This window comes from Lepidochelys kempii, chromosome 3, assembly GCF_965140285.1.
Source record: "Lepidochelys kempii isolate rLepKem1 chromosome 3, rLepKem1.hap1, whole genome shotgun sequence".
NCBI classification, from domain to species: Eukaryota; Metazoa; Chordata; order Testudines; family Cheloniidae; genus Lepidochelys; species Lepidochelys kempii.
Genome location: NC_136382.1, coordinates 14,461,515 through 14,533,603, shown reverse-complemented (window position 1 = coordinate 14,533,603; position 72,089 = coordinate 14,461,515). Strand labels below are relative to the sequence as shown.

General features: G+C 42.9%; 2 protein-coding genes across 3 annotated transcripts; both read right to left on the bottom strand.

The window, feature by feature from the left end:
- Window positions 1-3,305: 3,305 nt before the first annotated feature.
- On the bottom strand, window positions 3,306-14,575 carry LOC140908506 (cysteine-rich venom protein). The gene is made up of 7 exons (XM_073335750.1): window positions 14,516-14,575; window positions 11,114-11,230; window positions 10,540-10,627; window positions 9,205-9,350; window positions 7,053-7,147; window positions 5,039-5,127; window positions 3,306-3,433 (listed from the first exon to the last, which is right to left on the bottom strand). The coding sequence occupies exons 1-7, from the start codon at window positions 14,573-14,575 to the stop codon at window positions 3,306-3,308; spliced, it is 723 nt and encodes a 240-aa protein (XP_073191851.1).
- Window positions 14,576-50,349: 35,774 nt separating this feature from the next.
- On the bottom strand, window positions 50,350-68,421 carry LOC140908505 (cysteine-rich venom protein). 2 transcript variants are annotated; one of them, XM_073335749.2, is made up of 9 exons: window positions 68,341-68,388; window positions 65,946-66,152; window positions 65,370-65,431; window positions 63,979-64,095; window positions 63,295-63,382; window positions 59,995-60,140; window positions 57,162-57,256; window positions 55,088-55,173; window positions 50,350-52,731 (listed from the first exon to the last, which is right to left on the bottom strand). In XM_073335749.2, the coding sequence occupies exons 3-9, from the start codon at window positions 65,427-65,429 to the stop codon at window positions 52,604-52,606; spliced, it is 720 nt and encodes a 239-aa protein (XP_073191850.1). In that variant the 5' UTR covers window positions 65,430-65,431; window positions 65,946-66,152; window positions 68,341-68,388; the 3' UTR covers window positions 50,350-52,603. The 2 variants fall into 2 exon arrangements, with proteins under 2 accessions (XP_073191850.1, XP_073191849.1); XM_073335748.2 differs by lacking the exon at window positions 65,946-66,152 and having other exon boundaries at window positions 68,341-68,421.
- Window positions 68,422-72,089: the final 3,668 nt, after the last annotated feature.

The window sequence follows — 72,089 nt, the reverse complement described above, 5'->3', positions numbered from 1 at the left end:
ATCCGATGAAGTGAGCTGTAGCTCATGAAAGCTCATGCTCAAATAAATTGGTTAGTCTCTAAGGTGCCATAAGTACTCCTTTTCTTTTTGCAAATACAGACTAACACGGCTGTTACTCTGAAACCTGTCATTATACATATTCCTGTTTCTTAGCTCCTTATTTTGGTTTATTTTCCCCCATAAACCCCTAGTTTTCTCTCAGGGGGCCCTTTATGGATGATAAATGTAGATTTCTAACACCTGACCCTCAGCAAAACTGCTCAGACCAGATTCATACATGAATCTTGACAGACTCCTCAAATTTAGTGGAGCTCTGTCCAGGTGTAGCAGTCAATTTGTACAGATCATAATACAGTATCAGGCCTGAGGAAGTATCCAGCAGATATCTGAGGGGAGCAGATGGGTTTTGTATCTTAATTACTCTCTTCTACTGAAGATGTAGTTTTTAATATGGGAAAAATCATTCAAATAACACTTTTGCCTCTGCAGTATTTTGGAAGAAATTCTGAGATTCCAGACGGAACTGAGACAAAATCCTCCAGTAACTGAATGACAAAAGCAATACATCCAAGAGGATCTTAACACCAATTTCCCAGAGCTCAGGAAAACCACATCCCTCAAAACTGTGTCAGCAACATATACTAAACATAGTTATCAAAATGTAAACCAGATGAGTCCTATCGACAGTAGGAAAAATGGTGTGTTTTTAAAATGTGATAGCTAGTACAGGATATCGAACATGTTTTAAAATCCTATAGACAGGTCTAGGCTCACTTGAAGCCGCTAACACATGTTAAAACTACATCTGGCCCTGTCTAACTAGTATTGTAAGTCACAGCTATCACATTTTAATAACACACCATTTTCCCTACCGTAGACATGCCCATGGAGTCTGGGGGGGGGGGAAGTCTTGATTCTTCACTGCTGTCCATCTAGTGCAGTCATTTACACCAGTGCAAAATAGGTGTGAACACACTACCAAATGAGAAGCATGGTGTTTTATCCCCACTTTTCACTAGTGTAAATGACTGCACAAGGTGTATGTCAACAGAGAATCATGCCCTGGGAACAGATCAGAACAAAACTGTATTTCAGCTATTTATGCTTCTACTTTTAGCACAGTCTGTTGACCTACATTTGTATATATTCTACATGGTATGTAATGTTATTAGTAAATTTAAATTGATTCACACTATCTGCATTGAAGTTTACTTTGACATTCATAGATTTATGGGTAGAATGAGTCACCTGTGTCATTCAAAGGAAAATTCAATATGTCTAACTAGAAAAGACTCACAAGTAGTGGACTCACGTATATATACATTGGCAAGTATCATGTATAAAACTAAAAATTAACTTCCCAATGAAATAGCTTTTGAGGCTCGTTACTGAAAATGTCAAAAAGTGGCTGTGGTCTGGAATCCAAACACTAGCTATCCACAGGCAATTTAAACCTGCCTGCACCTGAATCTGCACCAGCCCCCCCTCTAACAAACAATCCCCAACTGATGTGAATGAGCCATTGATACAGGAAAGAGAGCAAGGAGGGAGATGCAGACAGGTTTGTTAACCCTTTGCAGACCGCTTGCCCAGGCAAAGAATTCAAAATTATTTTGTAGTGAAGTGTGGGGAAAATATGGTTGAACACTTAGTTCCAGGAAGAGTTTTATATTATAAAATGCCTGAACGGATGTTGCCCCTCTCTTCCCCCAGACCCCCGCAAACTTGCAAAACAGAAATTCACTGGTAAGTTAATTCCATTGCCTTCAGAGGGCTTTGGATGACGCCCTGTGACCAAGCAGAGGAGGTAGTATTTTGAGAGTTGCCAACAAGCCAACATAAAGTTTTAGGGAGGAAGTCACATTCCATATATAGTGTCACTTGTGCAATGGGTTGATGTCTGTTATTCACAGGTAATCTAGGAAGTGCCAAACTGGATCAGACCAGGGGTCCATCTAATCCAGTATTCTGTCTCTGACAGTGTCCAGTACCAGCTATTTCAGAAGAAGGTGTAAGAACCCTGCAGTAGGCAGAGGTGGGATAATTCTTCACCCCCTTGTCCCACATTGGATCTTTTCCTCATCTCAAATAGTTGAAATTTAGCTTAGCCCTGAAGCACAAGGTTTAATATCCCTTCCAAAATGTATTAATTATAACTAGGGCCCTACCAATTTCATGGCTATGAAAAACGCATCACAGAGTATGAAATAAGGCCCTCCCCATGAAATCCAATTTCTCCCTGCTGCTAGGAGTGCCCAGCCAGGGGGTGCCTAGCTCCAGCTGGGCTGGGGAGGGACAGAACTTGTTCATCCCCTGCACAGCTGCTCTGGGGGGAGATCATCAGACCCACCTCCACCTCTGGGAACCTCCTGCAGCCAAATTCATTCTTAGTGAAATTCCACCTCCTTACATGAAAAGTCTTTACTCATTCCACTTGGCCCTTTATTTGCGAGCCTCAGAACTTTTTTGTTGTTATCTTAACTAAAATTACTTCTCTCATCTCTACATTCTTTGTCTATTTCTACTAGAAAAATGTCACCCCTTCAAAATATAGGTGAGTGTTATAGATCTTCTGCAGTGTTTCCGGGCATATTACTCAAACATTGCTTGCAGCATCAAAGCTATACGGACAAAGAACTGTGATAAAGACTTACATCCATGGAAGTTGGCTAAACAGTATTTTACATGAAACAAAAGTAATAAAAGCCAAAACAAGTTGTGCAGTATTGAATGAGTAATTTAATGAGTAACACAGAAATGACAAATGATTTGAAAGTAATTCAGGTGACAGCTCTCTATTTGTTATTAGGAGAACATTTCCCTCTCTCATAATCCTTCCTTGTGTGATAATGACTTATTTACTGATCCCATTGATTGTGCAGTAAGGTGACTCTCAACATGAATGATGACGGAGAAGTCTGGCCCATTGTATCAATGGGATTATTTTCAGAATAAGGACATCACAAGTATATCTTGACAGGAAGTAACCTTTAGATGATATTTTGTGAAGGATGAAGTTGATATTGATGGAGATGAAATTTCAGTCAATCAATGTTATACAAGTCTAGCATGTACAATGCTGAATTTCAGGCAAGGAAGAAAAATCTACTACATTTTAAAACAAAGAATTAAAGCCGGAAAAAACATGAGATGAAAGGTCAGATCCTACAGCCATTACGCAGGTGAGTAACCCCATTGAAGTCAGTAGGATTTCATATATAAGGGCTGCAAGATGGCACCCTGATTTTCTAAATGGTGCTGTCATTAAAAAGAAGAATTTCCATGAAGGGAGGAATCTGAGGCTGTTATTTTATTTCAGTGGTGCAACGGCAGGAGGCAGGACAGCTTGCCTTGATCATGGGGTTTGTACATCCAGGGAACACTTTTAAATCAGGACAGTTTGTGTAAATGTCCACATACTTACAAGGATTGGCTGAAAATGAAACAGAGCATGAGATTAGGTATTAACAAGAGGAGGGGAAAAAAAGCCCTGAACTGTTTCCTTTCAAGGATATTTTGACCCAATAAGCATTTTTCACTGTATTTTTTTTTCTGTTCCGTTTTATTTGTTCCCCGATAAAATTGTAGAAGTCTAACAGAAAAATTGTTCACTTAGTTTAAGGCAATTTATCAGGTGGAGCAATACTTTGTTTTAATACAGCTTTTTACAGTTCAATTACAAGACAGACAAGTCAGGTTTGGAGGTCAGTCAAATTTTAATAAGACTAGATCAGTTCTCTCTCCTATTTCCCATAAGAGTTTTGTCCCAAGAATGAGCTATCCAGATTTGCAAACCTAGTGTATTCTGCGAAATGTATCATTATATCTGCCTGGTAGTCCAGGAGGAACAAGTCATACAGAACTGCTCTACTTCTCCTGTAGCTTTGCTCAGGGGCTTGGCACAATCTCACTTGGAGAGCAGCCATACTGTTCCTTTACTCCCAGAAGCATTGTGTCTGCCCAGGGGCAGTACCTCCAGGAGTTCTACCATCTGTCCATATGTGGCTCTCGGAAGTTACAACAGCAAAATCCTTTGCAGGTTTTTCTATATACTCCGCAGTTCTTAGTGTACAAATACAAATGACTTTGGTCGTTAGTAAAAGGCCCTGACAGTCTACCATTGTTGGTGTTAAATATTTTTAACATTGTCATAAGTTTCTTTTTCTTTTTTGGGGGGCCAAGGTAGGGAACTTGATGATCTCCTGGCTCATATTAAGCAGCATATGAATAGCTATATTTCTCTATATGTAATCTCTACACATAAACTTACTCCACAAGCTCTCTCATTGATTTCAATAGAATTCATTATATACTTATGTGGTGCCTAGCACAACTGGGTCCTGGCCCATGATAGCGGCTTGTAAGCACTATCACAAAACAAATAATAAATACGAATAATTGCAAAGTCCTATTCAGTACAGAATCATAGAAATGTAGGGCTGGAAGGGACCTTGAGAGGTCATCTTTCCCCATGCTGAGGCAGCATTAAGTATTCCTAGACCATTCCTGACATACTTACCTAGCCTGTTCTTAAAAAAATAAACTTCTAATGACGGGGATTCCATATCTTCCCTAGTAACATGTTCCCGTGCTTAACTATCTTTATAGTTAGAAAGATTTTCCTAATATCTAACATAAATCTCCCTGACTATAAACTGAACCTATTACTTCTTGTCCTACCCAGGGGGGAAGTGCAGAACAACTGATCACCATCTCCTTTATAAGAAATTTGACAGTTCGGAAGAAGGTTATCATGTCCTCCTCAGTCTTCTCTTCTGATGGGGACATGATAACATTATGAAAGTCCCCTGACAGGATAACAATCCCCTCTCAGAAGCCCTTACATGAGCCCCTACGCATGCTCATTTTTAAATATAACATGGTTAGCAATGAGTGTGTGTAAGGGCCTCGCAGTCACGTTCTGTAGGCAAGATTTTTGAGTTGATAATTTCCCAAAGCCTTCCCGCCAAGGGAATTAAACATTGTTTTAGTAAGTGAAAACTTTGCCACTGAAATACTTCAAACTGCTAAAACTTACTGCATAGTCCATTGTCACAAGCATTAGGGCAATCTCCACACACTGGCCCTGATTTGTAAGGTGTGCTTATTACGTTTCTGTAATTTCCCCTGAAATGATAAAATTAAACAGAATAAAATGTAAAGCCAGTCTACAACACACATCTTCATTTACACTCAGGGGACATTTACACTGCAGTCGGTGTGTGTGTGTGTGTGATTTGCTGGTTGTGTAGTCATTTCTGCACTAGTTCTAATCTAACTGCAATCCTTAAAGAACAAAGATGCCATGGGGCAGGCTTCAGCACAGACTAGACTAGTGGTTCTCAAACTTTTGTACTGGTGACCCCTTTCACAGAGCAAGCCTCTGAGTGTGACCCCCCCATATAAATTAAAAACACCTTTTAATATATTCAACATCATTATAAATGCTGGAGGCAAAGTGGGGTTTGGGATGGAGGCTGACAGCTCGCAACCGCCCATGTAATAACCCCGCGATCCCCTGAGGGGTCCCGACCCCTAGTTTGAGAACCCCTGGACTAGACCGAGAATGTGCCCAGCGGGGTCAGGCAGGCTTATACAGCATGGGCTGATGTCTGCTCCACCACGCACTCACTGCTATATTTTGCAAGCTAGTGAGAACAAAACAAGCACAGACGCATCTACATGAGCTGCAATCACATCCCGGGCTGTAGTGTAGATACACCCTTAGTCTGGTATGTGTCAAACAATAATTTCAAATGTCAAAATGTAAATATTAAAATGAATCAAAAGCGTATGGCCAAATCCCTTGCACTGCATTGAAAATCTTACCCCATTGTCTTTATTAAGGCTACGTTGAGTCACAGGTATTTTTAGTAAAAGTCATGGACTGGTCATGGGCAGTCAACAAAAATTCACGGCCCGTGACCTGTCCACGACTTTTACTAAAAATACCAGTGACTAAAACTTGGGTGGGGGGCCATGGGTGCTCTTGGGTGGGGGGCGGGTGGTCTGGGGGCACTGTGGGTGCTGAGGGAGGCGGTCCAGGACCCTGCTGGTGGTGGGCACCATAGCCCAGGACCCCTGACGATGGTGGGCAGGGGAGGGTTGACGGAGTTGGCAAGGGGCAGAGCTCCCTACCCGCTCCATGTCCCTGCAGTGCCTAGACGGTGGAGGGGCCAGGGGGCTCAGCGTGCTGCTCTCACCACAAGTGCCAGCTGCCGCAGCGCCCATTGGCTGGGAACCACAGCCAATTGGAGCTGCCGGGGCAGGGCCTGCGGGGGCGGGCAGTGTGCAGCACGGAGCCTGCCCCTGGCCCCTTTGCCACCTAGGAGCTGCAGGGCCATGCCCATGCCAGTGGGAGCTGGGGAGCCCCTCACCCTGAGGTAAGCGCCCCCTCACACCTACCAACCCCCTGCCTCTGGCCCTGAGCCCCCTCCCACAAACCCAAACTGCTGCTGCTGGCCCAGGGGCTGCCCCGCTTGGGCAGCCCCTGAGCCAGCACCAGTTGCTGTAGAAGTCACGGAGGTCACGGAAAGTCATGGAATCCGTGACTTCTGTGACAGTCTCACACCCATATTAATGATAGATTGCTTACGATACTTGCAAGTGCTTATGTGGCATCCTGAGTAGAGGGCTCGCAATGACCAGCGCAGCTACTTCAAAGGAAGGTGCAATAAACCCTGCAGGAGGCAGTTAGTAGATAACATGTCCTAGGGAAAGTTTCTTGCAGACTCCTATTAGTTAGAAATACAAGCATCTTCTTTTTCACTTACCCGGCTGTTAAGAAAAAATGCTTAGATTTTTAAGCAGAGCAGACCTCACAGGGCAATTATTGGGGGTGGGGGGTGGGGGTTATGGGTTGTTTTATTTCAGAATGTAATTTGCATGTATGCTTCTGCATACCATTATAACTGAATTGCCCTTCCTACCATAAGCCCACTTTGAAAAATATGCTGCATTCTGCAATGTAGCCGACAGCTCCTTGGATCATTTTGATGAATTAAAGCACGAAGGAATTCCAATAATCAATGCAATCCATAGTTAATACATACGCAGGGCAGTAATGGCAAACGTAATAGTATTTGTAAAACCTCTGAGGACAAAAGGCAATTGCACATCCAATCTGGTAAGACTTGTACCAAACCACCTGGAGAGAGAAGAGTAAATAAATGAGTGAATATGAAGGGCTTTATATTTTTAATACAATAAAATATAAATTTAAAAACATTTTCCTATGAAGTTGAGATTTGGGCATATTATCTTATTACACAGAGTGGCAGAATGTTACATCTTGTAGGAAAGGAAACAGAAACACTATGTAGTTTTCATATTGTCTTATTCACACTTCATAGAAAACCATCTAGGATGTAATGGGGATGAAACCCAAGCAACATGGTAGATTCTCAGTCACCTGGAGTTTTTAAATCAGGACATATACATACAAACATATACACTGGTTCAACCACAAATTGTTGGGCAAGAGGCAGGAATCAGAAGATACAATTATCTGTTCTGTGTTACACGCAACTGGTGAGACTAGATAGTTATAATGGCGGCTTCTGGTAATTAAATCTAAGACAATACAATTGTATAGAGCATTTGTAAATCAACCTACAGATGTTTATCTCTCTAAATATCTCGCCCCCATTCCAGTAATAACCAAATGCCTCCAAAATATTAAAAAATACAAATTAAGTCTCTTTTAGACTTTCTTCTTTCCTAGCCTGTAGGGGAATTAGCTTGATTAGTTTATAACTAGTGCATGTGAATGAGTGTGTGTGTATGTGTCTGAAGAACATAGTGAAGGAAGGCTAAGGGAAGATGATGATAGTTTAGGGCCTGAACAACAAGAGCAAGAACAACATTACTCCCACAAGAAAAAAAATCTAGTAGGTTATCTAGTCTCTCTGTCTGTCAATGTGGTATGGCTCCCTACAACTTAGGGAGCTTGGTCTAGCCTAGTTTTAAATTATGCAAAGCCATATGGTTTCCACCACATCCCGTGGTCTAACAGACCTCACTGTAAAAAGAATGAGGAGTACTTGTGGCACCTTAGAGACTAACAAATTTATTTGAGCATAAGCTTTCATGGACTAAAACCCACTTCATTGGATGCATGCAGTGGAAAATACAGTAGGAAGATATATATATATACACAGAGAACATTAAAAAATGGATGTTGCCATACACACTATAATGAGAGTGATCAATTAAGGTGAGCTATTATCAGCAGGAGAAAAAAAACCTTTTGTAGTAATAATCAAGATGCCCATTTCCAACAGCTGACAAGAAGATAAGAGTAATGGGGGCGGGGGAGAGAGGAAATAAGCATGGGGAAATAGTTTTATTTTGTGTAATGACCCATCCACTCCCAGTCTTTATTCAAGCCTAATTTAATGATGTCCAGTTTGCAAATTAATTCCAATTCAGCAGTCTCTCATTGGAGTCTGGTTTTGAAGTTTTTTTGTTGTAATATTGTGACTTTTAGGTCTGTAAGCAAGTGACAGGGAGATTGAAGTGTTCTCCAACTGGTTTTTGAATGTTATAATTCTTGACGTCTGATTTGTGTCCATTTATTCTTTTACGTAGAGACTGTCCGGTTTGGCCAATGTACATGGCAGAGGGGCATTGCTGGCACATGATGGCATATATCACATTGGTAGATGTGCAGGTGAACGAGCCTCTGATAGCGTGGCTGATGTGATTAGGTCCTATGATGGTATCCCCTGAATAGATATGTGGACAGAATTGGCAACGGGCTTTGTTGCAAGGATAGGTTCCTGGGTTAGTGGTTTTAACATTTTTTAACATTCTCTGTATACATATATCTCTTCCTACTGTATTTTCCACTACATGCACCCGATGAAGTGGGTTTTAGCCCTCGAAAGCTTATGCTCAAATAAATTTGTTAGTCTCTAAGATGCCACAAGTCCTCCCCATTCTTTTTGCTGATACAGACTAACACGGCTACCACTCTGAGACCTCACAGTGAGGAAGCTGGTCATAATATTTAGTCTACAGTTTCCATTGTTTATTTTGTTTTTTGTCCCATTACTTTTGCTCTGTTGGAATAATTCTTATCCTTCATGGTGTTTATTCCCTTTAAATATATTGAGGCTGTTATTTCTCCTTCCCCTGTTAAGCATTTAGCCAAGCATGTATCATTTAAAACATGAATATGACAAGTGGTGCTATGGTCCCTACCTGAGTATAATGGCCAATGACTGCACCTGGTGTGGTTGGCCCAATGCCATACATGAAATTTTCCACCTCACTGTACCAGGCTTGAATTGCATCTGACCAGGAATTGGGTGCAGTTGACATGTAGAGATTTTCGCCACAGCCCACTGCTGAAAATGGAAAGGAAACTGTTCACAAAAGCTGATGAAAGGGGCTTAAGAAGATACAAGAGCTTCAGCATGTGGGGAGAACCAATAGAAGATTCAGGAATTTCTAGGAGAGCCTGGTGGGAAGAATCTATTTAATTTCCTGAATACCCACACTTTACAGCCCTACCCTCTGTCACTCTTCAGGTCATGAGTGAATACTGTTGCATAAATTCCAATGGTTCAGAGGTTACCTTTGGTTCTCATAAGTGTTCAAAGATTCAGATGTTTATCTGAACTTTCATGGCAGTGATAAGTCAGCAGAGCCCAGCTCTACCAAAATGCCAATGTATCCCTAAAACTCTGAGATTCACCCACTCTGGACAGACATTGCTGCCAGCACAAATAAACTTATTGACATTGCCCCCTGGTTCCTTGTCTAATGCATCCTGAATAGTCACATATTGGCCCAGCCTTCTGGTTTGCTCCATAAACTATGTCCCGATTTTAAGGATCTACTATTAATCCATCCTGGTGTTTGGTATGAAAATATTGGGAGACTAGGTTTTCTTACAAAGATTCTTAAATCAAGAGTAACTCCATAGATGTCAGTGGAATTACACCAGAGTAAAACTAGTGCAACATAGATCAGAATCAAAGCCTAAATTTGGATCTGGATTCTAACTTTCTCATGTGTCAGGAGTGTTCATGTCCAGGGTGTTGCTTTGGATTCAGTCTTGAATCAATCATAAACTCAAATTAACAATACCCTTGTTCATCACTCTGTGAATAAATGCAAGTGACCTCAATTAAAAGGGATTTACCTTCACACCAAGAACTTTTCATATTATTAGAGCTGTTTGGGGATAAAGAATGGGAGGAGGGGGATTGGAAGGAGATAAATCTTAAAAAAAAAATTGAATTTTTTCCCAATTTTTCTTCAAAAATTAAAAATCGTGAAATTTCTTGGAAATTTTTCATTATTTCTTTAATGTTGAAATATAGTCAATATTCAAAAAACTTTTGCTTATGTCTAAATATCATGCAGTCCTATTGCAGAATACATGAATCCATACAGTCCAGTGTTATAAATGTTATTCATTCAGCAAAATATTAATACCACTTAAATATGAATGTGGTTACGTTATCTGCAAATTGTTTGTATAATGGATTGAATGAAGCATTGTTCATTTAAAAGTGACACTTTACTTACTAGTTGTCCTTCTGTTTTGGGGACTGTGGGATAAAGTACATTCATTTGCCCAACTTTTGGCATTCTCTGCAGCTGCAGGACTCCATTCCTTAATGAAATGAGAAACATTAGGTGTTCAGATGTGTACCGCTTAGTACTTCGTAATGCAGAACATAGAAGAGAACATACACTTGGAAATTGCATTTTCAGTGTTTAAAATTTTTTTGACAATTCCTTCTTTTTCATTTGGGCAGTAAAATGAGGAGCAGCTCAGTAGCTGCACACCTTAGGAGGAGGCTAGATATCAGGGTGATTAGCTAGATGGAGAATACATGACAGGGCAACCTGGGAGACCAGACCTAGTGGTTTTTCCCTTCATTTCAAAAAGGAGACATTATTGTTCATGAGCAGCAAGATTTGTCATATCCAATCTGCTCCCTTCCCCTGATAACTCCTATGTTCACTAACATTTTATAGGGGAAAGAATTCAAATGGCATGTTTTCTGCCAGGTGAAATGCTGTGCCCTTCCAAATTCTCTAGTAACATTGATAGGGTCTGTATGCATTATAGATTGCTTTGCAGAATGCATCTTACCATCCTCAGCATGTTGCTAGCGGTTGGCATCACCCCTCTCCTTAAGGCATTGTGCTTATCAGCAATCTCCTTTTGTTGACTTGCGTTGTCAGTTGACAAAGAAGCTAAATCTGGAGTCTAAATTAGAGGAATGTACAATAGTTTTTCTTGTATTTGGTTGTGTGAGTCTAAAATATTTTATATGTAAACCTAGGAATCAATTCCAATTAATGTGTCTTTCAAATATTTCATGAACTAACCCTAATCCTAACCCCTTAGTTATGCTACTCTGAAACCTGTAATTATGTTTATAAACTTAATTTCATCAGAATGAATCTGTCAATCAATCATTGATTAATTAATTATAGGTCAGATTCTAATATTTTTATTCTATGCTATGTAGCACCTTACTTCACGTGTGGGCCCAGTGAACACAATTTAGCAATCAGAAACTGATAGTGTTATCTAATCTTAGAATTTTTAGACTGCCAAATTCTTTGAAATATATTGGACCAAATACAGTTCTGTTAAAGGCAGGAACAACTCCACTGAATGTATTATTATTTATTTATTTACTAGGGCTGTCGATTAATCACAGTTAACTCACGTGATTAACTAAGAAAAATTAATCGCAATTAAAAAAATTAATCGTGAATAATCACAGTTTTCATCACACTGTTAATAGAATACCAATTGAAATTTATTAAATATTTTAAATGTTTTTCTACATTTTCATATATATTGATTTCAATTACAACACAGAATACAAAGTGTGTATTATTTTTTATTACAAATATTTGCACTGAAAAAGGATAAATGAAAGAAATAGTATTTTTCAATTCACCTCATACAAGTACTATAGTGTAATCTCTTTGCCATGAAAGTGCAATTTACAAATGTAGATTTTTTTGTTACATAATTGCACTCAAAAACAAAACAATGTAAAACTTTAGCGCTTACAAGTCCACTCAGTCCTACTTCTTGTTCAGCCAATCGCGCAGACAAACAAGTTTGTTTACATTTACAGAAGATAATGATGCCCTCTTCTTAGTTACAATATCACCAGAAAGTGAGAACAGGTGTTTGCATGGCACTTTTGCAGTCGGCATTGCAAGATATTTAGGTACCAGATATGCTAAACATTTGTATGCCTCCTCATGCTTCAGCCACCGTTCCAGAGGACATGCTTCCTTGCTGATGACACTCATTAAAAAAATAATGCATGAATTAAATTTGTGACTGAACTCCTTGGGGGAGAATTGTATGCCCTGCTCTGTTTTACCCTCATTCTGCCATATATTGCATGTTAAAGCAGTCTCGGATGATGACCCAGCACATGTTGTTCATTTTAAGAACACTTTCACTGCAGATTTGACAAAATGCAAAGAAGGTACCAATCTGAGATTTCTAAAGATAGCTACAGCACTCGCCAAGGTTTAAGAATCTGAAGTGCCAAAATGTGAGAGGGACAAAGTTTGGAGCATGCTTTCAGAAGTCTTAAAAGAGCAGCACTCCAATGTGAAACTACAGAACCTGAACCACCAAAAAAGAAAATCAGCCTTCTGCTGGTGGCATGTGACTCAGATAATGAACATGAACACGCGTCGGTCTGCACTGCTTTGGATTGTTATCGAGCAGAACCCGTCATCAGCATGGACGCATGTTCTCTGGAATGGTGATTGAAGCATAAAGGGACATTTGAATCTTTAGTGCATCTGGCATAAAATATCTTGCAACGCTGGCTACAACACTGCCATGCGAATGCCTGTTCTCATTTTCAGGTGACACTGTAAACAAGAAGCAGGCAGCATTATCTCCTTCAAATGTAAACAAACTTGTTTGTCTGAGCAATTGGCTGAACAAGAAGTAGGACTGAGTGGATTTGCGGGCTCTAAAATTTTACATTATTTTATTTTTAACTACAGGGTTTTTTGGTACATAATTCTACATTTGTAAGTTCAACTTCCATGATAAAGAGATTGCACTACAGTACTTGTAATAGATGAATTGAAAAATACTATTTCTTTTGGTTTTTTACAATGCATATACTTGTAATCAAAAATAAATATAAAGTGAGCACTGTACACTTTGTATTCTGTGCTGTAATTGAAATCAAAATATTTGAAAATGTAGAAAACATCCAAAAACATTTAAATAAATAGTATTCTATTATTGTTTGACAGCATGATTAATCGTGATTAATTTTTTTAATTGCTTGACAACTCCACTGTTTACATCATGGTGCTCCTAGGTCGAGGATCCCATTGTGCTCAGCACTGCACAGATATATCGGAAAGAGATTGTTGTATGAAGCTATGTGACTGTTAAGCATCTCTTTGAAAATTTTTGCTGAAACTTTTGGCATTTTGAAATTCTTACTCTTTTCACATCCATGAAATATTTGAATTCTTCAGTATACGATAGAATTTCTTCATGATCATGAATGTTATACCTAAGGTTACAAAACAGTTTTCATTGTAACCCTCTGTTTTCCCAGTTATGACTATCTAAGCTCAGTCAGTATTACTGCGTGTGTGTCATTTCACTTTTCATTTATAAACCTTACTCAGCCTCAGGGTCTTAGGCCCTGATTCTATGATTGCTTCTTCATGTGTCTGACTTTACTGACATGAGTAATCCTATTGCTATTGAGAGGACTACTCATGTGAGTAAAGTTAATTGGGAAAGTATTTTCAGGATCTGTCCTTTAGTTCAGTGGTTCTCAACCAGGGGTATGTGTACACCTGAGAGCATGCAGATGTTTTCCGGGGGGTACATCAGCTCATCTAGATATTTTCCTAGTTTTACAACAGGCTACATAAAAAGCACTTGCAAAGTCAGTACAAACTAAAATTTCATACAATGACTTGTTTATGCTGCTCTATATCCCGTGCACTGAAATGTAAGTACAATATTTATATTCCAAATGATTTATTTTATCATTATATGGTAAAAAAAGAGAATATAAGCAATTTGTCAGTAACAGTGTGCTGTGACACTTTTGTATTTTTATGTCTGGTTTTGTAAGCAAGTAGATTTTAAGCAAGGTGAAACTTGGGGGTACTCAACACAAATCAGACTCCTGAAAGTGGAACAGTAGTTTGGAAAGGTTGAGAGCCACTGCTTTAGTTTGCCTTGAACACTTATGTCATTTTAAGGACTTAAGCTGATTTAAGTGCTTGTGTTGCTTTAGGGACTTAACAGGGTTTAAAATTTCACCCTCCAATTCTCCCAAAAAGGGTCAAAATCAGTCATTTCAAAGCATTTCATGTTGAAGTGAAACATTTCAAATGACATACAAATGGTTTTTTTTTCTTCGTCAGTTTGCAAAAATATTTGACATTTTTACTTTCCATGGTGATTCAGAAATCTCAGAATATTCATGGGATTGGAAAAATGTTTCCCACCCAGCTCTCGTCCTACCTGTCCGCTGGACGGCTGCAGCACAGCAGCCAGGCCGACCAATGCAGCCAGCAGAATCATCTCTGAAAAGCGAAGAACAACCTGCTTAGTTCTCTTTCCTGTCTATAGCTTCTGTTTATTTAAATACATTATAGAAGTGAGCTGTCGTGTGCTGTATACGTCTAGCGTTTTTCTCAATCAAGAAGTTGGTGGCTTTGTCACCAGGTCTTTATACTAGAGAGAAAAATCCTCCTTTCTTTCTCTCTCTTTTACTTCTAACAGCACTATGAGCCAACCAGCAACCCATGGTTTTCTCACAGTACATGCTCCTCCACTAGAGGGTTTTCCTTTCTACTAAGTTAAGGATGTCCTCAATTTCCCTGCAGGGAAGAAGGGGAGATATTACTACTGCAGCCACCCTGTCTTGGGGCTTTCATTAGGTGGGGACAGGTTTAGTTTCTAGCCAGAGCTCCATAGGAATCTTCCCTGTGGGGACTACAGAGGGGATGCACTGAATTAGTATGTGCACCATACAGCTTTGCAATACTCCCTTCCTGGCCACTTATTGGATTGCACTTGCCCATACTGTCCATCCCATTGTGGAGGGGAAGACATGGTACCACAGACTTTCTACTGCTGGGGATATGCACCTGAGGTTACAGCGGAAGAAGTCAGTGCAAACCTAATTTGAATTTAGCCCCTTAAGTTTTGTTCAAACCAATGCCCCTTGTTTACAGTTGAAACAGGGAGGTGGCCATCTGTATGGAAGGAAGGTAAGATTTAGGGCTAGATGGTAATTTTAGAAACAACCCTGAGCAATGAGTGATGCATGAGCTCCCAGAAGTATCCTTAGGAGACATCCTTCTCTGCCTCAATTCCTCCCTTGCTTTCTCCTTACTCCTCAGGATAGTAATTTATTGCTGGTCTACAGCACCAATGTCAACTTCTACCTCCAGCTCGCACTGCTTTCCTCATGACTCTGGCTGCTGAGTAAGGGTAGGAGCTAAGTCTCTGTCCATTCCCCTTCCACCTGCTCTGGGGAAGGAGTAAGTGGGTAAGTAACTCCCTCTACACCTACCCAACCTTTGAGTAGCCCCTGTGAGAATGCTACGGGGGGATTCCTTCTCTCCAGGGCAAATGCATGGTCCTAGTCACAATCTATCTGAATAACTGAGAGGGCTGAATAACTGAGAGATGTGTCCGCTGTGTTCATGTTCAAAGGGTAGGTGGTTAAGGACCAGCACTGGAATATTGCTATGGATCAAGAGCTGGGCCAGAGATTGTGTCCCAGGAAAGATGAGTTGTTTCAGGACTTTTGTTATAGAAGGTTTGCCCATAGCATAATTGTGTGAATGGAACACAGCAATGGTTTTCACCCATTGATGACCCGTTGGGATGCAGGGCTGCCCTTGAGGTCCACCTAGGAGCCGTGTCCAGTGCAGAATGCAGCTGCCCACTACTTGCCCTGGACTGGACTCTTAGCATGTGAGAGGTGTGCTTGAATCCTTACTTTGCATTTCTGTCTGATTCTGGGTGCAGTTCAAGAAGTGTTCAGGAGTATTTTCAAATCCCTGTAAGGCCCAGGACCCAATTATCTCTGGGGATCTTTGCTCCCTCTCATTGTCGTTAGGATCAGCTTGGAGGCTTTGGCTCAAAGTACCTATGGTTTAACTGGCTTGGGCTAGTGGCTGGGCTGGAATTCACTTTCATTGGTCCTGTGCCCAAGCCGCAGTCTAAGTAGGCTTAAGTGTATGATGCCAGGTTGATTTATTATTCATTTAATTTTATATTTGGTTTAGAGGGAGGTTGATGGTTGTGGTTTAATGTATTCTTGGTAAAATGACAATGGGGTTAGCAGACCTTTCCATATGCATAAGAACATAAGAATGACCAAAATGGGTCAGACCAAAGGTCCATCCAACCCAGTATCCTGTCTGCCGACAGTAGCCAATGCCATGTGCCCCAGAGGGAGTGAACCTAACAAGTAATAATTAAGAGATCTCTCTCCTGCCGTCCATCTCCACCCTTTGACAAACAGAGGCTAGGGACACCATTCCTTACCCATCCTGGCTAATAACCATTATTGGACTTAACCTGCATGAATTTATCTAGTTCTCTTTTATAGTCCTAGCCTTCACAACCTCCTCAGGCAAGGAGTTCGACAGGTTGACTGTGTGCTGTGGGGATTTGGTGGATATGCACCTCAGGATATGCTCATGCTCATGAGCTCATGCATCACTCATTGCTCAGGGTTGTTTCTAAAATTACCATCTAGCCCTAAATCTTACCTTCCTTCCATACAGATGGCCACCTCCCTGTTTCAATTGTAAACAAGGGGCATTGGTTTGAACAAAACTTAAGGGGCTAAATTCAAATTAGGTTTGCACTGACTTCTTCCACTGTAACCTCAGGTGCATATCCTGCAGGGAAATTGAGGTGGATATGTGACTGTGTGACTGTGTGACTTCCTTTTATTTGTTTTAAACCTGCTGCCCATTAATTTCATTTGGTGGCTCCTAGTTCTTATATTATGGGAACAAGTAAATAACTTTTCCTTATTCACTTTCTCCACACCACTCATGGTTTTATAGACCTCTATCATATCCCCCCTTAGTCTCCTCTTTTCCAAGCTGAAAAGTCCTAGTCTCTTTCAGACTAGAAGAAGTGGGTCTCTAGAGCTACTTGCAAAGAGAGCATGTTGACAGGGAGCATGGGGGGAAAAGCAGGTTGCACTTTTCCTACCGGTATAGCCAGCTCCACTGCTCACCAGACTGCTTGTATGACGCTGGAAGCAATAGATCATATCCTCACTTGTAGCTCTATCAACTTCAGTCTCTAAAACTCTGTTTGCATCAATGAAACTAAACCCATTTACATCGGGTAAGGAACTGGTCCATTATATCTTCCATAATTTTAATGTCTGCCTGCAGTCCTCTTGGCTTAGACAAGGTACTGTCTATCTGTAGACTTTTCTGGTGCAAGGTATTGGCAATCGAGTAGTATAATTGCCTTGTGACATTGTCCTCTAGTAGCTGACTCATATGGAGGATAAGGGACCTCCTACTGCTAACAATAAAAGAGTTTCTGCTTTAGCTGAATCGGTCTAGTCCTGTGTTTTGTGCAATTTTAGAACCAAGTAATCTTAGCTCCCCAGATACAGATATGAACATACAAAGTATCTAATAATTGTATATGTCTGTGGCATATGGATTCATTATGGGCCAATTCCTCAGCTGGCAATGCAATGATGTTCATTTTCACTAGCTAAGGATCTGGCCCTAACTTCTAAAATATATGAACACTAAACAGTTTAATGCTGATCCTTAGGGTTAATATACGTAATTTTTCTTTCCTGGTAATACATTTTCTGGTGCTGTGTTTGTTTGACTTTAAGGTATATTTAGTACACATTTGTTATCTTATAACTTTACCTTACTATTTCCAAATGTAATATTATACATGACTGCCCCAGTACTTGAGATTAAAGAAATATTCTTAATAACATGATTTTTTTCCTGCATTTCATTCTGCACTAGACAGTAGGAGGATTTTTTGGTAAATTTGTAGTTGTACACAAGTATTTCAAGCTAAAATGTATCTGTTTTCAAGTGAAACCGGGCTACTCTTAGAGCAAACTGCACTCTTATCCAAGTGGAAAGAAATTCATTTTTCACATACAAGTGACTTTGGCATTGAAAACTTGGGAAAATATATGCTGTAGCATGTTCTGAGGTGAAAATAACCAACTCATAGAAATTGTGAATATCGTTAAATTTGCAAATAGGACTGAGAAATTCCCCCACTGAAATGGCAAAAATGTGCACGCTAAAATTTTGTCAGAAAAACACAATATAATTATGAGTTTTTTACTTGATTCCTAGAGAGTTACAAAAATGCCTGCAGGATCCTATTGAGTGTCAGTGGGACTCCTACTTACTTAGACGTTTTGAAAACCCCATCCTTTTCACTCAAATGCTTATGCTTTAGAATAGAGGTTCCCAAACTTTTCTCACTGTATCAGCTGCCACTGTACTCCTATCCTTCTCATCACTGATACTTTGTGTGTTCTTCTTAACACTACCTGTCTTTAGCCAGCCGTCCACCTTTTGTTGTTACGTACAGATATAGTTATAGTGCAATGCATACAACTGTAAAAAACCCTGATTAAGTTCTGAGCTCAGTTAGACTGGACAGTTCCTGGGCAACGGAACCCACGCTGTACGGTGATTGGAGGGGAAGGCGCCGTATGTCCGCGTCTTTGTGTATCTGTGTTCTCATTGGTACATCTTGAAGTAAATTAACAGTATTTTTATTTAACCGTATTGTACATAACAAACTCCCAATGAGTTTTAAAGCTTCATCTGAGTGGCCTATTATGAAAATGCAATAAATAAAATAATGAATAAATAAAATCCACCATTACACTATTTCTCCCACATCCCCCCTCCCTCACTGAGATGTCTCGCATACCCCCAGGGACTTACGTTACACAGTTTGGGAACCACTGCGTTACAAGACGTAAACCTACTTGCTCTGAGAGTTAAACTTTAGAGCCTGATCCTGCAACCAGCTCTGTGCTCTGTGCATGTGCAAAGTCCCATTGACATCATGGGGCCAATCCACACACACCATTGCAGGATCAGTGCCTTAATACCTCCAGCCTGTATTATTTCAACATTACAGGCAGAAATCTTCTTGTGTGTGCTTCTGTTCCCCTCCCAAAGGCTGAGTTTTGGAAAGACTCAGTCTAGCCTAAACTATTCATACAAAGCGGGCTATCTTCCTCTCTTTCTTACGAAAGTGCAACCCCACATTTATTATTTATTATCTAGTGAAACTGTTTTATAATTATACACACTACAGTTTTTCTTTAGGTAGCTTTCTGTATGTGCAAGGTAGTTTACGGCTATGTAAGGAGACAGGATCGCCGTCCTGAAGAGAATTTTATCTAAGCCAACAGCCCACACAAAGAACCGGAATTTAAACGTATATATTATTTAATACCCCTGCTTAACTGGTGTTTTATTGCCTAGTCACATGGTGTAAAGGACACTTTTTATTGTTTCTTGATTCTTTCCATATTTTCTCTTCTTACTTTTGCTAATCCTTTGCCTATATTTTACCCTTCCTCATTTCATTGAAAAAAATCAAGGCATTATATTGCTCTAAGTGCCCGAATGTTTCAAACAGCCTTCTTTGTAGCAAATTATGTTTTAAAACCTGAGAATAAGGTCTCCACATGTTAAATAAAGGAATGCAAGTCTTACCTTTCCTTTCTGGGAAGATGGGAAATGTCTTCTGCACCTTTCAAGAGTTGGTGGAAGTGAATGGATTTCTTCACTGGAGCATAATATATAGCTCACCTGTTTACTGCTTTGGCAAGGTGACTCAGCGTCACTGCAGATTTAATAAAACCCAAATTGGAACTGGGAAGAGCCCTGGTTTGTCGTACACTCTTCCCAAAAGATGTTATTTGCATTTGATTTTTACTTCCTAATATTGTGTATTTGGAAAGTGCCAAGAAATCTCTGCTTCCAGTTAAGCAGCTGACCTATGTTTCTTGTACATTGCTAATTATAAGTAAATTTCACAATTAGAGCAAACTGAATAATCTCATGTCACAAAGGGTCTTTACAGAGAGTTGACACATCTAGTTATCTCTAAGGCTTAGTGGGTCTCATATTCATCAACACCAGTGGCTTTCAAACTTGGGTACATGAGCTCTTGTCAGGGGGTAGACGAAAAATCCTTTAATGGTGGACAACACATTTTATTTAGTGTAGAGGTTTTTTAAAATGGGGGGTTGCTCAGGCTGATGATGCCAGGTGGCTAGGACCAGCCCTGTGGGGCAGGGCTCAGGGAGGGAGTACCTGTCTGCGTGGAGGGGGAGGGGTGCAAGCAAAAATTTTAAATCTCGCAGGGGAGGCTCAGCTCATTTGAGTTACAATTTTTGGTTCCATCCCACCAACGCAGACAGATTGGGTGACCTGCTGAGCTGAGTTAGGGGATGGAGGTGATGTTCCCTCCCTGAGCCCTGCCACACAGGGCCGGCCCAAGCCACTTGCATTGTTGCTTGCCCCCCTGAATGTTCCTCTGTGCCCCCTGCTCCCCTCAGGGAATGTGCCCCACAGTTTGAAAAGCTCTAAAAGATGTTGCAAAAGGGAAGGCAGTAATTTGGGGGGCAGGCACATGACCCCACATGTTCTCCCCACGCATCTCCTCTGCCTGTTTCAGATGTGGGCACGTGGTAGGCTACATTATTTGGAAAGGGGTACACAGCCTAAAATGTTTGAAAACCTCTGATCTACACTTGTATCAATTAATTTAGTTAATTAATGGAGTAACTGGGCATAACTGAGTTGGTTTAAATGAGAGAGAACCTGGGCCACTGTCTTTGTATTGGAAAGATAATAGGCCAGACTCTTGTTTACCCCAGGGCCTCTCCACATCACTGTGGAAGTATTAAATTCAGAGTGGAGTAAAAGGGCCTTAGGGTAAATGAGAATCTGTCCCAGTATGGAGCAGGGTCAGTAACAGTTTCCCCATCCTGTGAACATTTATGAGATATGAAGAATGTTCCATTCCTCATTGGGATACAACTTAGACCGTTCAAAAATTTTCATGAAAAAATCAGTGGGGGAGAGGGGAAGAGACTCACCATTATTTCCCAGGGAGTCAGGATACTGGTGCTATTGGATAGAGCGGTAAGCTGGTATGACTAGTTTTGCTGCTATATTGCTTATACTTGCATAGAAGTATAATGGAAACTTGTTCTGCTTGGTAACAGACATGCCATTTTTACTAGTTGAGCTGGGAAACTCTTGCCTTGGTTATGCTGACACGTAAGATAGCCCAAGAAAGATTTTAAGGCTTGCCTGGCAGCAGGATTCCCATGAGGCCTTGCAGTTAAGATTAAGCTAACTTTAGAGAGTGGAATTTTGCCAAGTACTAATCTTTATCATGTTTTGAAAACTGTTTTAGGAGCTATTTTAGCAAGGTACAAACTGCAAGATATGAAACAAATAAGTATGTCTTTAAAAAGAGCAAAATAATGACTACCCAACGGATGCTGAGACAGTGGGAAATTTGCAGTGGAACAGGGCACCTTGCAAATAGGCTATGATAAGAAGTGTATACCAAAAAGAGGAAATAAGTCAGGACCAGAATGACAAACTTAAAGGCTACCAAGGGTATAATTGCACTTAAACCTTAGCGGAAGTAAGACCATTTGCAGTCTGGATGCAGGCTGCCAGAGAACAACAGGGGAAGATCTTCAGCAGGTGTTGGTAACTGTATGCCTCTGTTTATGCTTCTCTACTAACTGTTAATCAATAAACCCAGTCAAAGCTGATTTATCTGAGTTTCGTTATGCTTGAACTAAATCAGAACATGAGAGAATTTTCTTGCTAAACATATAAACAGTTTATTTTTTATCAATTATTGGTTATCAGTTAATTGAGTTGATTATTAATTATCAATAGTTATATGGGAAACCAAGGGTAACCAACATAGTCTAGTTCCCCATTGTGAACAATGAGGACTGAATTTAGGTCTTCAATGATTTTAAGGCCAGAAGTGACCTTTGTGATCATCTAGCCTGACCTCCAACGTAACACAAGCCATAGGACATTCTTGAGTCAAAGCAAGTACTGGTTGAACAAGATCATATTTATAGAGCCATACAGTAGAGTAACAGAGCTTAAGGCCAGAAGAGACTACCACATCATCCAGTCTGACCCTCCGTATATCACAGGCCACCAGCACCGCCCAACCCAACTAAACCCAACAATCAAAATGAGACCACAGTATTACAGAGACTAAACCGTTGTGTGCCAAAGGCAGAGAGTAGGAGGGACTGAGTTGAACCGATATCCAAAGACCCTGGAATAACAGGGAACTGATTTAGTGAGATATTCTCAGATGATCCCGGCAAGTCACCCAGGCCTCATGCTGCAGAGGAAGGCAGAAAAACCCAAAGGTCCCTTCCAATCGGTGGGGGGTTTCCTACTTGAACCCACATATGATCATCAATTAGACACTGAACACGTGAGCAAGAACCAGCCAGACAAACACCTGAGAGAGAGAGAATGCTCAGTGCCACCTCAAAACACTGGCCCATCCCTTCCAGTGTCCCATCTCCAGCCATGACCATCTCTGATGCATCCCTGAGCCAGGTGAGGCCCTGAAGCATGACATTTTGGGAACCCAAAATGAGAACTGGAAAGGGACCCTCAGCGTTGCTAATCCCTACCTCCACAAGCAGCCCCATCATGCAATCCAACTCAGAAATATGCCCGTCTCTATTAAAATTTACTGAGTTGTTTGCCCCCACAACTCCTATTACAAGCTGTTCTTTAACTACACTCTGATATTTAGAAACTTTAATCAAATTCCCAGCCTAAATTTATCCATGGCCAGTTTAGACCCGTTTGTTCTTGTGACAACAAAGTCCTTTAGCTTAAATAGCTTTCACCCTCCCTGGTGTGTGTCCCTCTGATGTATTTATTCAGAGCAATCATTTCCCCTCTGAATCTTTGTTCTGATGGGCTAAACAAGCCACGCTCTTTTAGTCTCCTCTCCTAAAATAGAAAAAACCATCCAATCTTGATCTCCCTTGATGGAGTAACCACCACTGTCCTTTGTAAATTATTCCAATGGTTAATTACTGTCACTGTTAAAAATATGCACCTTCATTTCCAGTCTGAATTATTCCAGCTTAAACTTCCATTATCGGATCTTGTTATAACTTTGTCTTTCTTTGGCATCAAATTTCTGTTCCCCATGTAGGCACTTAGAGACCATGGTCAAGTCACTCTTTAGCCTTCTCACTGATAAACTAAACAGATTGTACTCCTTGAATCTTTCACTGTCATGCATGTTTTCAAATCCTTTAGTCACTTTCATGGCTCTTCTTTGAATTCTCTCCAGTTCAGCTCAGCTGCACCCTGATGAGTAAATTTATTGTCTGTTGTGGTTTTAGGGCTTGAGTCTGATCTCAGCTATACTGGTGTAAATCTGAAATAACACCAGTCTCCTCAGGCTATTCCAGATTTACACCTGTACACATGAGATCAAGCCCCATGGATGAGTCAGAAGTTGTGTGACTTTCCACCTTTTCTACTCTTGATTTAATTAAATCAGGAAAAGTCATACTAACAAGATGAGGATAATGTCCAGAACTTTGTCTTTTCTTCAAAGACCTTGACAGTCCCAACTGAGGGAGAAGTCAGTCTGCAGGCACTCCACGTGGCTCCTCTGCATGAACCCCTCCTGAACAGGCTATTCTCAATTGTAGCCATACCCAGTCCTCTCACTTCAGAAACCCAGCTCATGGTCTCTACACAGAATATTTTCCCATGTTTCCCATGATACCTCAGACGTATTTTTAACCCCACTCTCTCTTTCTGGTTAAGGTTAAGGGCCACATGCCATGTTCTGTTACCAGGGCATAACTCTGAGTCATTTCCGAAGAAATAGTATTTCCGTGCCCACTGTTAGAGAGCTTATTCCTTCACTCTCCCACTTCCGTGGTCCTTCTCGCATGAACAGAGAGCAACAATACCCGAAGTCCGAAGGTGCAAACAATTCAATGTTTATTGGGGTGAACTTCCAGCAAGCTTAAATACAAGTTCCTTTTTCCTTATTTTCGAATCCCAACTTACTTCCTGTTTGCCCCTAATTTATATAGTAATATTCTTAGCTATACCTTAACCAATCATTCTACTGAAATGGATGCTATCAAACTAAGTTTGATACTAAGCCTAAGAACAGGGCCTCAGACTGTCACAGTAAGAGAAGGACCTTACACTGGCAGACAGTGATTTTGATTCTTTCTTTTATACCTCTAACTAGCCAAGTGATAAGAATACACCTAAATTCTTAAAGTACAGGCCTTTACAGACAGGCCTGAATATCTATATCCTAACACCCTTGTCAAGGTTCCTCCCCCACTCTGAACTCTAGGGTACAGATGTGGGGACCTGCATGAAAAACCTCCTAAGCTTATCTTTACCAGCTTAGGTCAAAACTTCCCCAAGGTACAAAATATTACACCTTGGACAGGCCGCTACCACCACCAAACTAATACTGGTTACTGGGGAAGAGCTGTTTGGACGCATCCTTCCCCCCAAAATACTTCCCAAAACCTTGCACCCCACTTCCTGGACAAGGTTTGGTAAAAAGCCTCACCAATTTGTCTAGGTGACTACAGACCCAGACCCTTGGATCTTAAGAACAATGAACAATCCTCCCAACACTTGCACCCCCCCTTTCCTGGGAAATGTTGGATAAAAAGCCTCACCAATTTGCATAGGTGACCACAAACCCAAACCCTTGGATCTGAGAACAATGAAAAAGCATTCAGGGTTTTACAAGAAGACTTTTAATAAAAAATAGAAGTAAATAGAAATAAAGAAATCCCCCCTGTAAAATCAGGATGGTATATATCTTACAGGGTAATTAGATTCAAAAACATAGAGAACCTCTCTAGGCAAAACCTTAAGTTACAAAAAAGATACACAGACAGAAATAGTTATTCTATTCAGCACAATTCTTTTCTCAGCCATTTAAAGAAATCATAATCTAACACATACCTAGCTAGATTACTTACTAAAAGTTCTAAGACTCCATTCCTGTTCTGTCCCTGGCAAGCGCAGCATACAGACAGACACAGACCCTTTGTTTCTCTCCCTCCTCCCAGCTTTTGAAAGTATCTTGTCTCCTCATTGGTCATTTTGGTCAGGTGCCAGCGAGGTTACCTTTAGCTTCTTAACCCTTTACAGGTGAGAGGAGCTTTCCCCTGGCCAGGAGGGATTTCAAAGGGGTTTACCCTTCCCTTTATATTTATGACAACCCTCGTTAAGTCCTATGCTCAGGTAATAAAAGCTGGGCTTTTCTCCCGGTGTCCAATGGCAACAGAAGTGCAGACCATGGAAAGCTTCACATATCAACCCCCCTATCTTATGAGTTGCCATGCCAGAACCTAGTCAAGTGTGGTGATAGTCAGAGAAGGGGAATATACGCAGGACCACGGATTCTTCTTTTTTTTATAGTTGCTTCTTCTGTGGTAAATATTCAACATGCTTCATGCCATTACATCTGTGCTTTGGCGTTCTACTTCGCCAGCTACTTGCATCTATGGCTGGTGCAACACTGCTTATCTTGACAGTCACATCCCCTGAGTTCACAGCCAAAACATAAAGGTGAGTGCGTCATTTTTTTTTCTAAAATGGCTAAAGATAAAGTATTTAGAAACACCTTAGTGCCTTAGGCCCAGATCCTCAAAGGCATTTAGGTGCCTAACTCCCAGTGAAATTAATGGGAGTTTGTGACCTAAATACTTTTGAGGATCTGGGATATGGACTTTAAAGGCCTATTGATTTTCAGTGGGTCAGAGGTGCTAAGTCACGTAGGCATTTCTGAAAATATTACCCAACACACTGGAACTCTGTATGCCTAACGTTGGACACCTAAATCCATATTTAAGCACTGGCTATTTCAGATGTACTGAGCCCCTGCAGCTCCTCTGAATCCATTAGGAATTGTGCATGCTCAGCCCTTCTGAAAATTAGGCAGCTTTTTTGAAGTGGCAAACTTTACTCTCCCGAATGTATAAATTGTTTTTATTGTCCCAACTGTTGCAGAGGCTGAAGAGATGCAGACACCAGCACACTCTCCTCCTCCTCTGCCACACATTGTATCCATGTAACAAAATCCAGCATGTGAGCTGTCATTGGTGTTAACATTGGCTGAAGGGGTGTGAGGAAGCTGGAAACCTGCTTGATGTTCAGGTACCAGGCTTCCTGAGACCATTCACAGTCTCAGCACTGTCATTCTGTTGGAGATGATGAGCCAGATTCTCCCCTCAGCTACACCCATATGATTTCATTGATCTCACTAAGCACTGGGCATAAGTACAGAATTTGGCTCTATATGCAACCCTGTCCCTTTACCATTACTAAGCACATCCTTGCTTCTAGACAGGATGGACTGTAACTGGCCAGAACTAAGAGAATCAACTAGATGTCTTTTCTATTGGTTTATTTCAATTCATTTAGTGTGTATAGAGGGCCATAAGTATAGTATGTAAGAATGAATATAAAAAATGCACAAGATAACTAAGATCTGGCCAGCTCTGTAGGGTGACCAGGAGGACAAGAGAAAGTGTTGAGGAATGGCTGGGGATAGATCCTAGGCATATCAGAGACAGGGCCAAGGCAGGACTTCTGCCTAAAGTGAGTCCCACCTTTCCCTTCCCTTCCCCTTGCTGTGTATTCCCCCTTCACTCCCATGCTGCTCTCCCTTCTTTCTCTGCCTCATCCTTCTTCCCATGTTCAATATCCTCCTTAATTGGAATAGATCAGGATCAGGCTCTCTCATTGCTTATTTGTTCAGGGAAGATTAGATCGGATACAGCATCTGGACGTCATGACATTCTGGTTTATATTCACTTTTACAGCGAACTGTCTAAGACACAGGGAACTCAGTGACTGCCTTGTGACTGCATCAGTTGAGACGGTGACAAAACCAAGATCCTCTTGATCTTGTGATCTCTTTCAATATAGTCTTAGTCCACTAAATCACATGGCCAGTTTCAATATCTAACGTAATTCACTTGAAAATGCATTTCAAGCATTTCAACTGCTTTTTTTTTCTTTTCTTTTCTTTTCTTTTTTTTTTTTTGGTGTGAGATCACTAATCAGAAAGCCAGCACTCCAGCATACTTATCGTTGGCAAAGGGGGACAGAAGAAAAATGATCTAATTCTCAAATATGTGTTCCCCTTTCTACCAAAGGTGAACTAGATGGTGACAGGTGAAACCATGATTAGAGGTACTGCAGATGACAGAGAGCTAAATAGATAGATTGATAGGTCAGATTTTCTTAAATAAGAAAATGTATCTATCATTGGATCTGTTTGAAATGTACTATTTTTTATCTGTATACAATTATTTTAGACATTTTGAATTATGACTAAGAGGAAATATATATTGCAATCCCCTTTCTCCATAATTTTTCAGGTACCATGGTTACTTGCACAGTCCCCAATAATATAGCATCTAAGCACCTCATGATCTTTAATGAGTTTTTCCTCCCCCTACAATAAAGTAGGGAAGTGCTATTGTCCCTACTAGGGAACTGAAACACAGAGAGATTAATTGACATGACCAAGAGCACTCAAGAAGTCTGTGGCAGAGCATGGAATTGAACCTTGGTCCTAGGATAGAACTCTAACCATTTTCTTCACATTACATTCACTTCCTCCCTTCACCTTTTGACATCAGACATTTCATTCTCACAGCCTAGACCTTATTTTATAGTTGGGAGGGGAAAAACCCCAACAACAATAACAGATGATGGAATACATTCCATTCCAGTTGAAGTACATTTTAAACAGCAGATTCTAAACCTAGAGATTTTTAAATCATGAGGCCTGGGTAACTTTCATCCAAGAGATTTGAAAGAGCAGGCCAAGGAGCTTGCTAAGCCTTGGAACTCTGTGGACATTTAAGAAGACTGAAAGAAAACCAATGTTGTGCAATTATTTTAAAAAGGTAAATAGGATGACCCAGATAACTTCTGGCAGCCTGACATCAATCCTGTGCAAACTAATGAAACAGCTGATATGATTCAATTAATGAAAATATTAAAGGATAGGGGTATAATTAATGCCCATCAACATGGGTTTATGGAATATAGATCTTGTGAAACTACTTGTTAGGGCTCCCCTACCCTCCCTTGGTTCTTGTCACGTAGACAGAAAGCAGAAGGTCAGAATCCAAAATGCAGGCAACGTGATGTTCATTGGTGTTAACAAGCAAGCATAACCATAGCTCTGTACACCAGCAGAGCTTCCTTCCCCCCTCCTTCTAAGTAGGATTAATTATACTGATAGCGGGTGGCCCTGGCACCCACCCCTGACCATTTATGTTCATGCTCCATTTTGGAGCATCTTGAGTCTGGGGGCTTTGGTACCACCTCTTTTGTACCTCATGGGAGGGGTAGGGGAGTGAGGTTTTGTACCAGCCAGGGTCACTTTTTCTTTGGCTTTGGTGTTTCTTATACCTCCCCCCTTTCCCTTCTGGCAAACAGAGGCGAGGGACACCATCCCTGCCCATCCTGGCTAATAACCATTGATGGACCTCTCCTCCATGAACTTATTCCCTATCCCAGTATTCAAAACACTCAGCCTACTATCAATAATCATACAGGTGATAACTGTAATTGCCCTAATAGGAGTGTGTTGCTATCTGCGGCACCAAAATAAAAGGACCAGACTACAACACCAGATTGAAAAAAAAATTGCTATGCTTGGATATAAGGTGGTGTCATATACACACTACACATATATACCCATGTACACTAAAAATATATACATCATATCCATATTATTCATATGTATTAAATATCTGGTAGCGCTCCCAAGGCTCAATCATAAAATTACATTACTCAATCAAAGTCCTGGGCCTAACATTCCCAGGCCCACCATAAGGGACTACACATGATTGGAAAATAAAATCTGTCCTTCAGTCGCACAAGGGAATGTGCAGACCAAGGGACAGATGGGGCATAAATGTATAGATGGGAAAGTGAGGTGGCCAAATAACAGTGTTTAGCCCGCTGGGTCATCTTCAGTCCATGCATTATGCTTTTCTGGGATGATGAGTAAACATCCTCCCCATAAAAAAACAAAAATCAGGGGAATGTAGTAAGAAGATACATGATATAAATGTATCATTCTTGTATCTGAAACTAGAAATATGAAATAGAACTCTGAAGTCCTACTGTAATTATGCAAAGTGTGGGCCATTAATGGTGGTTTGAAATCTTGATGGCTCCCATTAACCAGGACAATTGGTTGTAAATGTCTTTGTTTACTTGTAAGTCTTCCTATATACCTGTGTGCTGGCAAGTGGGTAATGAAGTCTTACAGTGACATGTGACCATGTCACCTGAACTGGAATCCATCTTTAACCTGGTGCTTTTCCATTTAGAAGGAGGGGTGAGGACCCAGAGAGGGACAAAGGATTCCTGCCTTGTGCAAAAGATATATAAAGGGGTGGAACAGAACAAAGGGGGCTGCAGTCATGAGAAATCCCCTAGCTACCACCTGAGCTGGAACAAGGACTGTACCAGGGGAAAGAATTGTGCCCAGAATAGGAAGGCGTTCAGTTTGTGAAAGAAGCTTATTGAAACATCTCTGAGAGTGAGATTTTATCTGTATTCAGTTTTCTTACTGTATTAGGCTTAGACTTGCATGTTTTGTTTTATTTTGCTTGGTAATTCACTTTGTTCTGTCTGTTATTACTTGGAACCACTTAAATCCTACTTTTTGTATTTAATAAAATAACTTTTTACTTATTATCTAACCCCGAGTATGTATTAATACCTGGGGGAGCAAACAGCTATGCATATCTCTCTATCAGTGTTATAGAGGGCGAACAATTTATGAGTTTACCCTGTATAAAGCTTTATACAGGGTAAAATGGATTTATTTGGGGTTTGGACCCCATTGGGAGCTGGGTATCTGAGTGCTGGAGGCAGGAGCACTTCTTAAACTGTTTTCAGTTAAGCCTGCAGCTTTTAAGGGGACGTGGTTCAGACTTGGATCTGTGTTTGCAGCAGGCAAGCGTGTCTGGCTCAAACAAGGCAAGGTACTGAAGTCCAAAGCTGGCAGGAAAAACGGGCTCAGAGGTAGTCCCAGCACATCAGGTGGCAGTCCCGAAGGGGTTTCTGTGACCCAACCCGTCACAAGAGTAATCAAGCAGGAGGGGTTGACAAAGATAGCACAAACAGGTGAGGAAAAGCAGCAGGGAACATCCTTCTCCATAGGCTTTTTGTCTCCTGAATCTCAGCTGGAAATAATTTCAAGAGGGGGACAGACATTATAAAAAGGAGGCACAAAGACCCCAAGACAAACCCCCAAGACAAACCATCTCTCTCTCTCTCTCTCTCTCTCTCTCCTTCTGCCCACTGTATTCATTAGCACCAGAAGGGACAAAGGAAGCATTAATTGTATACTGAGAAAAGGGGTCTTGATCTAAGAAGTTTGTTCAGTAAGACTGCTAAAATCATATGGTGAGAAACTTTGTGTGAACCTGATATAGTTTGTTCAGTTAGGCACAAGTAGAGTTTTAACATTATTTTCTTCTATTTTTAGGCCTCATTACTTTTACTCCCTGAAAATCTACCTCTTTGTAGTTAATAAACTTGTTTTTTTTTTGTTTTATCTAATCCAGCATGCTTGAATTGGGAAACTCCATTTGGTGTGGCAAGTTATGTGTATATTGTTTCTATTAAAGAAACGACAGACTTTGCATCATTTTCATTGTACAGGCAAGGGTTGGGTAGTAGAGGACATACATATCTGGGGGAAATCTAAGACTAGGAGTATGTTGGCGTCAAACTGCAGCGTGACCAAGGCTGGTAAGAGCCAAGATGTGGCTGGCTGGCTGCAGCAGAGACGTAACTAAGCATTTTAGCGCCAAGGGTGAGCAAGCATATTTCTGCCCCCTGGAGGCAACACGTGAGGGGCATGTGGGGTCACGTGCCCTCCCCAGGTGTCTGGCTTCCATTTAGCACAGAGGTTTTCAAACTTTGGGGTGTGCCTCCCTAGAGGGATGTGCCCCACAGTTGGAAAACTGTCGCCTCCTGCCAGGAACTAGAGTATAATGTCGAAAACTGCTACTGACATAATGTGCCAACAGTAACAGTTACACTTGTCACAATTTGTTACCTCACACCTTTCTCGTCATCTGGTCCAAGGGCAGCAAATTATGACAGGGCTTCAACGGTCCATGACAATTTGCTATCCAAAAACCAGAGGATGACAAAGGTGAGAGGTGTGGTTAGATGTTCAGCTGCGTGTGTGTGTTCTCCCTGTGTGCTGCCCCAGCTCTGCGCAGACGGAGCACAGCAGACCTCGACCGAACCACCTTTGAGATACATCTTTATAACCTGAACAAACAAGTTAGTACTGCCTCTGACATAGTTAGTTACTGCCCCTTGATGTGGCTAGTTATTACCCATCATCACCCTGTACATGTTGGTTTGATCAAAACCTCTTTATTATGTACTGTCACCCTGACCTTATCTTTTAGGGATGGCCAGTGTGTTCCTATTAATCTTGGGGAATGTTTATGTACCATCCTTGATATCGGGATGTTCTGATACCATTTGATATTGGGATGTTCTGGTTATCACTTGATATTGGGATGTGTTTGCATGAGTACTCTGTGCCTAGTACTTCTTAGGAATGTGTATTTCTGAAATATCTTCCCTGTTCTTGCCATATTCTGTGAGCAGGTCCTGCTTCATACCAGGCCTCTGATACAAGTGCTTATGTGTCAGGCTCTCTTCTTACTACATTCGCCTGCTTTTTGTTTTCTTATGGGGAGGATGTTTACTCATCATCCCGCTCAATTTTGTTTTTTTTTACTTTTAAGTTCTTTTTTATTCACTCCCCTGCGATTGAGTAGCATCTCCTGTCTCCTAATGGGCTCTCTGAATTGTTCTGTTTTCCCCCTCATCTGATTTAATATGAAAGTATATTGTGAAAATATTGTTTGCTACTTTTTCTGTGCACTTACTTGTCCCATTGTGACAGGCACAGTCTAGGTCTCAGTTTAGGTTCTACTGGAACCTGGCTTTTATTGTATGGTGGTGGTTGCAATGCAGTGGACCCTGTTTCATCTTTTAATTTTGCTAAGGCCACCTTTTTTCACTAAGAGGGTGGTGAAACACTGGAATGCGTTACCTAGGGAGGTGGTAGAATCTCCTTCCTTAGAGGTTTTTAAGGTCAGGCTTGACAAAGCCCTGGCTGGGATGATTTAACTGGGAATTGGTCCTGCTTCGAGCAGGGGGTTGGACTAGATGACCTTCTGGGGTCCCTTCCAACCCTGATATTCTATGATTCTATGATTCTATGACAGCTTGCTTACTTATCAGATCAGTAGTCGGGGTCACCAGTGTGGCTAGATGTTCGGCTGTGTGTGTGTGTTCTCCTGTGTGCTGCCCCAGCTCTGGGCAGACAGCCGGGCACTGTAGACCTCGACCAAACCGCCCAATGATCACAAAATGCATTAAGGCATGAAGGCACCAGGCCAGGTTTATTGTCGACAAGGCACAGTAATAGCACCTGGCAGACTCTGAGGATAGTAAGATATGTATGTCCGTGACAATGGACACAGCTCAGTAAAGGGCAGGACTTTCTATTTGCCCCTCAGCTGGACCAAGATACCCCCTCTGAGATACATCTTTTTACCCTGATACAAACAAGGTAGTACTGCCTCTGACATAGTTAATAACTAGCCACATCTGAGGGCAGTCACCACCCATTACCTTGTACATGTTGGTTTGATCAAAACATCTTTATTACATACTGTCGTCCTGTCCTTATCTTTTAGGAGGGGTCAGTGTGCTCCTGTTATCCTGGGGGAATGTTCTTGTACCATCCTTGATATCGGGATGTTCAGTTGATATCTGGATGTGTTTGCGTGAGTACTCTGTGCTTAGCACATTTTAGGAATGTGTATTTCTGCAATATCAGCACTGTTCTTGCCACGTTGTGTGAGCAGGTCCTGCCTCATACCAGGCCTCTGATACAAGGTATCTCAGGTGCTCTTCCTCCTACAAAGGTAGCAAATTGTGATGCTTTGTTGCTACATACCCATTGTACACCACACTCTGAATCAGTACAAGTGCGCCTGTTACACCACTGACACTGGGGGGGAGGGTTATCTCAGTGGTTTGAGCATTGGCCTGCTAAACCCAGGGCTGTGAGTTCAATCCTTGAGGGGCCATTTAGGGATCTGGGGCAAAAACTGGGGGTTGGTCCTGCTTTGACTAGATGACCTGCTGAGGTCCCTTCCAAGCCTGATATTCTATGATTCTATGACACAAGGAGCAAAGTAGGCAGGTGCACAAGTGCCATACTAACCGCAGTCACTGCATGCTGATGTAACTTGAGTTAGCATACGTTGGTAGCGGCGATATGGCCTTGGGTATATGAATTGTTTGGGAGAGGTAACAGAAGACAGCGTGAGGCTAGGCATAACGCAATTCAAAAACTATGACTGGATCAAAAAAAAAAAAGGAATTAAATAAATTCCTAGAGGATAGGTCCTATTAGCCAAGATGGTCAGGGATGAAACCCTATGCTTTGGATGTCCATAACCCTATCCTCTGACTACCAGAAGCTGGGAGTGACGACAGGATCACTCAGCGATGACTCGGTCTGTTCATTCCCTCAGCAGCACCTGGTACTGGCCACGGTCGGAAGATAGGACACTGGGCTTGATGGACCATTGATCTGACCCAGCATGGGCGTTCAGTAAAAGTTACAGTAGCTTTATTGCCTTTGAGACTGCAAAAATGCAAGTTTTTAGAAATACTCAAAATGTGTGTCATGCAGTTTTTGAGGGTGTGTGTAAAATATTTCACTGACTCAGTCTCCTGCAGCACCTCAGTAGGTTACATCACACAGAGAGGAGCTGCGGTGTCTGGGCATTGGGTTGCCTGTGCTTTGAAGAACAGAGCCCTGGGAAGTTGGTGCTGTGACATGTCCTGTGAAAGGGGAAATAAAAAGCCCCTCTTTCCCCTCCCACATTATTTTTTAAATGCTGCAGGTGACTCACCCATTGGGGTAACTGTTACTCCCTCTGCACTTCCTTGTGCCAGGGTTTTGCCCTCTGCCACCCTGTCGCAGTGCCTAACCCCGGCTCCCTGATTTTGCCTCTCCTTCCCCAGCTGCTTGACTCCTCCCAACCCCCCACAGTCCGTTTCTGCCCCCTGCTCAGACCAGCCCATACCCCCACTCCGATTTGCCCCCTTTAACCTTTTTAATCCCCAGCGAGGGCAGCAGCGTCAGCAGATATTATTGAGCATGCTCAGTTCATGGGAGCATGCTCAGAGCATGAGCCAAACAGTACTCCGTGCCCTGATCGCCTGCCACCCCCACCGCAGGCCTGGCGCCGGGGAGAGCATGCTCTGGCTGGTGTTACTGGGCCCACAATTGTGCAGGATGGGGGGGGCCTGAGCACCCTGGGCTCCAGCTGACACTGCTAGGCCTGATCTGGGGCAGGGGGCGGGTGATGGTGGTGATGCAGGTCCCGATCCTGCGTGCAGCCCCATTTTTGCACCCCCACCAGCTCTGAGCCCTGGGTGGCTGCCTCTCTTGTCCCACCCTAGTTACCGCCCTGGGCTGCAGCACACACACAGACATACCTGGGAGTGACTTGCATGTTGGAGGCTGTTTGTGAGCAGTCCAGACTATAGGCTACAGCAGCAAAGGCTTGTAAAGGGCACCCCAAGTTAGATGGCATGGGTGACACAGCTTCTCATGAGTCTGGATTGTAGCCTGGTGTGTCGCAATGGGTCTGTTTATCTCTCATATAAATTGCATTTCCATTATCTCTTAATGTTTCCTGCAAATACCTTCAAGATGGCAGAACAACATTCCTTTATCTAGGGCAGGGTAATTTCAGTCCTACCTGGCAGACACACTTTAAGAACATAATTTCTAGTATATGTGTGATTTTGAACTTGACCTTCACACATACCCCACACAATAATATTAATGATCTGAGGTTATTGGTTTTCTACTGATATCTTACATGACACCTTTTAGATACAGGTTATGACATGAGTGAGCTGGGGCACACTGAACTGGCCAGACCAGCTGACCCTCTCCACCAGAGATCAATAAGACACTTGCCCTCTTGCACTGGGATGCTGCTAGGGTCACAAGCTTGCATGGTAATTAATCATTGTGATGTCATGCTGCTGTATATTCCGTCTCAGCAGGACACGGACGGTTAAGCTGTTATTTTGCTGAGCAGTCAGTCCTCCGAGAGAGAGGACCTGCACCTTCTGTAGCAGCACAGTAGCCCTTCACACCATCTTTCTGTGAATCAGGTTAAGCCTGGGAGTTTCAGAGGCACCTCTATCCTACTGGTTCAACTATTTTGGTCAGGCATGTGATTTTTCTACCTGTACAACCCTGAGTGTAGATACAGTTATATTCCTATAAAGGTACATTATACCTGTACAGCTTAGTCCTGTTTGTTGTGGCAGCTACACTGGTACAATTAAAGTAGTTTTGTGTCTACATAAAGCCTCTGGGAGTCATCATAGTTTCTACCCTCTTAGGTTCTGAATTATTCTGCCTAATTTTCCTTTAATTGATCATTTCTTTTTTGTCACGGCTTCTTGTCCTCTACAAATATAAGTTATAGATTGAAAAGTTTAGGTTTTTTTTTTTTTTAGTATAGCATGGAGGACTGGTTAAAGATTTTCAAATTTCGTAGTTTTGACCATTTTCTGAAATTCTGAATTTCAACGGGGAAAAAAACCAATTAATTCTATGTGACATTTTTCCTTTTCTGAGCAACGTATGGGGGTGGCCGATACTTTCAAAAGTGGAAAAAAAGATGGGATTGGCATTTAAAAAAACAGCAAATTTTCAAAGAGCTATAAAAGTGATTTAAAAAAAAAAAAAATCCTATAGGATAATAACATGACCACCTGCCTTTTAAATCTAGTGCATTTTTGGCCACTTCCGTTAACCAATTTCTAACAAACGTAGATTTGCCCCACCATGCTCAGTGCCGAGTCTGTATAATAGTAAAAGTAGCAATTATAGGTCCCAATCCTGCATTGTGATGTATGTGGAAGTAGTGTTGTGTCCATGAGGTTGTGACAGGGCACTATTAGTAACTGACTGATCATTTTTCACAGTAACAGCCGTGTTAGTCTGTATTCGCAAAAAGAAAAGGCGTACTTGTGGGACCTTAGAGACTAACCAATTTATTTGAGCATAAGCTTTCGTGAGCTACAGCTCACTTCATCGGATGCATGAAGTGGAAAGTATAGAAGATCATTGTAGTTGCTGCAGCACTGAGAGGAGTGCAGGCTTCACTGAAGGCAATTAAGCAGTTTCTGTTGGGAATGACTGACACTTGTTTGGCAATTGGTGGGCTAATGAGACAATTAGCTCAGTAATTTAGAGGACTCTGAAACCTGTCATTAGAGGACATAAGTGGGAGGAACAGGATACAGAGAATTAGAGGGGTAGCTCTGTTAGGGTATGTCTACACCTCGGAATAAGGTCGAATTTATAGAAGTCGTTATTTTAAAAATCGGTTTTATATATTCGAGTGTGTGTGTCCCCACAGAAAATGCTCTAAGTGCATTAAGTGCATTAACTCGGCGGAGCGCTTCCACAGTACCGAGGCTAGAGTCGACTTCTGGAGCGTTGCACTGTGGGTAGCTATCCCACAGTTCCCGCAGTCTCCACTGCCCATTGGAATTCTGGGTTGAGATCCCAATGCCTGATGGGGCTAAAACATTGTCGTGGGTGGTTCTGGGTACATATCGTCAGGCTCCCGTTCCCTCCCTCTCTCTGTGAAAGCAAGGGCAGACAATCGTTTCACGCCTTTTTTTCTGAGTTACCTGTGCAGACGCCATACCACGGCAAGCATGGAGCCCGCTCAGGTAACCGTCACCCTATGTCTCCTGGGTGCTGGCAGACGCGGTACGGCTTTGCTACACAGTAGCAGCAACCCCTTGCCTTGTGGCAGCAGACGGTTCAATACGACTGGTAGCCGTCATCGTCATGTCGAGGTGCTCCTGGCCACGTCGGCTGGGAGTGCCTGGACAGACATGGGCGCAGGGACTTAATTTAGAGTGACTTGACCAGGTCATTCTCTTTAGTCCTTCAGTCAGTCCTATTGAACCGTCTTATGGTGAGCAGGCAGAAGATACGGATTGCTAGCAGTCGTACTGTACCATCTTCTGCCGGGCAAGCAAGAGATGAGGATGGCTAGCAGTCGTACTGTACCATCTTCTGCCAAGCAGCCATGAGATGTGGATGGCATGCAGTCCTTCTGCACCGTCTGCTGCCAGCCAAAGATGTAAAAGATAGATGGAGTGGATTGAAACAAGAAATAGACCAGATTTGTTCTGTATTCATTTGCTTCCCCCCCTCCCCCATCTAGGGGACTCATTTTTCTAGGTCACACTGCAGTCACTCACAGAGAAGGTGCAGCGAGGTAAATCTAGCCATGTATCAATCAGAGGCCAGGCTAACCTCCTTGTTCCAATAAGAACAATAACTTAGGTGCACCATTTCTTATTGGAACCCTCCGTGAAGTCCTGCCTGAAATACTCCTTGATGTAAAGACACCCCCTTTGTTGATTTTAGCTCCCTGAAGCCAACCCTGTAAGCCGTGTCGTCAGTCGCCCCTCCCTCCGTCAGAGCAACGGCAGACAATCGTTCCGCACCTTTTTTCTGTGCGGACGCCATACCAAGGCAAGCATGGAGGCCGCTCAGCTCACTTTGGCAATTAGGAGCACATTAAACACCACACGCATTATCCAGCAGTATATGCAGCACCGGAACCTGGCAAAGTGATACCGGACGAGGAGGCGACGTCAGCGCGGTCACATGAGTGATCAGGACATGGACACAGATTTCTCTGAAAGCATGGGCCCTGCCAATATGGGCATCATGGTGCTAATGGGGCAGGTTCATGCAGTGGAACGCCGATTCTGGGCTTGGGAAACAAGCACAGACTGGTGGGACCGCATAGTGTTGCAGGTCCGGGACGATTCCCAGTGGCTGCGAAACTTTCGCATGCGTAAGGGCACTTTCATGGAACTTTGTGACTTGCTTTCCCCTGCCCTGTGGTGCATGAATACCAAGATGAGAGCAGCCCTCACAGTTGAGAAGCGAGTGGCGATAGCCCTGTGGAAGCTTGCAACGCCAGACAGCTACCGGTCAGTTGGGAATCAATTTGGAGTGGGCAAATCTACTGCTGGGGCTGCTGTGATGCAAGTAGCCCACGCAATCAAAGATCTGCTGATATCAAGGGTAGTGACCCTGGGAAATGTGCAGGTCATAGTGGATAGCTTTGCTGCAATGGGATTCCCTAACTGTGGTGGGGCCATAGACGGAACCCATATCCCTATCTTGGCACCGGAGCACCAAGCCGCCGAGTACATAAACCGCAAGGGGTACTTTTCAATAGTGCTGCAAGCTCTGGTGGATCACAAGGGACGTTTCACCAATATCAACATGGGATGGCCGGGAAAGGTACATGACGCTCGCATCTTCAGGAACTCTGGTCTGTTTCAAAAGCTGCAGGAAGGGACTTTATTCCCAGACCAGAAAATAACTGTTGGGGATGTTGAAATGCCTATATGTATCCTTGGGGACCCAGCCTACCCCTTAATGCCATGGCTCATGAAGCCGTACACAGGCAGCCTGGACAGTAGTCAGGAGCTGTTCAACTACAGGCTGAGCAAGTGCAGAATGGTAGTAGAATGTGCATTTGGACGTTTAAAGGTGCGCTGGCGCAGTTTACTGACTCGCTTAGACCTCAGCGAAACCAATATTCCCATTGTTATTACTGCTTGCTGTGTGCTCCACAATATCTGTGAGAGTAAGGGGGAGACGTTTATGGTGGGATGGGAAGTTGAGGCAAATCGTCTGGCTGCTGGTTACGCGCAGCCAGACACCAGGGCGGTTAGAAGAGCACAGGAGGGCACGGTACGCATCAGAGAAGTTTTGAAAACCAGTTTCATGACTGGCCAGGCTACGGTGTGAAAGTTCTGTTTGTTTCTGCTTGATGAAACCCCCCGCCCCTTGGTTCACTCTACTTCCCTGTAAGCTAACCACCCGCCCCTCCTCCCTTCAATCACCGCTTGCAGAGGCAATAAAGTCATTGTTGCTTCACATTCATGCATTCTTTATTCATTCATCACACAAATAGGGGGATAACTACCAAGGTAGCCCAGGAGGGGTGGTGGAGGAGGGAAGGAAAATGCCACACAGCACTTTAAGCACAGCACTTTAAAAGTTTACAACTTTAAAATTTATTGAATGACAGCCTTCTTTTTTTTGGGCAATCCTCTGTGGTGGAGTGGCTGTTTGGCCGGAGGCCCCCCCCCCACCACGTTCTTGGGCGTCTGGGTGTGGAGGCTATGGAACTTGGGGAGGAGGGCGGTTGGTTACAGAGGGGCAGCAGTGGCAGTCTGTGCTCCAGCTGCCTTTGCTGCAGCTCAACCATACACTGGAGCATACTGGTTTGGTCCTCCAGCAGCCTCAGCATTGAATCCTGCCTCCTCTCATCACGCTGCTGCCACATTTGAGCTTCAGCCCTCTCTTCAGCCTGCCACTTACTCTCTTCAGCCCGCCAGTTACTCTCTTCAGCCCGCCACCTCTCCTCCTGGTCATTTTGTGCTCTCCTGCACTCTGACATTATTTGCCTCCACGCATTCGTCTGTGCTCTGTCAGTGTGGGAGGACAGCATGAGCTCGGAGAACATTTCATCGCGAGTGCGTTTTTTTTTCTTTCTAAGCTTCACTAGCCTCTGGGAAGGACAAGATCCTGTGATCATTGAAACACATGCAGCTGGTGGAGAAAAAAAAAGGGACAGCGGTATTTAAAAAGACACATTTTATAAAACAGTGGCTACACTCTTTCAGGGTAATCCTTGCTGTTAACATTACATGCATAGCACATGTGCTTTCGTTACAAGGTCGCATTTTGCCTCCCCCCACTGCGTGGCTACCCCCTCAACCTTCCCCCCTCCCTGTGGCTAACAGCAGGGAACATTTCTGTTTAGCCACAGGCAAACAGCCCAGCAGGAATGGGCTCCTCTGAGTGTCCCCTGAAGAAAAGCACTCTATTTCAACCAGGTGACCATGAATTATATCTCACTCTCCTGAGGATAACACAGAGAGATAAAGAACGGATGTTGTTTGAATGCCAGCAAACATACACTGCAATGCTTTGTTGTACAATGATTTCCGAGTACGTGTTACTGGCCTGGAGTGGTAAAGTGTCCTACCATGAAGGACGCAATAAGGCTGCCCTCCCCAGAAACCTTTTGCAAAGGCTTTAGGAGTACATCTAGGAGAACCGCGAATGCCAGGGCAAAGTAATCCTTTCACATGCTTGCTTTTAAACCATGTATAGTATTTTAAAAGGTACACTCACCAGAGGTTGGTCCCTTCTCCGCCTGCTGGGTCCAGGAGGCAGCCTTGGGTGGGTTCAGGGGTACTGGCTCCAGGTCCAGGGTGAGAAACAGTTCCTGGCTGTCGGGAAAACCGGTTTCTCCGCTTGCTTGCTGTGAGCTATCTACAACCTCATCAACATCATCATCTTCTTCATCCCCAAAACCTGCTTCCGTATTGCCTCCATCTCCATTGAAGGAGTCAAACAACACGGCTGGGGTAGTGGTGGCTGAACCCCCTAAAATGGCATGCAGCTCATCATAGAAGCGGCATGTTTGGGGCTCTGACCCGGGGCGGCCGTTCGCCTCTCTGGTTTTCTGGTAGGCTTGCCTCAGCTCCTTCAGTTTCACGCGGCACTGCTTCGGGTCCCTGTTATGGCCTCTGTCTTTCATGCCCTGGGAGATTTTGACAAATGTTTTGGCATTTCGAAAACTGGAACGGAGTTCTGATAGCACAGATTCCTCTCCCCAAACAGCGGTCAGATCCCGTACCTCCCGTTCGGTCCATGCTGGAGCTCTTTTGCGATTCTGGGACTCCATCATGGTCACCTGTGCTGATGAGCTCTGCATGGTCACCTGCAGCTTGCCACGCTGGCCAAACAGGAAATGAGATTTAAAAGTTCGCGGTTCTTTTCCTGTCTACCTGGCCAGTGCATCTGAGTTGAGAGTGCTGTCCAGAGCAGTCACAATGGAGCACTCTGGGATAGCTCCCGGAGACCAATACCATCAAATTGTGTCCACAGTACCCCAAATTTGAGCCGGCAAGGTCGATTTAAGCGCTAATCCACTTGTCAGGGGTGGAGTAAGGAAATCGATTTTAAGAGCCCTTTAAGTCGAAATAAAGGGCTTCATTGTGTGGACCGGTGCAGGTTTACATCGATTTAACGCTGCTAAATTCGACCTAAAGTCCTAGTGTAGACCAGGGCTTAGTCTGTATCCACAAAAACGAGGGTCCGGTGTCACCTTAAAGACTAACAGATGTATTTGGGCATAAGCTCTCGTGGGTAAAAAAAACACTTCTTCAGATTCATCTTCAGATGCACTTCTTCAGTGAGTTTTTTATCCACAAACACTTATGCCCAAAATGAATATGTTAGTCTTTAAGGTGACACCAGACTCCTCGTTGTTTTTGAGAATACAGAGAAAATCTCAGAGGGTCAGTCTAGGCTGAGCAGAGAAGGCTGTGGGTGGTAATCTCTTCCTGCTGTAAACTTGCAATACTTGGTTATACTTTGTAAGTGAAATATAACTACATATTATAGTGGTGAAAGGGAAACAACCTGGTGTGTGTTTGTGTTTAAGAGACCAAGAAACAGGTCAGGCAGTGCTGTACACTGGGTGGCGATGGAGGTGCCTGTGACGTATGTCAATGGATCTGTTCACAGCTGAAGCAGTCAGCCTGTATGGATCACAGTGCAAAATTAGCACCAATGTAATATGGGCAATGTGAAAGTTGGTCACACTTAAATACAATTCTATTTATGATCATTTATAAAGTAGTTAAATGAACAGAGCTAGTCCAGTTAAATGTTTTTCATCAGAAAATGTCAATATGTTGAAACTGGTTACAGGAAAGATTTTTGAAATTTTTTTTGACAGTTTTGAAGTTGTTGGAATGTCTCATTTTGACATTTTCCAAATGTTTTCTTTTTCTGGTTTCAAATGGCTTTCTCTTAGAAAACTTTATTTTAACTTTAAGTATAAATTACTAAAGGTCAGAATTATAACAACGTTTCAATTGACCCAATCAAGCTTTTTCAGAATACTGGTCTGTGAAAATTTTGGATGTTGACTTTTGGTCCCAATTCAGGATGGGGGAAAAAATTCTGAAGTCCAGACTCCTGCAGAATGGGAAGATGGCTTCCCACTGAGCTCCATAATTAATAATTGTTTTAATAGAGGGTGCGTCTATTTGTTGTGGCGTCCAACAGTTTGATTATCACCCTCCATGACACATACAAATCATGCATATAACACCTATTAATAATGGTTAAACTCTTTACAAGTTATTCATAAATGAATCCTTAATATACAAATGAGATGAGAGTAGCCAGGACATTTTTTTCCCCCAACAAATGCTGATTTGTTTGAACTATTCATAAAACAAGATCAGGTTTGAATGGCCAGGCTTGAAAAGTGTTGAGAGAACAGCTTTGAAACTGTAGCAGCATCCCATTTCAAAAAGGTGGGTTTTTTTAAAATGACTTTTCGTGGCAAAGTTAAACTTAATTTACATTAAAGTGTTTTAAAAGGTGTAAACCTGAATGAAACATTCAGCCCCAGCCCCTTGACCATGACTTCCTGGCAGAACATAAACTTCGGTCGGATCAGTGCACTAAAACCAATATAACTGCACACCTAAAAGTGCACAATACTCAGGCTGTACTTTCCAGGTAAGTCAGGTGATAATGACTGGATTCGGAACCCCTTTGATGATACCACTTTCTCAACTCAGATATTGAGCACTGAGGAAAAGGAAACATTGACTAAGATCTCCTGTGATGACGAACTGAAAAGGAGTTTCAGAAGTCTGTCATTGATCAACTTTTGGCTGAGTTTAAGAAACAAGTACCCCCTGCTGGTAGAAAAAGCTACTATACTTTTGTTACCATTTTCAACAACATACTTATGCGAGAAAGTGTTTTCCTCGTGTGCACATCTGAAAACCAAATCCAGAAGCAGACTCAGACCTGAGACTTTATCTTTCTCCAGTGGTTCCAGACTTCCAAGAGCTATGCAGATCAAAGCATGTGCATCTATCACACTGAGGAGATTTAAACTTCAAGACTCCTTAGGAGAACTGGAAAGGGAGGTGGATATTTTTTGCTGTTTCTAAAATTAAATAGGCTGCTAGTATTGTTTTAAAAATTATTATGAAGAACAAGTTTAAGCTTTTAGTCATGCATTGTTTGACTGGACTGCTCAAGACCTGAATGCTTGAGGGAGGAACTCTTTATTTGAGTTCCCTATTTATTTATTCCCTTTATTTATTTACCTATACCGGAAACCTACTGACCGCTATTCCTACCTACATGCCTCCAGCTTTCACCCAGACCACACCACACGATCCATTGTCTACAGCCAAGCTCTACGATAGAACCGCATTTGCGCCAACCCCACAGACAGAGACAAACGGCTACAAGATCTCTGTCAAGCATTCTTACAACTACAATACACACCTGCTGAAAGCTCATGCTCAAATAAATTGGTTAGTCTCTAAGGTGCCACAAGTACTCCTTTTCTTTTTGCGAATACAGACTAACACGGCTGTTACTCTGAAACCATTCATAAACCAGTCGGAGAACACTTCAATCTCTCTGGTCACTCGATTTCTGACCTAAAAGTGGCAATTCTTCAACAAAAAGACTTAAAAAACAGACTCCAATGAGAGACTGCTGAATTGGAATTAATTTGCAAATTGGATACAATTAACTTAGGCTTGAATAGAGACTGGGAGTGGTTGAGTCATTACACAAAGTAAAACTATTTCCCCTTGTTTATTCGCCCCCTCCCACTGTTCTTCAGATGTTCTTGTTTACTGCTGGAAATGGCCCACCTTGATTATCACTACAAAAGTTTCCCCCGCGCGCCCCCCCCCCTCCTGCTGGTAATAGCTCATCTTAAGTGATCACTCTGGTTACAGTGTGTATGGTAACACCCATTGTTTCATGTTCTCTATGTATATAAATCTCCCCACTGTATTTTCCACTGAATGCATCCGATGAAGTGAGCTGTAGCTCACGAAAGCTTATGCTCAAATAAATTGGTTAGTCTCTAAGGTGCTACAAGTCCTCCTTTTCTTTTTGTGAATACAGACTAACACGGCTGCTACTCTGAAACCTTATTTGAGTTGGCTTCTTAAATACCTTCATACTGTTGCACATCTGGTACTCCTTGATGAAACATGTAGGAGGTTTAATCAAAGTGATCTGAGCTACAAAAGTGAAATCTTGGAAGAGTGTTGCCATTTTCGTAATGTAATAAAATTAATAATGTAATGATAAATAATAATGTAATAATATATAGTGTATAATAAGCATGTTATAAAAAACCCAAATTATTTCCAAGATCACTGCTTCTATAATTTATGGTCAGGTAAGGGAGAAAATCCCTGGAAATATTCATTTTTAGGAGGGGTTTCACGAGATTTGCTATTTTCATGAAAGGGGTTTGTGGGTTGTTAAAGTTTAGGAATCACTGCCCTACTGTGATCTTCTGGTCCGGGAAGAAAGTCCCTGCTTGCAGCTCCCTGAACAGACCAGCGTTCTGAAAGATGCGGGCCAGCCTGCGTTAATGTCTGTGAAACGCCCACGGTGATCCACAGGTGCCTGGAGAACCACTGAGAAATACCCCTTGCGATTAATGAACTCGGTGGCTAGGTGATCTGGTGCCAGAAGTGGAATGTGCATGCCATCTATTGCCCCTCTGCAGTTAGGAAAGCCCACTTGTGCAAAGCTATCTAAAATGTCACACACATTGCCCAGAGTCACTGTCTTTCGGAGCAGAATGAGATTAATGGCCCTGCACACTCCCGTCAACACAAGTCCAACAGTAGAGTTTCCCACTCCAAAGTGATTAGCAACCGATCCGTAGCAGTCTGAAGTAGCTAGCTTCCACAGTGCAATCATCACGTGCTTCTCCAGCAGCAGGGCAGCTCTCATTCTTGTGTCCTTGCGGCGCAGGGCTGGGGCGAGCTCATCACACAGTCCCGTGAATGTGGCTTTCCTTATGCAAAAGTTCTGCAGTTACTGCTCGTCATCCCAGACAAGCATCATGATGTGATCCCACCACTCAGTGCTTGTTTTCCGAGCTCAAAAGCGGCGTTCCACTGTGGTCAGCACCTCCGTGAATGTCAGAGGCATTCTCGTGTCATAGCTACTACGTGTGGCGAGATCAGTGTCATTCTCCTCTTGCCTTTGTAGTTTAAGGAATAACTCCACTGACACTTGTGACGTGTTGGTCAGAGCGAGCAGCATACTGGTCACCAGTTCAGGATCCATTCCTGCAGCTCAAAGAGGCAGGGCGCGCAGTACACAAATGGTTGAAAGATGGCTGCAAATGTGGACAGAAGCACAGGAGTTGCTGGGATGTGAAGCAATGCATCACAGGGCATTGGGTCAGGACCCAGGATGCCCCACAACCCCCTCCGCCTTCCCACAAGTCTTAGCGGCAGAAGAGAAAGAGGTGCTCTGTGGGATAGCTGCCCAGAGTGCACTGCTCCGAATGCCGCTGCAAGTGTTGCAAGTGTGAACACGCTATTGTGCAGGCAGCCGACAGTGTGAACGCACAACAGCGGTTTCCCTTCAGCGCTCTCTGAGGCAGTGTAACTGATGGCGCTGTAACTCTGCCAGTGTAGACGTGCCCTAAGAGCAGGAACCCCACTGACTTCCAAAGGATGAATGAGGTTTGCAGGATATGGGATTAAGATGGGAGTAAAGAAAGGAGTTTCCTTATTCTAAATCTTGATGCAGTATAGAAATGTACACAACCCTGTGCCCAACATCTTAGACAAGGCCCTGCCCCAAGGAATCTCATTATACTGTTAAGTACAACTTGTAGTGGAAACAGAAACAGTTAAAAAAAGAGAGCATGAGGGTGTGAGTAAGCAATCAGGGACTGAATGAAAGGTAAATGGGTTTCAAGGAAGTCACAGCAGGCAGGCAGACACCACCCACTGAGACTCCCATTCCCATTCCTGCTCAGATGGGGAGGGAGGGGGAAGGAGGCACATGGGGGAGCTGATCTCAGTCACACTCATTTATCTCCTATGCACCCGCCTGCCTGACTCTGGGGAGACAGCAGCGCCCCCCCCCCCCCCCGGGACCAAGTGAGTGAAGCTTCTGAGCCAGGGGAGCAGGGAGGACAGGACCTGCAGCTGCTGATGGGGGGCACAATTTAAAGGTTCACCCCCCCAACAGCTCGAGTGTCATACCCCCCCCCCCCAAGGCAGCCCAGCTCTCCCCCTTGCCCACAGTTCCCCTATGGGGAAGCAGCTGTTCCTTCCTTCCTCCCCTACCTAACCTCTCCCTGCAGAGCTGAAGCATCAGCCCTTCCTCCCGAGTGCTCCCAGGCTCCCAGCTATTTGGTTCACCTGCTGTTTGTTTACCTCTCCTGTCCTGGTCCCAGGCTGCTTCCAGCAAGCAGGGGAGGGAGCGGGAGAGCTCGGCAGGCAAACCCTAGCAGAAAACTGGAGAGGAGGGGTAACGTGACCCAGTTCATGCCCCCCTGTGGGTCACAGGGAAGGGATGGGATTGGAGCAGGTAGGCTGCAGCAGCGCCCCTGGTTAGCATGATGCTCACTGTGTGGAGCTAAATGTGCACTCCAGTCCTACCAGCAGTGCCAGAGGAATGAGTAAGCCCTTTCCTGGGAAAGTGGGGCTCTTAGTGGGGAAGGGGAAGAGAAGATGACACTAAACTGGGAGGAGTGGTAGATACGCTGGAGGGGAGGGATAGGATACAGAGGGACCTAGACAAATTGGAGGATTGGGCCAAAAGAAATCTGATGAGGTTCAACAAGGACAAGTGCAGAGTCCTGCACTTAGGACGGAAGAATCCCATGCACCGCTACAGACTAGGGACCGAATGGCTAGGCAGCAGTTCTGCAGAAAAAGACCTAGGGGTTACAGTGGACGAGAAGCTGGATATGAGTCAACGGTGTGCCCTTGTTGCCAAGAAGACCAATGGCATTTTGGGATGTATATGTAGGGGCATTGCCAGCAGATCGAGGGACGTGATCGTTCCCCTCTATTCGACAGTGGTGAGGCCTCATCTGGAGTACTATGTCCAGTTTTGGGCCCCACACTACAAGAAGGATGTGGAAAAATTGGAAAGAGTCCAGCAGCGGGCAACAAAAATGATTAGGGGACTGGAACACATGACTTATGAGGAGAGGCTGAACTGGGATTGTTTAGTCTGCGGAAGAGAAGAATGAGGGGGGATTTGATAGCTGCTTTCAACTACCTGAGAGGTGGTTCCAAAGAGGATGGATCTAGACTATTCTCAGTGGTAGAAGAGGACTGGACAAGGAGTAATGGTCTCAAGTTGCAGTGGGGGAGGTTTAGGTTGGATATTAGGAAAAACTTTTTCACTAGGAGGGTGGTGAAACACTGGAATGCGTTACCTAGGGAGGTGGTGGAATCTCCTTCCTTAGAAGTTTTTAAGGTCAGGCTTGACAAAGCCCTGGCTGGGATGACTTAGTTGGGGATTGGTCCTGCTTTGAGCAGGGGGTTGGACTAGATGACCTCCTGAGGTCCCTTCCAACCCTGATATTCTATGATTCTATGATTCTAAGTGGGGATGGACCCAAACCTGCGCTACAATATCACACAACCAGATCACAGGGCTGCTCCAAGCCCCCAGTCAACCGGAGCACACAGAGACAAGCTGCACACACACTCCTCTTTCAACCCCCGCCCTCCCCCCCACCCTGCACCAACCTCAGCCGCCCATCCCAGACATCAGGTCGGGACTGAGCCCAGCCTGCCCCCCCACTCCCCATGGTTTCTACAGGGGGCCCTCTGTCCTGGGAGAGTGGGGAGCATCCCCCCGGGCACCCGTCCCTGCTGCTGCTCCCACCAGAGGAGTTACCTGAGAGTAAGTACCTCAAGCTACAGCTTGGATGTGTGATTTTTTTTCTCTCCCACCCTGACCCTGGCTAGGCTGGCAGGAGCACTTCCCGTCCTTAAGCCCAGCTGGCTGGCTGCAGGTAAGATCATGTGGGATGTATCAAATGCGTCCCCATCAGCACATCACCCTGGGCAACTGCCCTTATCACCTGGTCAAAGGCCAGCCCTGGTAGCCGCCTCAGCCTGCCCTGGGCACTGCTCCCTTGTAGCTGGCAGCGGCTGGTGAGGGAGCACAGTGCGGAGCTGCAGGGGCAGCCATCCCAGGGCCGGCAGGGACGCTTGGGGGAGGCGCACGGGGGGGGCGGTATGTGGGTCCGGGGGAGAGACCCCGAACATTGGTGGAGCTGTGCCCCTGGGGCCCTGAATTTGCTGGAGCCCGGGCACAATAGACCCATAAAACTCACTGCCCCTGTGTATGAGAAGCCCAGTGTGAGGCCTAAGGCCCGAACTAAAGTAGTGGTCAAGCTTTGCTGATATAAAGTGAAGTTAGCAAAAGTCAGGCTGTAAGCAGAAGGCAGGCCCTGGTATAAAACATGCCGGCTTGCAAGCTCACAGAGCCTGGCAAGAACAGGGCTGGTATTGCAAAAACACACACAGTACGAGGCATAGGACACTCATGCAAACACATTCCAGAAGAGTGGTACCAGAACACCCTGATACCAAGTATGGTGCAGACACATTTCCCAAAGATAACAGGAACATGCTGACCTAAAGATAAGGTTAGGAGGACGGTGTGATGGATAGAGATGTTTTGCTTGAACCCACATGTACATAGTAGAGGGTGGTAACTACCCATGTAAGAGGGGCAATACATAACTTGTTTGTATTGGTGTATAAAATGGAGTCTCGGGAAGTGTCTTTGGCCAGGCTAGGAGGCAGTGGAAAGTCCCACCACTGACTGAGCTGGTCCATTGTGACAGGCATACATATGTTAGTGGTCCTGTAGAGACTAAGGGATACTAGGTCCTTGCTTCGTTAACAATAAACCTGGCTGGTTGCCTTCGCTACTAAATCGGGTCTGTGGTTTTATTGGGCGTGTAAGGATAAGGCCTCTGTCTGCGGCCATATTGTAAGGCCTAAGGCCTTCATCTGCAGCCAGATTAAAAGAGCAGCCAAGCAGCAGCCATTAGCTAGGAAGCAGGAAGTCATATCCTCACATTCCATCTAAATTACAGTAAAACAATATAATATCAGGCTGTTAAGAAGGACACCTCATCCTAATGGCACCCACTATCACCAGATAAAGAAATAGATCTTAAGATGTTTAAAGAAAACTTAGTTTGATAGCATGCTGTCTGTCAAGAAATCATGTATCAATAGTTGTGGTTGTGAAATCCTCGTTTCTTTATTGTTTTGTCATTATGGTCCCCACTTCCCTATTGTTTACCTGTATGGTCTCTGTCTGGTTCTTTAATTGTGTCTGTCTGCTGTATAATTAATTTTGCTAGGTGTAAGTTAATTAGAGTAGTGGGATATAATCAGTTAAAGAATTTTGTTACACTATGTTAGGATTGGTTAGATAGGTTTCAGTATAATGATTGGTTAAGGTATAGCAAAGCAGAACTCAAATTTCACTATATAAACTGGGGTTCAAAAGGAAGTTCTTTGGTAACCAGCTCCAGTACACAGCCCCAAAGATCAGAGCTACCAGACCGCAACACTCTGCCAATGACACCGTGCAGAAACTGGAGTCCCCCAGATGGACCTGATCCTGACTGGCCATCAAGAAAAGTTCATCTGTCTTATTGGGAGTGGAGAGCACTGAATGTGTAGAGTGTGCATTCTGTTTTTGGTGATTGTTAATAAATAGAGGTTATGTAGTATATTACTGTGTAAGGCTCTTTCACTGGTAAAAGACCCCGTAAACCTGCAAAAGATTAAGTCCTGAGTCCACAGGGAAAGGGTGTTTGCCCGGAGGCCACAGAGGAGTAGAGCCCAGAGCCCATGGAGGGGTAAAGTTAGGTGCTTTTTGCCCGGAGCCCTATGAACTGGGAAAGGGTGATGGTGCCTAAATTAAGAGGGTTACGCCTTGAGCCCTAGGAACTGGGTAAAGGTGGGTGCCCTTGAATGTGTGAATTACAAGAGAATTTTGTGCGGGTAACAGGCGGATTGATCAAGGTCTGCTGTGCCAACTATCTGTGCAGAGCCAGGACATCACGCAGAGAAAACACACGCACATGCAGCCAACATCTGACGACAACTGTATTTTAAGACAGGAGCCAACAAGCCAGCATAAGGTTTTAGAGAGGAAGTCACATTCCATATATGGTATCACTTGTGCAATGGGTAACCTAGGGAGTGCCAAACTGGACCAGACCAGGGGTCCATCTAATTCAGAATCCTGTCTCCGAGAGTGCCCAGTACCAGCTAATCCAGAGGAAGGTGTAAGAACCCTGCAATCCCCTTTTTCCCACATTAGCTCTCATTCTTGTCTCTCATAGTTGGAATTTAGCTTATCCCTGAAGCACAAGGTTTAATATCCCTTCTAAACTGTATTAATTGTAACTTTGGATGTTCTTCATATCCGTATGTAATACTTTTTTGGCAGGTGTAAAATGAATGAATGGTTTATTCACTACTCATGCTTTTGGCCCTGATTCAGCAAAACACTTAACCATGTGCTCAACTGCAAGCATTTGCTTACATAAGCTTGCACTTAAAGTTCAACTCTGCCTAAGTACTCTGGTGAATCAAGGCCTTTAAAGCTATAGAGGTGCCCTGCATGGCAGAGTGCCTAAAGGAGAAGTCGTGTTATGGAGAACTAAAGGGATGCTATGGGAACTGTGGGTTCATTGTTATCCACTCTCTGCTGAATGCCCAATGCAACAGCTCTTTCCCAAAGCTCAGAGACAATTGTTGTGTATTATCTATAACACTCCCTCTCTGTGATAGTGAGGTGGGAGGAAACCGGATTCCAGACTGAATGTAAGAAGGAGAGAGAAGGGCAAATTCATTCTTAGTGAAATTCCACCTCCTTACATGAATAGTCTTTATTCATTCGACTTGGCCCTTTGTGAGCCGCAGAACTTTTTGTCTATTTGTTGTTACTTGGACTAGAATTGCTTCTCTGATGTCTACATTCTTTGACTTTTTCTACCCGAGAAACTTCACCTCTTCAAAATATAACTGTGTGTTACAGATCTTCTGCAGTGTTTCCAGGAATATCAGTCAAACACTGATTGCAGCACCAAGGCTATACGGACAAAGAACTGTGATAAAGACTTGCACTCCAGGGAACCTGGTGAAACAGTATTTTACATGAGGCAAAAGTAATAAAAGCCAAAACAAATTGTGCAATATTGAACGAGTAATGTAATGAGTAATACAGAAATGACAATTTAAAAGTAACTCAGGTGACAGCTCTCTATTTGTTATTAGAAGAACATTTCCCTATCTCATAATCCTTCCTTCCTTGCGTGGTAATTACTTTCAAGAATAGACTTATTGATGCCATTGTTCCAACAGCCCTTTTTCACTGAGGGTCAGATTTTGGCAGTCTTATTCATGCTGGGTAGTATCCTATACTAGGAGTAGTCCAATTAATCTAAGTGAACCAAATTCTGATGTCCTCCTTGCAATGCAGTCCACAGGTTTATTTGCAGAGTAAGGTACTACTCCATGTGATCAAGTGTGGCAGAATCCAGCCCTCAGTACTTTTAGTGGGAACAGTTCTGCTACCCTTACTCCTATTGATTAAGACCTTACAACCCTTGTATTCCTGTTGCAACTAGCGGGAATGCTTGTGCAGTAAGGTGACTCTCCACATGAATGAAGATGGAGATGTATTCTCAGTGGTGGAAGAGGACAGGACAAGGAGTAATGGTCTCAAGTTGCAGTGGGGGAGGTTTAGGTTGGATATTAGGAAAAACTTTTTCACTAGGAGGGTGGTGAAACACTGGAATGCGTTGCCTAGGGAGGTGGTGGAATCTCCTTCCTTAGAAGTTTTGAAGGTCAGGCTTGACAAAGCCCTGGCTGGGATGATTTAAGTGGGGATGGGTCCTGCTTTTGAGCAGGGGGTTGGACTAGATGACCTCCTGAGGTCCCTTCCAACCCTGATATTCTATGATTCTATGTCTGGCCCATTGTATCAATGGGATTACTTACAGAATAAGGACTATACATGTATATCTTGGCAGGAACTGATCTTTAGATAGATAGTACTTTAAATAGTATTTTGTAGAGAGTGTAGTTGCTATTGATGGAGAAGAAATCTCAGTCATTGAATATGATATAAGTCTAGCATGTCAGATGCTGAATTTCAAGCAAAGAAGAAAAATCTACAACATTTTAAAACAAAGAATTAAAGTAGGATAAGAACCTAAATTGAATGGCAAGATCCTACACTCAGATGAGTAGCCCTATTGAAGTCACTAGGACTACACACATGAGGGCTGCAAGATGGTACCCTGATTTTCTAAAAGGTGCTCTCATTAAAAAGAAGAATTTCCATGAAGGGCGGAATCCGAGGCTGTTATTTTATTTCAGTGGTGCAATGGCAGGCGGCAAGACAGTATTTCTTGATCATGGAGTGTTCACATCCATAGTTCTTTGCTAAATCAGGACAGTTTGAGTATGTGTCCACATACGTACAAGGATTGGCTGAAAATGAAACACATCATGAGATTAGATATTAAAGGAAACAGTGTAGGCTGTTTTTCCTCTTGTTAAAGCATATTTTGACAAAATAAACATTTTTCACTGTATTTTTTTCAGCACAGTTTTACTTATTCCCCAGTAAGGTTCTAAAAGTCTAACTGGCCACAGAAATATTGTTTACTTAATTCAAGGCATTTTATTAGGTGGAGCAATGTTTTTTGCTTTAATACAGCTTATTACAATACCATTACAATAAGGAGAAGTCAGGTTTGGAGGCTGGTTTCATTTTAAAAAGACAGGATCTGTTCTCTGTCCTTTATTTCCCAGTAGCATTTTTGTCCCAGGAATGAGTTATCCAGATTTGCAAACCTAGTGTATTCTGTGGACTGTATCAATATATCGGCCCAGTCATCCAGGAGGAAGATGTCATAAGGAACTGTCCTACTTCCCTTGCACGTTTGTCCCGGGGCTTGGCACAATCTCACTTTGAGCTCAGGGTGAAATCCATCCCTGTGTTGACGGTCAGTGCAAGGCCAGTGCCACATTACAGTCCAACTTAGCCCATGAAAATAGCAACTCGTGGGTCCTTAATGGGGCATCGGGTTTGTGATGACCCTCTGCACATGGGTAAGTTCCATCTTTCGGGAATTCAGTGACTCAGTGTGATGGTGCTAGTCACCCCAAAATGAGTAGAGGAGCTGAATGGAGGGCAGAGCAATGGCCCCATTCTCCTCTGTGCACATTCAGTGGGGTGTGCTGTCTGCATCATTTCACAGGGTGACAGCAGCCATACTGTCCCTTTACTCCCAGGACTATTGTGCCTGCCTCCAGGAGTTCCACCATCTGTCCGTATGTGTGTCTTGGAAGTTACAACTGCAAAATCCACTGCAGGTTTTTCTATACACTCAGCAGTACAAATCCAAGTGGCTTTGGTTGTTAGCAAAAGGCCCTGACAGTCTACCATATGAGAGAGGGGGATGAGAGCCGCCTCTCTCTGCCTGGGGAGGCATATGAGGAGACATTACAGACTAGAGACTCGGTCATTCAGCCAGCTTGTTCTCGCACACCATGAGGCAGCTTTGCTGTCGTTAGAGAGGCACCACGGCAAGCTTAGAAGGAACTTGTTGCTCACGGGCAAAGGGTCTGGTATATAAAACACCCAGGGCTAGAATGTGCAATGCTCACTCGGGTGGAGGAGTACTTACTCAGTCCCACTGAAGCCAACGGAGCTACTTGCATAAGTAAGAGCTCACCAGGGTGAGTAAAAGTTCCACACTGGGGCTCAAAGGTTATTACCCAGAATGAGAAGTAGGAAATTGCCATTACTCCACTTGGACTGGACAACTAATTTGGTCTAAAACCCTGGTGGGAACTTGCTCTTGCCATTGTAGGTGTTAAATGTTTTAAATGTTTTCAAAAGCTCCTTTTTCTTTCTTTCTTTTTTTTTTGGGGGGGGGAGGTGGGGAAGAGGCAGAGTTAATGGTGATCTCCTGGCTCATATTAAGCAGAAGCGTACTCCACAAGTTATCTCACTGATTTCAGTTGGAATATTCATTATCTATTTATGTAGTGCCTAGCACAACGGAGTCCTGGTCCACGACAGTGGCTCCTAAGTGCTATCGCAATACAAATAATAAATCAGGCTAATGGTATGAAGTCCTATTCAGTACAAAATCACAGAAATGCAGGGCCGGAATGGACCTTGAGAGGTCATCTGCTCCAATGCTGAGGCAGAAATAAATATTCCTAGGCCATCCCTGACAAGTTAATCTAGCCTAGTCTTAAAAACAAACAAACTTCCAATGATGGGAATTCCAACCTGTTCCTGTGCTTAACTATCCTTATAGTTAGAAAGATTTTCCTGATATCTAAATCTCCCTTACTGTAAACTAAGCCAATTAGTTCTTGTCCTACCCTGGAGGGATGTGCAAAACAATTGATCGCCATCTCCTTTATAACAAAATTGCACATCTTTGCAGACTATGTCCCCCTCAGTCTTCTCTCTTGAGGGGGACATGATGACACGATGACATTCCCCAGACATACCAGTCCCCCATCAGAAGCCCTTACACGAGCCCCGACACATGCTCATTTTCAAACATGGCATGCTTAGCAATGAGCTGTTTCAGAGTAGCAGCCGTTTTAGTCTGTATTCGCAAAAAGAAAAGGTTAGTCTCTAAGGTGCCACAAGTACTCCTTTTCTTTTAGCAATGAGCGTGTGTAAGGGCATTACAGTCTGGCTCTGGAGCCATGGTTTTTGAATTGATAATTTCCCAAAGCCTTCCCGCCAAGGGAATTAAACATTGTTTTGCAGTGGCAAAGTTGTCACTTATTAATACTTCAAATTGCTAAAACTTACTGCATAGTCCATTGTTACAAGCATTGGGGCAATCTCCACACGCGGCTCCTGATTTGTAAGGTGTTTTTAAGGAATTGATATTCCCCCTGAAAAGGTAAAATTAAACAGCATAAAATGTAAAGCCAGTCTACAACACACATCTTCATTTACATTGCAGGAATGGGTGTGATTAGCAGGTTGTGCAGACATCCCCTCACAAGCTCTAATCCTGCTACCAGGCTGCAAATCAGTGAAGACGTCTTGGGGTAGGCTTGGGCACAGGCTGCTCAAGTGAGCCTGTGCCTAGAGGGGTCAGGCAGGCTTATCCAGCCTGGGCTGATGCCTGTTTTGATGCACGCTTACTATTACTTTTGCAAGCGAGCTAGAATAAAACTAGCACAGGTGCCATTGCAGGGTAGACACACCCTTAGTCTGGTGTGTATCAAATCACAATTTCAAATGTCAAAGTGTAACTCTTAATATGAATCAAAGATGTGTAGCCAAACCCCTGCATTTCTTTGAAACTCTCACCCCTTGGCTTTATCGTTAACGATTGATTGCTTACAATACTTGCAAGTGTTCATGTGCCATCCTGATCAGAGGGCTCGCAGCGACCAGCGCAGCTTACTTCAGAGGCAGGTACAATAAATGCTGCGGGCAGTGGCGGATTTAGAGTTAGTGGGGCCCTGGGCGCACTTCATTTTGGGGTGGGGGGGCTCCCCTCAGGACCCAGCCAAGAAAAATAACATTCTCTCTTAGCTCCCCCCCCACACTTTTTATTCTTTTTTTCATCCTCCTCCTATAGTATAAGTAATGGGAAGTAAATGAAAATAAAGTGAGGTACCTTGACTGGGGCAGAGGGTTGGGGTACAGGAGGGGGTGCAGGGGTACAGCTCTGGGAGGAAGTTTGGGTGCTGGATGTGGGCTCTGGGCTGGGGCAGGGGGTTGGAGTGTGAGAAGGGGTAAGGAGTGCACAGTGCAGGCTCTGGGCTGGGGCTTGGGATGCAGGAGGGGGTGTGGGGTGCAGACTCTGGGAGAGAGTTTGGGTGTGGGAGGTGAGGGGTTGGGCTCTGGGGTGGGACAGGGGATTGGGGTGTGGGAGGGGAGGAGGAGTGTGGGGTCTGGGAGGAAGTTTGGGTGAAGGCTCTGGGATGGGGCAGGGTGTTGGGGTGTGGGAGGGGGCAGGGGGGCAGTGCTTCTCTTGGGTGGCATGGTTCCCAAAGTGACCGGCACCCCCCCACCCCCCGGCAGCAGCTCCTAGCGATTCCCGGCCAATGGGAGCTGCGGAGTCAGAGCTCAGGGTGGGGGCAGCGCGTGGAGACACCTCCCCCCCTCCCCCTCCAGGGGCTGCAGGGACATGCTGGCTGCTTCCAGGAGTGAAGCAGTGTGGAGGGAGGGAGGCAGAGCAGGCAGGGAGCCACCTTAGCCATACTGCGTTGCTGCTGGCATGTCTCTGCACACCCCTGGGGTGGGTGGGGGACAGCGGGTCTCCGTGCGCTGCCTGGGGTGGGTGCTGTGCGCGGAGCCACCTCCCCCCCGTCAGGGGCGTGCAGAGACGTTCCAGCAGCTGGCCGTTTCCGGGAGCGGCGTGGGGCCACGGGCCATGGCATGCTGGCAGCCTGCCTGCCTGAGCCCTGCTGCACCACCAGGCGGGACTCGGGGGCAGATTGTAAGATATTTGTCCTGCATTTGGGGGACCCCCTGCCACCGCACAGTTTGTTTCATGGTAAATCTGCTCCTGTGCAGGAGGCAGTTATTGGATAACATGCCCCAGGAAAAGCTTCTTGCAGTTATTGGATAAAAAGAAGATGCTCGTATTTCTCACTTACTAAGCAGTTAGAAAAGAATGCTTAGATTTTTAAGCAGAGCAGACCTCACTGAGAAATTATTAAGGGTTTTATGAGTTGTTTTATTTTAGAATGTAATTTGCACATATGCTTCTGCACACCATTATGACTGAATTGCCCCTCCGACCATAAACCCACTAAAAATTATGATGCAATCTGCAATGTAGCTTCAAGTTTCCTGGGTCATTTTAATTAATTAAAAAACGAAGGAATTCCAATAATCAATTAAATCTATAGCTAATACATACGCAGGGCAGTAATGGCAAACATAAAAGTATTTGTATTCGCTCTCAGGACAAAAGGCAACTGCACATCCAATCTGGTAAGACTTGTACCAAACTACCTGGAGACAGAAGAGTAACTACGTGAGTGAATGTGAAAGACTATATTTTTAATATCAAATATACATTTTAAAAGGTTTTGAATGAAGCTGGATTTGGGCACATTATCTTATTACACAGTGTGGCAGACTATAAGTCACATCTTGTAGGAGAGAAACCAGAAACAAGCAAGTAGTTTTCGTATGGTCTTATTCACCCTTTAAAGGATGTAATGGGAATGAAACGCAAGCAACATGGTAGATTCTCAGTCACCTGGAATATTTAAATCAAGACATATACATACAAACAACACATACTCTGGTTCAGCCACAGACTGTTGGGCAAGATTCAGGATTCACTAGATAAAAATATCCTGTCAATGTTACCCACAGCTGGTGAGACTAGATGGTCATAATGGCCCCTTCAGGGCAGGCAGTCTAAGACAATCCGATTCTACAGGGTTTGTAAACCTATCTAGAGATGGGTTTCAGAGTAGCAGCCATGTTAGTCTGTATTCACAAAAAGAAAAGGAGTACTTGTGGCACCTTAGAGACTAACAAATTTATTTGAGCATAAGCTTTCGTGAGCTACAGCTCACTTCATCGGGTGCATTCAGTGGAAAATACAGTGGGGAGATTTATATACATAGAGAACATGAAACAATGGGTGCTACCATACACACTGTAAGGAGAGTGATCACTTAAGATGAGCTATTACAAGCAGGAGAGTGGGGGGGAGAAAAGGGGGGAAAGAACCCATGGACCCATGGAACAGAAGCCCTTGGACCCATGGACCCATGGAACAGAAGCCCTTGAGGAATTCCACCATGATTTCAACAATTTCCATCCCACCATCAACCTCAGCCTGGACCAGTCCACACAAGAGATCCACTTCCTGGACACTATGGTGCTAATAAGCGATGGTCACATAAACACCATCCTATACTGGAAACCTACTGACCGCTATTCCTACCTACATGCCTCCAGCTTTCACCCAGACCACACCACACAATCCATTGTCTACAGCCAAGCTCTACGATACAGCCGCATTTTCTCCAACCCCTGAGACAGAGACAAACACCAGCAAGATCTCTATCAAATGTTCTTACAACTACAGTACCCACCTGCTGAAGTGAAGAAACAGATTGACAGAGCCAGAAGAGTACCCAGAAGTCACCTACTACAGGACAGGCCCAACAAAGAAAATAACAGAACGTCTCTAGCCATCACCTTCAGCCCCCAACTAAAACCTCTCCAACGGATCATCAAGGATCTACAACCTATCCTGAAGGACGACCCATCACTCTCACAGATCTTGGGAGACAGGCCAGTCCTTGCTTACAGACAGCCCCCCAACCTGAAGCAAATACCAGCAACCACACACCACACAACAGAACCACTAACCCAGGAACCTATCCTTGCAACAAAGCCCATTGCCAACTGTGTCCACATAACTATTCGGGGGACACCATCATATGGCCTAATCACATCAGCCACACTATCAGAGGCTCGTTCACCTGAACATCTACCAATGTGATATATGCCAACATGTGCCAGCAATGCCCCTCTGCCATGTACATTGGTCAAACTGGACAGTCTCTACGTAAAAGAATAAATGGACACAAATCAGCCATCAAGAATTATAACATTCAAAACCAGTCGGAGAACACTTCAATCTCTCTGGTCACTCGATTTCTGGACTAAAAGTGGCAATTCTTCAACAAAAAGACTTAAAAAACAGACTCCAACGAGAGACTGCTGAATTGGAATTAATTTGCAAATTGGATACAATTAACTTAGGCTTGAATAGAGACTGGGAGTGGTTGAGTCATTACACAAAGTAAAACTATTTCCCCTTGTTTATTCGCCCCCTCCCACTGTTCTTCAGACGTTCTTGTTAACTGCTGGAAATGGCCCACCTTGATTATCACTACAAAAGGTTTCCGCCCCCCCGCTCTCCTGCTGGTAATAGCTCACCTTAAGTGATCACTCTCGTTACAGTGTGTATGGTAACACCCATTGTTTCATGTTCTCTATGTATATACATCTTCCCACTGTATTTTCCACTGAATGCACCCGATGAAGTGAGCTATAGCTCATGAAAGCTTATGCTCAAATAAATTTGTTAGTCTCTAAGGTGCCACAAGTACTCCTTTTCTTTTTATCTAGAGATGTTTATCTCTCTAGGTTTGCCCCCATTCCAGTAATAACTTAGGGCCTCCAAAATATTCAAAAAATACAAATAAATTCTCTCACACATTCTTCCTTCCTAATCTGTAGGAGAATTAGCTTGATTAGTTTATAATTTCTGAATGTGTATGTGTCTGAAGAAGTTATTGAAGGAACGCTAAGGGAAGATAATAACTTATAACCTAATTTGCCATCAGTACAGCAAGAACAACATTACACCCACAAGAAAAAAATCTAGTAGGTTATCGAGTCTATCCCTCTGCCAATGTGGTATTGTTCCCTACAACTTAAGGAGCTTGCTCTAGCCTAGTTTTAAAATATCCAAACCATAGGGTTTCCACCATATCCCTTAATAGACCTCACTGTGAGGAAGTTGGTCATAATATTTAGTCTACAATTTCCATATTCTTATTTTTTTTTTAATTTTTCTCTGTTGGAATAATTCTTATCCTTCATGGTGTTTATTTTCTTTAAATATATTGAAGCTGTTATTTCTCCTACCCATGATAATCATTTAGTCAAACATGTATCAGTTAAAACATGAATGTAACAAGTGATGCTATGGTCCCTACCTGAGTATAATGGCCAATCACTGCACCTGGTTTGGTTGGTCCAATGCCGTACATGAAATTGTCCACCTCATTGTACCAGGCTTGAATTGCATCTGACCAGGAATTGGGTGCAGTTGACATGTAGAGATTTTCGCCACAGCCCACTGCTGAAAATGGAAAGGAAACCGTTCACAAAAGCTGATGAAAGAGGCTTAAGAAGATACAAGTGTTTCATCATGTGGATAGAACCAGTAGAAGATTCAGAAATTTCTAGGAAAGTCTGGTGGGAAGAATTTGTTTCATTTCCTGAACATCCACACACTACAGTGTTGCCCTTTGTCACTCTCCAGGTCATGAGTGAATGGTGTTGGGTAAATCCCAATGGTTCAAAGGTTAACTTTGATTCTCATAAGCATTCAAAGATTCAGATCCCGAATAGTCTCATACTGGACCAGCCTTCTGGTTTCCTCCATAAACTATGTCTATATTTCAAGGAGCTAGTGTTAAGGATCTACAAGCTGAATGGAAACTTTTTAAAGACACCACAATAGAGGCTCAACTTAAATGTATACCCCAAATTAAAAACCATAGTAAGCGAACCAAAAAAGTGACACAATGGCTAAACAACCCAGTAAAAGAAGCAGTGAGAGACAAAAAGGCATCCTTTAAAAAGTGGAAGTTAAATCCTTGTGAGGAAAATAGAAAGGCGCATAAACTCTGGCAAATGAAGTGTAAAAATATAATTAGGAAGGCCAAAAAAGAATTTGAAGAACAACTAGTCAAAGTCTCAAAAATTTATAGCAAAATTTTTTCCATGCTAAACAACTGGTGGAGCCACTGGACAATCGAGATGCTAAAGGAGCACTCAAGGACGATAAGGCTACTGTGGAGAAACTAAATGAATTCTTTGCATCAGGCTTCATGGCTGAGGATGTGAGGGAGATTCCCAAACTGTTCCAAATTGAGGTATCATTGGAGGAGATTTTGGAACAAATTGATAAACTAAACAGTAATAAGTCACCAGGACCAGATCCTATTCACCAAAAGTTATGAAGAAACTCAAATGTGAGATTGCAGAACTACTAACTGTCATCTATAACCTATCATTTAAATCAGCTTCTGTACTGAATGACTGGAGCATAGCTAATTGTGATGCTAATTTTTAAAAAGGGCTCCAGAGGTGATCCTGGGAATTACAGGGCAGTAAGCCTGACTTCAGTACCAGGCATACTGGTTGAAACTATAGTAAAGAACAAAATTGTCAGACACATAGATGAACATAATTTGTTGGGGAAGAGTCAACATGGTTTTTATAAAGGGAAATCATGCCTCACCAATCTACTAGAATTCTTTGAGGGGGTCAACAAGCATGTGGACAAGGGGGATCCAGTGGATACAGTGTTCTTAGATTTTCAGAAAGACTTTGACAAGGTCCCTCACCAAAGGCTCTTAAGCAAAGTAAGCTGTCATGGGATAAGAGGGAAGGTGTTCTCATGAATTGGTAACTGGTTAAAAGATAGGCAACAAAGGGTATGAATAAATTATCAGATTTCAAAATGGAGAGAGGTAAATAGTTGTGTCCCCCAGGGGTCTGCACTGAGACCAATCCTATTCAATAAATTTATAAATGATCTGGAAAAAGGGGTAAACAGTGAGGTGCCAAAATTTGCAGATGATACAAAACTACTCAAGATAATTAAGTCCCAGGCAGACTGCGAAGAGCTAGAAAAGGACCTCACAAAACTGGGTGACGGGGCAACAAAATGGCAGATGAAATTCACTGTTGATAAATGCAAAGTAATGCACAATGGAAAACAAAATTCCAACAATACAGATAAAGTGATGGGGTCCAAATGAGCTGTTTCCACTTAAGAAAGAGATCTTGGAGTCGTGGATAGTTCTCTAAAAACATCCACTCAATGTGAAGCGGCAATCAAAAAAGCTAACAGAATGTTGGGAACCATTAAGAAAGGGATAGAGAATAAGACAGAAAATATCATATTGCCTCTATATAAATCCATGGTATGCCCACATCTTGAATACTGCGTACAGATGTGGTCGCCCCATCTCAAAAAAGATATATTGGAATTGGAAAAGATTCAGAAAAGGGCAACAAAAATGATTAGGGGTATGGAACAGCTTCTGTATGAGAGGAGAGATAAATAAGACAGGGGCTATTCAGCTTGTGAAAGAGATGGAGGGGGTTATGATTGAGGTCTATAAAATCATGACTGGTGTGCAGAAAATAAATAAGGAAGTGTTATTTACTCCTCCTCCTCATCACACAAGAACTATGGGTCACCAAAAGAAATTAATAGGCAGCAGGATTAAAACAAACAAAAGGAAGTATTTCTTCATACAATCCACAGACAACCTGTGGAATTCTTTGCCAGAGGATGTTGTAAAGGCCGAGACTACAACAGGGTTCAAAAAAGAACTAGATAAATTCATGGAGGATAGGTCCATCAATGGCTATTACCCAGCATGGGCAGGGATGGTGTCCCTAGCCTCTGTTTGCCAGAAGCTGGGAGTGGGCAGCAGGGAATGGATCACTGGATGATTACCTGTTCTGTTCATTCCCCCTGGGGCACCTGGCATTGGCCACTGTCGCAAGACAGGGTACTGTGCTGTTGGACTTTTGGTCTGAACCAATATGGCTATGCTTATGTTCTTAATCCACCCTGGTGTTTGTTATGAAAATATTGAGAAAATAGGTTTTCTTGCAATGATTCTTAAATTAGGAGTAACTCCATGGAAGTCAGTGGCATTACACCAGTGTAAAACTGGTGCAACATAGATCAGAATCAAAGCTTAAATTTGGATCTGGATTCAAACTTTCTCATGTGTCAGGAGTGTTCATGTCCATTGTTTTGTTTTGGGTCGAGTCTTGAATAATCTCAAAGTAACAACTGCATTGTTCATCACTCTGTGACCTCTATTAAAAGTGTTTTACCTTCATACAAAATACTCTTCAAATTGTTAGAGCTGTTTAGGGATAAGGAGTCAGAGGAGGGGGATTGGAAGGAAATAAATCTCAACAAAAACATTTGAAAATTTTTCCCTTTTTTCCCCAAAGTTAAAAATTGTGAAATTTTTTGGAAATTTTTCATTATTTCTTTAATGTTGAAATTTCGTCTATATTAAAAAAATATTGCTTAACTCTAAATATCACACAGCAGAATAGATGAATCCATACACTCCGCTGTTATAAATGTTATTCATTCAGCAAAACATTAATACCACTTAAATATGAATGGGGTTATATTATCTGAAAATTGCTTGAATTATGCATTATTCATTTCAAACTGACACTTTACTTACTAGTTGTCCTTCTGTTTTCAGGACTGTGGGATAAAGTACATTCATTTGCCCAACTTTTGGCATTCTCTGCAGCTGCAGGACTCCATTCCTTAATGAAACGAGAAACATTACGTGTTCAGATGTGCACCTCTTAGTAATGCAGAATGTAGAAGAGAACATACACTTGGATATTGCATTTTCAAAGTGTTTAAAATCTTGACAACTCCTTCTCTTTCATTTGGGCAGTAAAAGGAGAAGGGGCTCTGTAGCTACACACCTTAGGTGGCTAGATATCATGGTGACTAGCTAGAGAGAACATACCACAAGGCACGTGGGAGACCAGAGCTAATGGGTTTTCCATTCACTTGAAAAGGAGATGTTGTTCATGAGCAGCAAGATTTGTCACCCGCAAGGTGCTCCCTTCCCTTGATAACTCATGTTCTCTAACATCTTATTGGGGAAAAGATTCAAATGGCATGTTTTCTGCCGGCTGAAATGCTCTGCCCTTGCATATTCTCTAGTAACTTCATGCATCCGATGAAGTGAGCTGTAGCTCACGAAAGCTTATGCTCAAAGAAATTTGTTAGTCTCTAAGGTGCCACAAGTCCTCCTTTTCTTTTTGCAGATACAGACTAACACGGCTGCTACTCTGAAACCTAGTAACATTAGTATACATTACAGATTAGTTTGCAAAATGCATCTTACCATCCTCAGCATGTTGCGAGCAGTTGGCATCACCCCTCTCCTTAGGGCATTGTGCTTGTCAACAATCTCCTTTTGTTGATCTGCTTTGTCAGTTGACAGAGAAGCAAAACCTGATGTCTAAATAAAAAAAAAAGTACAATGGTTTTTTGGTATATAGGTTGTGTGAGTGAAAAAATATTTTATAAGTGAAGCTAGGAATCAATTCCAAGTAATGTGTCTTTATAAACATCATCAGTTCATGAAATATTTTAAGAATAATTTAATCAGAATGAATCAATAATTAATTAATAAATTATGGGTCAGATTCTGATATCTGTATTCTGTGTTACCTAGCACCCTACTTCATATGTGCTCCTGGTGAGCACAATTTAGAACTGAGAAACTAATATTAGTATCTAATCTTAGGATTTTTTTAGATTGACAGATTCTTCTAAATACTGTATATTTGGCCATATTTAGTGCTGGTAAAGACAGGAACAACTACATAGAATTATTTATTTATTTACATTGTGGTTGCTCCTAGGAACCCTTGTCATTGATGAGGATCCCATTGTGCTAAGAACTGTATGGACATATAGCAAAGAGATTCTTATATGGAGCTATGTGACTATTAAGCATCTGTTTGGAAATTTTTGCCGAAGCTTTTGACATTTTGAAATTCTTCTTTCACATCTGTGAAAATACCATGAACAATTTGAGTTCTTTAGTGTATCCAATGAAGTGAGCTGTAGCTCACGAAAGCTTATGCTCAAATAAATTTGTTAGTCTGTAAGGTGCCACAAGTCCTCCTTTTCTTTTAGTGTACTATAGTATTTCTTCATGATCGTGAATGTCATACCTAAGGTTACAAAACAGTTTTCATTATAACCCTCAGTTTTCCCAATTATGAACATCTAAGCTCAGTCAGTATTACTGCACGTATGTGTCATTTCACTTTTCATTCAGCCTCACTCAGCCAAAGGTCTTAGGTCCTAATCCTAGGATTGTTTCTTAATGTGCCTGACCTGAGTAATCCTATTGCCATTGGGAGGACTACTTATATGAGTAAAGTTAATCATGAAAGTATTTGGAGGATCTGGCCTTTAGTTTGCCTTGAACACTTGAGCCATTTTAAGGACTTAAATCACGTTAAATGCTTGTGTTGCTTTAGGGACTTAACAGGGTTTAAAATTTCACCCCCACCCCCAAAAATAGTCAAAATCAACGTGAAGTGCTTTGAAATGACTGAAGTGGAATGTTTCGAATGACTTGAACCAAATGTGTTTTTCTCTTTCAGTTTGCAAAAATAGTTGAAATTTTTACTTTTCGTCCTGTTTCAGGACAAGAAATTTCAGAAATCGCAGAATATTCATGGGGTTGGAAAAACGTTTCCCACCCAGCTCTCGTCCTACCTGTCCGCTGGATGGCTGCAGCACAGCAGCCAGGCCCAGGAATGCAGCCAGCAGAATCATCTCTGAAAAGGGAAGAACAACCTGCTTAGTTCTCTTTCCTGTCTATAGCTTCTGTTTATTTAAATAATACATTCCAGCAGAAGTGTGCTCCCATGTGCTGTACATATCTAGGGTTTTTCTCAATCAGAAAGGTACTGGTTTTGTCACCAGGTCTTTATACTAGAGAGAAAAATCCTCCTTTCTTTCTCTCTCTGTTACTTCTATCAGCACTGTGAGCCAACCAGCTTTCCATGTTTTCCTCACAGTACATGCTCCTCTACTAGTGGGTTTTCTTTTAGACTGTGGTCAAACACAATGGCCTAAGTTAAGTGTAGTAGAGGGAGGTACTAATTTCTCTGCATGGAGGAAGGGGAGATATTACTACTGCTGCCACCCTGTCTTGGGGCCTTCATTATGTGGCGACAGGTTTAGTTTCTAGCCAGAGCTCCATAGGAACCTTCCCTGTGGAGACTGCTGAGGGGATGCACTGAATTAGCATGCGCACTACCCACCTTTGCAATACTCCTAGCTACTTACTGGATTGCACTTGCCCATACTGTCCATCCCATTGTGGAGGGGATGCTGAAGATGTGGTATCATAGAGGTCTCCCCAACAGACTTTCTATTCCACGCACCTGAGGTTACAGCAGCACAAGCCAGTGCAAACCCAGTTTGAATTCAGCCCCTTAGGTTTAGTTCACACCAGTGCCCCTAGTTTATAATTAAAAGCAGGGAGGTAACCATCTGCATGGAAGAAAGGTAAGATTTAGGGCTAGATGGTGACATTAGATACAACCCTGAGCAAGGGGTGGTGCATGTGCTCCCAGAAGTATCCTTAGGAGACATCCTTCTCTGCCTCAATTCCTCCCTTGCTGTCTCCTTGCTCCTCAGAATAGTAATTTGCTGCTGGTCTATAGCACCAGTGTCAACTTCTACTCCCAGCTCTCGCTGCTTTCCTCATGACTCTGGCCAGTGGGTAAGGGCAGGAGCTAAGTCTCTGTCCATTCCCCTTCCACCTGCTCTGGGGAAGGAGTAAGTGGGTAAGTAACTCCCTCTACACCTACCCAACCTTTGAGTAGCTCACATGAGAATGCTGAGGAAGGGTTCCTTCTCCTCAGTGTGAATGCATAGTGTTAGTCATAATCTAGCTGAATAACTGAGAGGAATAAGCACTCAGATGTCTGCTGAATTCATGTTCAATGAGTAGGTGGTTAATGATCAGCCCTAGAATAGTGATGAGCTGGTGAGATGCAGGCCTGCCTTAGTGGTCCACCCGATAGCCCTATCCAGTGCAGAATGCAGCTGCCCATTTCTTGCACTGGACAGAACTCTTAGCATGTGAGAGGTGTGCTTGAATCCTTACACTGCATTTCTGTTTCATTCTGGGTGCAATTTAAAAAGCGCTCGGGAGTATTTTCAAATCCCTGTAAGGCCCAGGACCCATTTATCTCTGGTGATCTTTGTTCCCTATCATTGTCATTAGGATCAGCTTGGAGGCTTGGCTCAAAGTACCTGTGGTTTAACTGGCTTGGGCTAGTGGCTGGGCTGCAATTCACTTCCATTGGCCCATTGCCCAAGCCCCAGCCTTAGTACATTTAACGGCATGATGCCAGGTAGATTTGTTATTAGCTTAATTTTGTGCTTGGTTTAGCAGGAGGTTGTTGGTTTTAGTTTAATGTATTCTTGGTTAAAATAACCATGGGGTTAGCTGACATTTCCATGTGCCGCAGAAGAGGGTCTGTAAAGCTACTTGCAAAGAGAGCATGTTGACTGAGAGCGTGGGGGAAAAGCAGGTTGCATTTTTCTCCCTGTATAGCCAGCTCCACTGCTCATCATATTGCTTGTATGACACAGTAAGCAATGGGTCCTATCCTCAGGTGGTGCAAATGGGTGTATCTCTATCAGCTTCAGTGAAGCTACACCCATTTGTATCAGCTAGGGAACTGGTCCATTTTGTCTTACACAGTCTTAATGTCTGCCTGCACTCCTCTTGGTTTAGGTATCTAGTGAGAGGTATTGGCAATCGAGTAGTATAATGGCCTTGTGACATTGTCCTGTAGCAGCTCACGCACACAGAGGATAAGGGCCCTCCTACTGCTACCATTAAAAGAGTTTCTACTTTAGCTGAACTGGTCTAGTCCTGTGCTTTTTGCAACGAAGGTTCTAATCTCAGCTCCCCAGATACTGATATGTACATGCAAAATATCTCATAATTGTATCTGTCTGTGGCATCTGCATTCATTATGCATTGACAGTTCCTCAGCGGGCAATGCAACTATGTTCATTTTCACTAGCTAAGGATCTGCTCCTAATCTCTAAAATATATTAACACTAAACAGATTAATGCTGATCTTTAGGGGTAATAAACATGCATTTTCTTTCCTGCTAATACATGTTTATGGTGCTGTGTTTGTTTGACTCTAAAGTATCGTTATCATGCATTTGTTATCTTATAACTTTACCTTACTATTTCCAAATGTAATATTATGCATGACTGCCCCAGTATTTGAGATTAAAGAAATATTCTTAATAACATTAATTTTTCCTGCGTTTCATTATGAACTAGACAATGGGAGGATTTTTTGGTAAATTTGTGGCCGTGAACAAGTTTTTCAAGCAAAAATGCATCTGTTTTCAAATGAAACCGGACCAGTTTTATTATTTAATACCCCTGCTTAGCTGCTGCTTTGTTGCCTAGTCACATAGTGTAAAGGGTACTTCTCATTTTTTCTTGATTCTTTCCATATTTTCTCTTCTTATTTTTGCTAAACCTTTGACTATTTTTTAGTCTTCCCCATTTCATTGAAAAAAATCAAGGCATTATATTGCTCTGAGTGCCTGAATGTTTCCAACAGCCTTCTTTGTAGCAAATTATGTTTTAAAACCTGAGAATAAATTCCCTATATGTTAAATAAAGGAATGTAAATCTTACCTTTCCTTTCTGGGAAGACAGGAAATGTCTTCTGCACCTTTCAAGAGTTGGTGGAAGTGAATGGATTTCTTCACTGGAGCATGATATATAGCTCACCTGTTTCTTGCTGTCGTAAGGTGAGTCAACATCACAGAGGGCATTATAAAAAACTAATTGAACTGGATAGAACACTGGGTTTCTCATACATTCTTGCAAAAAGACGTTGTTTGTATTTGATTTTTACTTCCTCCTATTGCGTACTTAAAGTGCCTGAAAATCTTTGCTTTACAGTTGTACATTGTGAAATTTACTTACAAATTAGAGTGAACGGTATAAACTCATGCCACAAAGGCTCTTAACTAGATGTGTCAACTCTCTGTAATCTCTAAGGTTAGTGGATCTGATATTCATCTACACCTGTACCAATTAATTTAGCTAGTCAATGGAGTAACTGGGCATAACTGAGCTGGTTTAACTGAAGGAGAGAGCATGGGCCATTGTCTTGGTATTGGAAAGATAATGGGGCAGAATCCTCTTTACACCAGGACCTCTCCTCATCAGTGTGGAAGTATAAAATTCAGACTGGAGTAAAAGGGCCTTAGTGTAAATGAGAATCTGTCCCACTATAGAGCAGGGTGGGTAACGGTTTTCCCATCCTGTGAATATTTATGAGTTTTGAAGAATGTTCCATTCCTCACTGGGATAAAACTGAGACGGTTCAAAAATTTTCATGAAAAACCAGAGGGCGAGAGGGAAAGTGACTCATCCTTGAATAGCCAAAAGCTCACTTGGTCAGAACAAGTAACAGGGATGTGGGAGATCTGGGTTCAAGTCCCTGGCCTGAAGCAGGCATAGCGTTGACTTGAACTTGCATCTTCTATATCCCAGATGATTATCCTAACCAAGTGGGCTATTTTGTAGTGGGTTGCTCTCAAAATTGCCAGTAGGAGCTGTTCCACTTTGTATAAATAATAATATTCAGGGGATCAAAGAGAGACTAATGCCATAGGCTGGTGGTTTGGACATTAGAGTCCCTGGTTTGAATCAGGCAAAGCAGGGACTTGAATTTGGGTCTCCCACATACCAAGTGAGTGCCTTAATCACCAGGCTATACATGCAGCTGAAAACTCCCTGGCATAAATTTTGTCAGAACAGACCATTTCACATTAAAAGCTTTGGTTATAACAAATTGTCATTTTCCCATGACAAAAACATTTTGTTTTAAAATTTCCCACCAGCTGTAGACCAGTATGTGATAAAGATTCAGAATAATTAAAAAAGGGGGGGATATGCCTTTGAAATAGAAAAAAGATATAGTCTGCCAAAGAAACAATAATCAGTGTTTTAATAGTGATGCAGGTGACTGATCTCCAAACAGTTTAAAATGGCATTGTTTATATGTATTGTATAATAATGTAATACCTAAGGGAAAGGAGAGGCTCATAGTTGTTAACTACCAGATAATTGAACTACAAGACAGCAAGAAGCATTCTAAAGCTGACAGTCTTGCACAAGTGCAGTAGACTTGACGTCCAATCACTACTAGCCAAAATACGTTGCCTTGCACCTTGTGTAGTGAATTAGACCCTAATAAAGTGACAGTGAAATACTACCAGATCAGAATTAGTAATGGTTTACTCTCACTTTGCACAGGTGCTGACTGGTGAACACATTCATATCCAAGTCAGTGGTGATCATAGTTGTTCTTTTCCATAGCTTGTCTCTGCTGATACAATCTACAGCCTTCCATTATTTCCTAGAGAGCCAGGACACTGGTGCTATTGGGTAGAGTGGTAAGATGGCATGACTAGTTTAGCTGGTGTATTACTTGCATAGAAGCATAAGGGAAACTTGTGCTTGGTAACAGATATGCTACTTTTACTAGATGAGCTGAGAAACTCTTCCTTTTTTTTATAGGAGCAAGACTCCCATGATGCTTTGTAGTTAAGATGAAGGTAACTTCAGAAAGTAGAATTTTACCAAGCACTAATCTTTACCACATTTTGAAAACTGTTCTAGGAGGTATCTTAGCAAGGTACTAACCGCAAGATATGAAACAAATAACTATGTCTTAAAAAACATAAATAATGACTAGCCAACAGATGTTGAGCCAGTTGGAAATTTGCAATGGAACAGGGCACCTTGGGAATAGCCTAAAATAAGAAATGTGAGCCCAAAAGAGGCAATAAATAAGGACCATAATGACACACTAAAAGGCTAACAAGGGTATAATTGCCCCTAAATCATAGACGAAGTAAGACCATCAGCAGTCTGGATGCAGGGTGTCAGAGAATGACAGGGTAAAATATTCAACAGCTGTTGGTACCTGCATGCCTCTGTGTATGTGTTTCTCTATGATCTGCTAATCAACAAACCCAGTCAAAGCAGATTTATCTGCTTTTTTTATTATTGAACTAAATCAGGACATGAGAGAACCTTCTCACTAAACATATAATCACAGTTTAATTTCTCATTTATTGGTTATCAGTTAATTGGTTATTATTGACAAGTTATTGATTAACAAAGATTAATTATCAATAGTTATATGGGAAATCAAGTGTAACCAACACAAGCTAGTTCCTTGTTATGAACAATAAGGGCTGACTTCAGGTTTTCAGAGATTCATAGATTTTTAAGGCCAGAAGTGACCATTGTGATCATCTAGCCTGACCTCCTGAGTAACACAGGCTATAGGACATTCCTGAGTCAAAGCAAATAGTACTGGTTGAACAAGACCATATTTTTAGAGCCATACAGTAGAGTAATAAAGTTGAAGGCCAGAAGAGACCACCAGATCATCCAGTCTGACCCCCTGTATATCACACCCCACCAGCACCAACCAGCATCCCACACTAAACCCAACAATCAAAATGAGACCAAACTATTACAGCTCTCTAGAGGCTAAATTATTGAGTGCCATAGGCAGAGAATAGGAGGGACCAAGTTGCACTGATGCCATAAAGTCCCTGTAATGGCAGGGAGCTGATTAAATGAGATATACTCAGATGACTCCAGCAAGTCACCCAGGTCTCATGATGTAGAGGAAGGCAGAAAAACCCCAAGGCACCTGCACAAATGGGGTGGGTGGCAATTCCTAGTCAAACGCACATCTGATCATCAATTAGACACTGAACTTGTGAGCAAGAACCAGCCAGCCAAGCACCTGAGAGAGAGAATGCTCAGTGCAACCTCAAAGCACCAGCCTACCCCACCCAGTGTCCCATCTCCAGCCATGGCCATCTCTGATGCTTCAGATGAAGGAGACAAAACCAAACCAAATCTCCCTCACAAAATACATTGGAGAGGGGAGGGGAAGAATCCTTTCCTGACCCCAGGTGAGGCCCTGAAGCATGACATTTTGGGAACCCAAAACGAGAACTGGAAGGAACCCCCGGGGTTGCTAATCCCTACCTCCACAAGCAGCCCCATCATGCAATCCCACTCAGAAATTTGTCCACCTATCTCTTAAAATGTACTGAGTTGTTTGCCCCCACAACTCCTATTACAGGCTCTTCTTTAACTACACTTTGATGTTTAAAAACTTGAATCTAATTCCCAGCCTAAATTTATCCATGGCCAGTTTAGACCCATTTGTTCTTGTGACAACACAGTCCTTTAGCTTAAATAGCTTTTTACCCTCCCTGGTGTGTCCTCCTCTGATGTATTTATACAGAACAATCATTTCTCTCTGCATCTTTGTTCTGATGGGCTAAACAAGCCACACCCTGTTAGTCTCCTCTCTTAAAATAGAAAAAAAAAGTCCAATCTTG

What these genes read in the sequence shown, in the direction of transcription:
- LOC140908506 (XM_073335750.1), bottom strand. Translation starts at nt 14,575, where the DNA reads ATGATTCTGCTGGCTGCATTGGTCGGCCTGGCTGCTGTGCTGCAGCCG. An exon ending in CCAAAACAGAAGGACAACTA is followed by an intron (nt 9,351 to 10,539) that starts GTAAGTAAAGTG and finishes TTCCATTTTCAG; the next exon opens with CAGTGGGCTGTGGCGAAAAT. An exon ending in TTGTGACAATGGACTATGCA is followed by an intron (nt 3,434 to 5,038) that starts GTAAGTTTTAGC and finishes TTTCATTTTCAG; the next exon opens with CCAATCCTTGTAAGTATGTG.
- LOC140908505 (XM_073335748.2), bottom strand. Translation starts at nt 65,429, where the DNA reads ATGATTCTGCTGGCTGCATTCCTGGGCCTGGCTGCTGTGCTGCAGCCA. An exon ending in CTCGCAACATGCTGAGGATG is followed by an intron (nt 63,383 to 63,978) that starts GTAAGATGCATT and finishes CGTTTCATTAAG; the next exon opens with GAATGGAGTCCTGCAGCTGC. An exon ending in TTGTAACAATGGACTATGCA is followed by an intron (nt 52,732 to 55,087) that starts GTAAGTTTTAGC and finishes TTTCATTTTCAG; the next exon opens with CCAATCCTTGTACGTATGTG.